We start from the raw sequence: 72,089 nt of genomic DNA on the forward strand, positions 1-72,089 counted from the left end.
AAACATTTAAAGAGATGTTGAAAAAAAGTGCAGAAGGGAGTTTAGCAGCCAAAGTGTCATGGGTTCTGTTCAGCTCCAGAATAACACCTCAATCCACCACAGGACTCTCTCCTGCTGAGATGTTATTAGGTCATAGACTACGCTCCACTCTTGACCTTGTCCACCCAGACCTAAAAAGGAAAATGGAAAACAGACAAAACAAACAAAAAGAGAACCATGACAGAAGAACAAAGAGCTGAAGTTTTGGAGAAGGAGATGCGGTCCTTACCAGGAATTTCAGTTGTGGACCCAAGTGGATTCCTGGCTTCATAGACTCAATGACCGGTCCCGTATCATACAAGGTCATGTTGGGTGATGGTAGGGTAGTACGCAGACATGTAGATCAGATACTTACCAGACAAGGGGAAATTGAAATGAAGGTTCCAGATGCAATGGCTGAGGACAGGGTTGCCCAGTTATCCAAGTGCATCTGTGGTGCCACCACCAGGGACAGAGACAATTCCACAGGAACCCATTCATCAAGAGGAAACCATCGTTGCAGAGTCAGATACTCCGAGCACTGCTCAGGAGCAGCTGATGGCTTCACCACAAACAAGCAGGGACTTTACTGTCAGACGTTCACAAAGGACTCGCAAGCCACTAGAGAGATTGATACTGACCTGTTAGATTCGTCAAGTATGGAACATGGTGAATGGAGACTTCTTATGTGACCCTTAGGAATGGTTGTTTGTTAAGAAATTCATACTGAAATCTTAAGGGGGGAGGGATATAGTAATCTGGGATGCTATGATTAAGGTTATCCACCAGGTGGTGCTGTAGCCAATGCTACTGCTAAGGTCAGGGGTTGCTTCCTGTTAAGGTCAGGGGTTAGCTTCCTGCTAAGGTCAGCAAAGGTGCAATGCCTGGAAGCAGGCCTGCCTGGTTGTCTCGCAGTCGTTCAGTAAAGTACTCGTCTTAATCCTCATACCTCGCCTCTTCGAGTTCCTTGTCTCACTACATGGATTTATCAATTAAAATTAACAATTGATCTAGCATCAATTGCCATGTGTGGAAGAAAGTTCCAAACTTCTACCACCCTTTGTGTGTAGAAATGTTTCCTAATTTCACTCCTAAAAGATCTGGCTCTAATTTTAGACTATGCCCCCTAGTCCTAGAATCCCCAGCCAGCGGAAATAGTTTATCTCTATCTACCCTGCCTGCTCCCCTTAATATCTTGAAAACTTCGATCAGATCACCCCTTAGCCTTCTAAATTCTAGGGAATACAACCCTAATTTATGTAATCTCTCCTCGTAACTTAACCCTTGAAGCCCGGGTATCATTCTGGTAAACCTAGGCTGCACTCCCTCCAAGGCCAATATATCCTTCCTAAGGTGTGGTGCCCAGAACTGCTCCCAGTGCTCCAGGTGTGGTCTGACCAGGGTTTTGTACAGCTGTAGCATAACTTCTACCCCCTTGTACTCTAGTCCTCTAGATATAAAGGCCAGCATTCCATTAGCCTTTTTGATTATTTTCTGTACCTGTTCATGACATTTTAATGATCTATGTACCTGGACCCCCCAAATCTCTTTGGACCTCCACTGTTTTCAGCTTTTCACCATTTAGAAAGTCCCCTCTTCTATTCTTTTTAGGCCAAAGTGGGCGACCTCACATTTGCTCACATTGAAATCCATTTGCCACAGTTTTGCCCATTCACTTAATCTGCTGATATCCCTTTGTAATTTTATGCTTTCATCTACACCGCCTACAATGCTGCCTATCTTTGTGTCATCGGCAAATTTGGATATACTGTATGACTTTCTGTGCCATCATCTAAGTCATTAATAAATACCATGAATATTTGAGGCCCCAACACAGATCCCTGCGGGACGCCACTAGTAACATCCTGCCAATTTGAGTACAGGTAGACTATCCTTTATCCGAAAACCTCGGGACCAGCCGTGTTTCGGTTTTAGGAAAATTTTGGTTTTCGGAAGGTGCGCGAAAACACTTCGGTTTTCAGAGGTAATTCGGTTTTCGGGAATGCGGATAAAGGATACACTATCCCTTATCCGAAAATAACGACTATAAATACTGTAGTTACAGGGATAAATACTGTAGTACAGTTTATTTGTAAGGAAAACATTCAGTAAAACTTCAAACATGTACAGGTACAAACTAAGCTAAATACCTGTACATAAACATGCAATAAAGGTACATTACATCTGGCTTGAGGATCTTGGAGAAGATGGTACATCAGTGTTGTCATCATTGTCATCAGGTTGGAGTTGGACATCTGAAGATGGGCCAGGAACAGGATTCTCAAGTGATGAAGCAGCATTACATCTGGCTTGAGGATCTTGGAGAAGAGGATACATCAGTGTTGTCGTCATTGTCATCAGGTTGGAGTTGGACATCTGAAGATGGGCCAGGAACAGGATTCTCAAGTGATGAAGCATGACTACGACAGACGGCCTTTTTAAAGACTTCTTCCAGTGTCATCTGTCTCATTAACATTGGTTTCTGTCTAAGCAGTCTCTCTTTAATTGAGTAAACTTGCATAATCTCTTGCTCACTGATAAATGCACGTTTTTCAAGGCCAGCAATTAACTGATCACACATTGTCACCATATCGTCTATGGGGATTTTGTCACCTGTGTTCACAATGTCATCATCATCATCACTACTGTCCTCATGCTTGTCTTTATTTAACACCATTTCAGCAATTTCCCCATCACTCAATGAATTCACAACAGGTGCATCATTGTCAATGTTCAGCACTTCTTCGATGTCAGCTTCCTCTAACGTACTTACACTTTCGGATGATAAACCTTTGGCGTAAGTGAGGAGGTTTGATATCATCATCTTCTCCTGACTGACAGGAAATCCTTCAAACTCGTCATCTGCAGGTCCATCTTCATGAAACATCGTTGAAGGCCAAAGTCTGTGCCAAGCATTTTTTAATGTTGGTTTGTCAACATCGTTCCAAGCATTAGCAACTGCATAAATGGCATCCTTAACATTGAATTCTTTCAGGAAGCTTTGGATTCCTTCGCCTCTGTTGATTGCATCAAGCATAGAGTTCAAAAAAACGTCTTTATACTTGCTCTTCATGGAGCGTAAAATTCCTTGGTCACAAGGCTGTATTAAAGATGTCACATTAGGGGGAAAGTTAATGCCGAAAACATAACTTTTCACAAGAAGTTCAGGAGGGGGATGTGCGTAGCAGTTGTCCAGGAACAATAAAATTTTGCAGTTTTCTTCCAGTCCAACTTGCCTGCAATGAGCGCGTGTCGCTGGTACGAAGAGGTTATTGAACCAGTGAGAAAATATTCCTCTGGTTACCCATGCTTTCTTGCTCGCATAATAATGCACAGGTAAATTGCATACACCTTTCAAACATCTCGGATGTTGGCTTTTTCCAATCACTACCAACTTTAACTTGTGTGTGCCTGCAGCATTGGCACACCCAAGAACAGTCAACCTGTCCTTAGCATCCTTAAAACCTGCTGGTGCACTCTCATCAGCCGTTGCTAATGTTTTTCTAGGAACGTAGCGCCAGAACAGAGCTGTTTCATCAGCATTGTAAATTTGTTCAGGACCGAGGTTTTCATCCGATATTATTTTTGCAAACTCATCTATGTAATTTTCAGCTGCTTCATGATCAGCAGAAGCTTTTTCACCACAGATTTTCAGATATCTTATACCATGACGCTTCTTAAATTTATGCAGCCAACCTTCTGAATATTCACACTCAACTTCAATGTTCAGTTCTTCATGGTATATTCTAGCTTGCTTCATGACCATCAAACCAGTCAGTGGCACACGTTCACCTCTGCGTTGTCGAATCCACTCAATCAGCACACGGTCAAGATCTTCATTTTTTGCCCTATGCAATGTTTTCCTAATTTTCATTAGTTTATGGTCATCACTGTCAGTGTAAAATTTCAACAACTTGTCTTTCTGTTTCTTTAAGTCATATACGGTGGTACTTCCCACACCATATTCTTCAGTAAGATGTCGCACAGACACACCACGATCAAGCTTCTGCAATAACTCCACTTTCTGCGATATCGATAATGAGCGATGCTTCCTTCTCTGCTTCTCACTGTTACCCATTGGGGTATCTGCAGCTCTTTTTAGCATTTTCACAAATTGTTAAAAGCCAGCAAATATCTAAGAGAGCAGCAAATATCTAAGAGAGCTGCAAATATCTAACAGAGCTGCAAATATCTAAGAGAGCAGCAAATATCTAAGAGAGCAGCAAATATCTAAGAGAGCAGCAAATAGCAGCAAATATCTAAGAGAGCAGCAAATATCACACAGAGCAGCATAACACCTGCGTGGGTCAAGCATCGGCAGCGTCGGGTCATGCTTTGCGCCACTTTCGGCTTTCAGAGGTTTTCTCGTTTCGGATGTGTGGATAAAGGATGGTACACTATCTCTTATCCGAAATTGGGTGGGGTTCGGCGGGGGTGGGGTACGGCGGGGGGGTCGGGGGTCGGTGGGGGTCGGGGGTCGGTGGGGGTCGGGTTCGGCCGGGGGGTTGGGGGTGGGGGTCGGCGGGGGTCGTGGTCGTGCGCATTTCGGTTTTCAGAAGTCATGCTTTGCTCCACTTTCGGCTTTCAGAGGTTTTCTGGTTTCGGATGTGCGGATAAAGATTTCGGTTTTCAGGAGTGCGGAAAAATGCTACACTATCCCTTATCCGGCTAGGCCTGTAAGTCGTGCGCCACTCTGGTCATGTCGTGCGCACGACTTACGCTGACCGAAAAAACCTTCGATTTTTAGAGGGTTTCGGTTTTCGGAAGTCCGGATAAAGGGTAGTCTACCTGTACCTGCCCATTACCCCTACTGCCAGCCTCCTGCTGTTCAGCCAATTTCCTAACCAGCTCAATAATTTGCCCTCACTTCCATGGGCTTCTACCTTAGGTAACAGCCACTTTTACGGAACTTTATCAAATGCCTTCTGGAAGTCCATATAAGTAAAATCCATCGGCATTCCCCTGTCCACTACTTTAGCCACCTCTTCAAAAAGTTGAGCCAAAAGGCCAGTTTCTGTGCTGTAAATTCTATGTAATTCCATGTTATTGTTGCTTGTAGGTGAAGCTGGTGCAGAAGAGTTGATGCCTGAGATGAAGGGGTTGTCTTCTGAAGAAAGGTTGAGCAGGCTGGGCCTATATTCATTGGCGTTTAGAAGAATGAGAGGTGATCTTATTGAAACATATAAGATACCGAGGGGGCTCGACAAGGTAGATGCAGAGAAGATGTTTCCCCTCATGGAGGAATCTAGAACTAGTGGGCATAGTTCCAGAATAAAGGGTCGCCCTTTTAGAACTGAGGCGAGGAGAAATTTCGTCTCTCAGAGGGTCATAAACCTGTGGAATTCTCTGCCCCAGAGAGCTGTGGAGGTTGGGTCATTGAATATATTTAAGGTGGAGATTGACAGATTTTTGAACAATAAGGGAGTGAAGGGTTATGGGGAGCGGGCAGGGAAATGGAGCTGAGGCCAAGATCAGATCAGTCATGATCTCATTAAATGGCGGAGCAGGCTCGAGGGGCCAAATGGCCGACTACTGCTCCTATTTCTTATGTTCTATAAGAGTCTTGTAACTCCAAATCAAGTAGTTCAATGTGGGAAACGCTTTGCGATGTTCCAACAATGTGATAACCTGCTCTATTATTGGAAAAATACTTTTATTCCAAGCTGATCTTCGCCTTTATTATTATTGATGAACTGAGTGAAAGACCAAAGCTCCTAGCGCAGGACAGAGACAACACAGAAAGCCGTAGGAAGGGAAAGAGGTAAATCAATTAGTGGTGATTAGATGACACAAAGGAAGTTAAACATCTGGGGACCAATAATGGGGTCCTTTATTATCAGTTGTGGAGGCCTAATGCCTACTTCATACTCAAGGGGGGTAATTTTGACTTTGAGCAACGGTGTAAAATGAGCAATACCGGATCAACCGTCCAGTCTACAATGAAGTCAATGGGAATGAAATTCGGGAAAGATGCATAGTGGGCGGCAGATCCGATATCGCCGATATTCACTGTCGTGCAAAGACAAAATTACTCCAGTGTGTTTTGCAAGGGGAAATGCGAGTGGGAAGCTCCTAGGGCTCTCAGATCCGGTGCGCCAGCAGTCAACGAGGCTCAGCAAGGCCCCAAATCACCTGCAATCTCCACACAATGCAGCTGAAGTGCCCGAAGAGATGTCTAACTGCTGAGCATTCATTCCCAGCAGGGAGAGCGAGCGAGTCGCTCTCATATTTGTCCTGGGTGGCTCGCCTCGCGTTGGGCTGCCCCAGTGCCCACCGTTATTCATCCTCCAAAAAAACACATTCTGCAAGAGGGACTTTGTGCCGTAGCACCTTAAAAAGAATGGTGGCACTATTCGGGCAGCTCTTCCACTACTGCATAGGTTTACATAGGGTATAGCAACATAGAAACATAGCAGATAGGAGCAGGAGTAGGCCATTCGGCCCCTCGAGCCTGCTCCGCCACTTAATGAGATCATGGCTGATCATCCAAATTCAGTACCCTGTCCCTGCTTTCTCCCCATATTCCATGATCCCTTTAGCCTTAAGAAATATATCCAACTCCTTCTTGAATATATTTAATGAATTGGCCTCAACTGCCTTCTGTGGTAGAGAATTCCACAGGTTCTCCACTCTCTGGGTGAAGAAATTCCTCCTCATCTCAGTCCTAAATGGCTTACCCCTTGTCCTTAGACTATGACCCCTGGTTCTGGACTCCCCCGCCATCAGGAACATCCTTCCTGCATCTAGCCTGTCTAGTCCTGTTAGAATTTTATAAGTTTCAATGAGATCCCCTCTCATTCTTCTAAACTCTAGCGAATATAAGCCCAATCGACCCAATCTCTCCTCATACATCATTCCTGCCATCCCAGGTATCAGTCTGGTGAATCTTCGCTGCACTCCCTCCATGGCAAGAACATCCTTCCTCAGATAACGCGACCAAAACTGCGCACAATACTCAAGATGTGGTCTCACCAAGGCCCTATACAACTGCAGCAAGACATCCTTGCTCCTGTACTCAAATCCTCTCGCTATGAAGGCCAACATACCATTTGCCTTCTTAACCGTCTGCTGCACCTGCATGCTTATACGGCACCGAAACAGGCCATTCGGCCCAACCAGTCCATGCCGGCGTTTATGCTCCACTCGAACCTCCTCCTGTCTTTCCTCATCTAAATTTATCAGCATAACCCTCTATTCCCTTCTCTCCCATATGCTTGTCCAGCCTCCCCTTAAATGCATCTACACTATGCGCCTCAACCACTCCCTGTGGTAGCGAGTTCCACATTCTCATCACTCTCTGTAAAGAAGTTTCTTTTGAATTCCCTATTCGATGTCTTGGTGACTATCTTATATTGATGGCCTCTAGCTATGCTCTTGCCCACACGTGGAATTTTCTCTGTATCCACTCTGTGAAAACCTTTCATAATTTTATAGACCTCTATTTGGTAACCCCTCAGCCTTCTTTTTACAGGAGAAAAGAGACCCAGCCTGTTCATCCTTTCCTGATATGTACACCCTCGCATTTCCGGTATCACCCTTGTAAATCTTCTCTGCACCCTCTCCAGTGTCTCTATATCCTTTTTATAATATGCAGACCAGAACTGTACGCACTGCTCCAAGTGTGGTCAAACCAAGGTTCGATACAAGTTTAGCATAACTTCCCTACTTTTCAATTCTATCCCTCTAGAAATAAACCCTAGTGCTTGGTATGCATTTTTAATGGCCTTGCTAACCTGTGGCGCAACATTTATTGATTTGTGTAATTGTACTGATCCGACAATCCTGCCCACAACCCCTATCCAGCACATTATGCATCAGGAGTTCCACTGAAACACTAAATGCGTTGGTCTGCATTGTTGCTTGGCGTCAGCTCATTTGGACGTATATGCAGGCATGACAAGTGCGCTCGGTGACTGATCTCCACTGCACTGCCACTTTATCAATGGCCCCCTGAAGTCTGAGGTCAAAGTGGTCAAGAGTGGTTTAAGGTGCATACCTCACTTCTTTCTCCATTTTCAGACCCTCTTGCAATCTTGCAACTGGTAGAATTGTAAAAAAAGAAAGACTTGCATTTATATAGCGTCTTTCACAACCTCAGGACATCCCCAAGCGCTTTACAACTCAATGAAACATTTTTGAAGTGTAGTCACTGACGTAAGAAAACTACTAGGCACTTGGTCTAAGCATTAAACAAAGCTTTAATCAACTGTTTTACAACATGGAGGTCTAGTTGTGTCCATCACTAGTTCCTGTAAAGAATGTCCTGCGCAAGCTGGGCCCGTGCCCGAATATTTATACTCCTCCTGGACAGTGCCACCCGCAGGCTGCTCAGTATTATTTCATAAATCTTTCTTTCATGAATGACTGATTCATGTCAGTCACTGTTGTAATGCAGGAAACATGGCAGCAATTTGCACACAGCAAGCTCCCACAAACAACAGTATGATAATGACCAGATAATCTATTTTAGTGATGCCAGTTGAGGGATAAATATTGACCAGAGCACGGGATCTTTTATGCCCAGCTGAGAGAGCAGAAGCGACCCCAGTTTAATGTCTCATCCAAAAGACAGTACCGACACCAGTGCTGCACCCCATCAGCAATGAACTGGAAATATCGGCCTGGAATGTGTACTGGCAACTTTCTGGTGTGGGATCTGAAACCACAACATTCTGAGTCAAGCGTGCTGCCTACCGAGCCACAGCTGACACTCGAAATTGTGTCAAATGTCCTGGGAAAGGCAAACCCAACTACTCAGCAGTGGGTGAGAACCCTGGATGATTTCTCTCCCTCATTGGTTTATGGATACTGAGGCCAATTGGCAGTGGAAGCAGATTCAATGTAACTTTCAAAAGGGAATTGAATAAATACTTGAAGGGAAAAATAATTACAGAGCTATGGGGCAAGTGCACGGGAGCGGGATTAATAATGTAGCTCTACCAAAGGGCCACCACAGGCCTGATTGCCCAAATGGCCTCCTTTTATGTTGTATCACTCTATGATTCTATGGATTGTAATGCCCCTATCCTCAAGCAGATAACTCAATACAGAACAGGGGTCAAACTACAGAGGTGTAGAAGTTCACGCCACAGAGGGAGGCCATTCAGTCCGTTGTCTCTGTGCCAGCTCTTTGCTGGGGAAAGCCCGAGTTTATCTCATTACCCCACACTTTCCCTCACAGCCCTTCACCCCTCCTCCACTTCCAATATTTGTCCACTATTCCTTCAGCAGACTTGAAAGAACTTACAGTTCTATCGTGATTGCAAAACACTGCGGATGCTGGAAATCCGAAATAACAACAGAAAACGCTAGAAAAACTCAGCAGGGCAGGGCAGCATCCGTGGAGAGAGAAACAGAGTCAATGTTTCAGGTCGAAGACCCTTCGACAAAAGGTCATCGACCTGAAACATTGACTCTGTCTCTCTCTCCACAGATGCTGCCCTGGCCTGCTGAGTTTTTCCAGCGTTTTCTGTTATTACAATTCTATCGTGTCTTGCACGACCTCAGGACATCCCGAAGTGCATTTACACCCAATGGTGTGTCGTCACGGTTGTAATGTAGGATGCAATTCTCACTGCCTCAACTGCACCCTGAGGCGAAACCAGTCCAAGCTCCAACAGGCTCGGACCTTCATGTTGCCTCGGTTCTCACCCTGAGCGGAGCACCCGATCGATTGAGCAGAGGTCGCAAAAATGACCCTGTACCAACTAACTGCTAGCTTCGTGCGACCTGGCTTGCAATTACAGCGCCATTCTGCTCTTCTCTCGGTGCTAGCCAAATCATTTCGGCAACTGAAACGGACAGCGGCATATCTGGCCGTGCGGCATGCTGTTCGAACATCTGGTTACATTATTGAAGGCGAAACGTCATTATTTGTAATGCTCTCGGTGTTGGCTGCCGGCATTTGAACAACGCACTTCAAAACATTAGGAATGGTACCTGTGCCCTTACTGAGCTCTCCAACCCCCTCCTCCCAAGGACAGCCGATGCAGTGGAATGGCTTTCAGTGCGCACGAGTCAGGTTGCTGGATATATTATATATATATATATATATATATATATATGCTGCTTTTAGCAGATGAGCAACCACACCATCACTTAGCATCTCAAAAAAATAGAGACGGCTGGTTCTATTATGCGTGCCACAAACAATAAACCTTGAGATGTAGTTCAAGGTCACTTGCCTTTGGTAAATGACTTTAGAATTGAAGGGGACAGACCGCAGATAATGTTAAAGCAGGGCTGCGTGCTCCTAACTGCAAAGGTGGACTCCTTCAACAGTGAAAAGGGATGGTGCGGGGGTGGGAGTGAAGTTGTTTTAAAAGCCAAATGAATCTTGAGCTGTTGCAACACGCTGCTGTTCTTAGGTTACAAAGGAACGGAAAAACGTAAATAAACCTGAAATTCCACAAACCCGCGGAAAATATAAATAGGACTTTGTTTCCGCTGAGTAAAGAGGAGAGAATCACAGAATCATAGAATAGTACAGCATAGAAGAAGGCCATTCGGCCCATCGAGTCTGGGCCAGCTCTTTTGAAGAGCAATCCAGTTAGTTCCACTCCCCGGATCTTGCCCCATACCCCTGCAATTTTTTCTCCTGCAAGTATTTATCCAATTTCCTTTTGAAGGCTACTATTGAAGCTGTTTCCACCACCCGATCAGGCAGTGCATTCCAAATCCTAACCACTCGTTGCACAGAATCTTTGGCTGGATATCTCAGGATTGTGTTTCATAGAAACATAGAAGATAGGAGCAGGAGTAGGCCATTCGGCCCCTCGAGCCTGCTCCGCCATTCAATGAGATCATGGCTGATCATCCAAATTCAGTACCCTGTCTCTGCCTTCTCCCCATATCCCTTGATCCCTTTAGTCTTAAGAAATATATCTAACTCCTTCTTGAATATATTTAATGAATTGGCCTCAACTGCCTTCTGTGGTAGAGAATTCCACAGGTTCACCACTCTCTGGGTGAAGAAATTCCTCCTCATCTCAGTCCTAAATGGCTTACCCCTTATCCTTAGACTGTGACCCCTGGTTCTGGACTCCCCCGCCATCGGGAACATCCTTCCTGCATCTAGTCTGTCTAGTCCTGTTAGAATTTTATAAGTTTGAATGAGAACCCCTCTCATTCTTCTAAACTCCAGCGAGTATAAGCCCAATCGACCCAATCTCTCCTCATACGTCATTCCTGCCATCCCTGGTATCAGTCTGGTGAATCTTCGCTGCGCTCCCTCCATGGCAAGAACATCCTTCCTCAGATAAGGCAACCAAAACTGCACACAATACTCAAGGTGTGGTCTCACCAAGGCCCTGTACAACTGCAGCAAGACATCCTTGTTCCTGTCATCGATTTGGCTTGCTTTTGTGTTGATGCTGGGACGTAATTTACCTATTTAAATTTTTTCTCAGTCTTATCTCTCCCTTCTCCCCCCAACCCCCCCGCCCCCCCGCTCTTCCCCAATATCCGATGGCAGCCACTCTTGCTGGGGTATGATTTCCCGATCGCCAGTAGCCCTCCAATGCCTAGCCCGAGTGGCCATTCTTAACAGAGAGAGTATCCCAGCCCAGTCTTTGCCACACATCAGCACTGGACAGCGATCAGGAGAGGAAACGCTGGCTGACTTGTTTCCTCTTACTGTGTTAGCTGTGGGTAGTACACTTGCATTGGAGTCAGAAGGTCATGGGTTCAAGTTCTGCTTCAGCAGACCCAAGCAAAAAATCTGAGCTGACACATCTAGTGCAGCACTGAGGGAGTGCTGCATTGTTGGAGGTACCGACTTTTGGATGAAATGTTAAACTTGCTTGGAAGTGGCTCTAATGGCGCAGTTGGCTAGCGCACGGTACTTATATGACAGTATAGACCCCAGAAATGCTGAGGTTGTGAGTACGAATGTCACCTGGAGCAGCCAATGCTTTACTGTGCACAGTTTTGGTCTCCTTATCTGAGGAAGGATATACTTACCTTAGAGGCGGTGCAACAAAGGTTCACTGGATTGATTCCTGGGATGAGAGGGTTGTCCTGTGAGGTGGGATTGTATAAAATGGGCCTATACTCTGGAGTTTCGAAGAATGAGAGGTGATCTCATTGAAACATATAAGATTCTGAGAGTACTGACAGGATAGATGCTGAGAGGTTGTTTCCCCTGGTTGGAGAATCTAGAACCAGGGTGCATAGTCTCAGGATAAGGGGTCAATCTTTTAAGACTGAGATGGGGAGGAATTTATTCACTCAGAGGGTTGCGAGTCTTTGGAATTCTCTACCCTAGAGGGCTGTGGATGCTGAATCGTTGAGTATATTCAAGGCTGAGATCAATAGATTTTTGGAATCCAGGGGAATCGAGGGATATGGGGATTGGGCAGGAAAGTGGAGTTGAGGTCGCAGATCAGCCATGATCTTATTGAATGGCGGAGCAGGCTCGAGGGGTCATATGGCCGACTCCTGCTTATGTTCTTATGTAAACCAAGGCTCTGCCTGCCAACTGAGGTGGAGGTAAAAGATCCCACGGCACTATTTCAAAGAGCAGAGGCGTTCTGCCTGGTGTCCTGGCCAATATTTATCCCTCAACCAACATCATTAAAACAGATTATCTGGTCATTATCACATTGCTGTTTGTGGGAGCTTGCTGCACTTAAATTGGCTGCGGCATTTCCTACATTATAACAGTGACTACACTTCAAAAAGTACTTAATTGGCTGTGAAGTGCTTTCAGGTGTACTGAGGTCGCGAAAGATGCTCTTTAAGTGCAATTTCTGTGTTTTTTCCCTATCCCAGGGGACACAGTGTGTTACTGGAGCACTCTACCCGCAGGCCCTGATTGAGTGCACTGGCCCACTGATGAGTTGGACCGCTGGAGACTGGAGCCTTTATCAAGATGTTGGAGCTCATGAATAAAAGGCTACAGGTATTTGCATGTACTTTTTTTTTCTGTACCTAGCGTGCAATCCTCAGAGGTTACAGAAACAGGCCAGTTGCTTACTGGGTGAATATTTTCTTATGGGGCCGGGCTATTAAAGAAAATATGATTCCCACGATTTGAAAGACCATATTACAAGTCACTGCATGATTTATTAAGCACTTGTTCTTCCTCAGTGCAAATCCCTCATGTGCCCTCTTTCCACTGTCACATTGTCCTACTCTAACTCACTCTTTTCACAGACCTTAAAACTTTGGTACCTCCCTCAGACTTCCCTTTCCCACTACAATCGATGAGCTTCCAAAACTCAAATTTGATGTTATATACTCACTACCTTCTGATTTGGAATCGTAGAATCGTAGAATAGTACAGCACAGAAGGAGGCCATTCGGCCCATCGAGTCTGCGCCGGCTCTTTCGAAGAGCAATCCAGTTAATCCCCCTCCCCCCGCTCTTTCCCCATATCCCAGCAATTTTTTCTCCTTCAAGTATTCATCCAATTCTTTTTTGAAGGCTGATATTGATTCTGAATCCATCGCCCTTTCAGGCAGCGCATTCCAAATCCTAACCACTCGCTGTGTAAAAAGGTTTTTCCTCATGTCGCCTCTGGTTCTTTTGTCAATCACTTTAAATCTGTGCGCACTCTTTATCGACCCGTCAGCCTTTGGAAACAGTATCTCATTATTTACTCTGTTAACCCATTTATTATTTTAAACAGCTCTATCAAATCTCCTCAGCCTTAGCATCATAGAAACCTACAGAACAGGAGGAGGCCATTCGGCCCGCCGTGCCTGTGCTAGCTCTGTGAAGGAGCAATTGTGCTCAGTCCCACACCCCCGCTCTTTGTCCGTCACCCTGTGAGTTCCTCATCCTCCAGAACCCGTCCAACTCCCTTTTAATATTATTGATGGAATCAGCTTCCACCACCTTTTCAGGTCGAGCGTTCCCGATCCCGACAACTCTCTGAGTAAAAACATTTCTCCTCATCTCCCCTCGAGATCTTTTGCCAATGATTTTGAATCGATGACCTCTGGTTATTGATCCACTCACCAGAGAGAATAGTTTTTCTCTCTCTACTCCATCAAAACCTCTCATCGTCTTGAAAACCTCTATGAGGTCACTGGCGAAGCAAGTTCAAGAATGTGCACGTTCAACAGTCCATTTGGCAAATACAGATTCCTAAGGTTACCATTTGGCATTGCCTCAGCTCCTGAAGTGTATCACAAGACTATCCATATGATCTATGAGCACCTGGAGGGAGTTGATACATCAATGGATGACATCATAGTATGGGGAACCACGAGAACTGAGCATGACGCGAGACTGAAAAAAGTGCTGGAAGCAACAAGGAAAACAAACCTGAAGCTGAATAGAGAGAAATGCCAGCTCGGGGTAACAGAACTGACATTCGTGGGAGATATCCTTAGCAGTGAGGGCATCAGACCAGATCCCAGAAAGGTGTCCGCCATTGAGAATATGCCAAAGCCACAATGCAAAAAGGACGTGCAGAGGTTTAATGGAATGATCAACTACATGGGGAAATTCATATCCAACCTCTCAGAAAAGATGGCGCCACTGAGAAGACTAACTGAAAAGAACATAGAATGGGAATGGAATCATGAGCATGAGAAGTCATGGAGCGATCTAAAGAAACTGCTCACAGAGGAACCAGTTCTGAGGTTTTATGACCCAGCGAGACCCATCAAGATATCATCAGATGCATCACAGAGTGGGCTCGGTGCCGTTCTTCTGCAACAATATGACTACTGGCAACCTATTGCATATGCATCGCGCTCAATGACAGAGGCGGAGACGCGATATGCTCAAATAGAAAAGGAGCTGCTCAGCATCACATACGCCTGTGAAAGATTTCACCAGTTTGTGGCAGGACAAGCAATCAGTGTAGAGACTGACCATAAGCCCTTGATTGCATTGCTCCAAAAGCCACTAAATAGCTGTCTGCTTAGAATACAAAGAATGATGATCAGGCTGCAACGCTATACACTGAATGTTGCGTACACACCGGGTAAACTGATGTATACAGCAGACATGTTGTCCAGAGCTGTTGACCCAAGTGAGCCCGCAAACACCACAATGGATGAAAAAGTGAACGCCTACGTGGACATGATCACAAGTGCACTGCCCATAGCAGATGCAAAAATGGAGCTCATAAAGACTGAGACAAACAAAGATGAAACAATGAGACGACTGAGAAAAAGCATCTTGGATGGATGGCCCAACATGAAGCAAGACTGCTCACCTGACATAGCAGAGTACTGGAACTGCAGGGCGGAACTATCAGTGGTCGAAGACATCATCTACAAAGGAAGTAAAATAGTAATCCCAAAGAGTCTGAGAAAAGAGATGCTAAAAAGGATCCATGGAGGACATCTGGGAATCGAAAAGTGTAAGAAAAGAGCACGAGAGGTGATGTACTGGCCACGAATCAACCAAGATGTGACAAATGAGGTGTCAAACTGCACAATATGCCTGAAATATCGAGCAAGCAATCCGGTGGAACCACTAAAGCCACACCCAGCACCAGACAGACCTTACCAGAAGGTAGGCGCTGACCTATTTGTATGTCAAGGGAAGGACTATCTTGCAGTCACAGACTACTACTCCCTGTATCCAGAGGTTTGTAGACTGTACACCACCACTGCAGATGCTGTGATAACATGTATGAAAGCCATATTCTCCAGACATGGCGTGGCAAGCGAGGTCTTCACACACAACGGACCCCAGTTTTACAATGCAAGTTTCCGACACTTTGCCAAAGAGTGGGACTTTTTCCACACAACGTCAAGTCCTCACTTTCCACAGTCCAATGGTTTAGTGGAAAAATCGGTCCAGACAGTGAAAAGACTGATGTACAAGGCAAAAGACAGTGGAACTGACTTCTACCAGAGCATGCTTGTATACCGCACAACGCCGCTCGAGTGTGGTATGTCACCAGCCCAACTCCTGATGGGACGTCGGCTAAGGTCAAACCTACCCATCCCGGAGAACCTCCTGAAAACAAAAGAGGGGGAGAAAGTGAGGAAGTTCAAAGAACAACAGAAAGAAAAGCAAAAGTACTACTATGACAGAGGAACACAAAACCTACCTGAACTCCACACTGGTGACCAAGTAAGGTTCAAAGACAAAACAAACACATGGACTCAGAAGGGAACTGTCCTGAGTGAAGTTCAACCAAGATCATACACCATTCAGACAGATGAGGGTGCTGTTCTGAGAAGAAATCGTCGAGATCTTCTCATGGGACCAGCCACAGCAGGTCAAGAGACTGATACTGTTGAACAACCTGATCACACAGCTGAGAAACCATCATCTGAGGCAACAACTCAGATTCAAGGACAATCAATCAGAAAATCCTCAAGACATGTGAAGCCTCCTGAGAGACTCATTGAGCAAATTTAAGGACTATTGTTATAGAAGGAAGTAATGTTATCTTATTCTTTCTTCAAGTTCTAGTGTATTGACATATTTCAGGTGAACACACAAAGCTAGGTTAAAAAACCTTGATCATGGTAATGTTAATGTAAGTTCATTAAGTGTTACAGTTAAAATGCAGATTAATACAAAGAAAACATGTTGTTAGTTAAAAGTAAAATACTTTTGTTTTAAGAAAAGGAGATGTAATGATATCAGCAAATAGAGATGGTATTTGCCTGTTCGATTATGATGCCTTAACAGCATGTTTGCATGTATTGATTGCTTGTGCCTGACCAGCAGAGGGCATGTGACCGAGACAAGCAAGGGAGTGCAGTTTGGTTTCAGTTTCGTTCTAGATGCATCACAAGCTTCGTGTCTCCTGTAAAAGCTGTATAAAAGAGTTGAACAGACTTTAGATTAAAACTCATTCTCTTTCACAAATGTCTCGTCATTGAACCCACAAAGAAATCAATACAGTCACCTCTTAACCTTCTCTGTTCAGGGGAGGACAGTCCTAACTTTTCCAACCTCTCCTCATAGCTGAAGTCCCTCATCCCTGGGAACATCCTGGTAAACCTCCTCTGCACCCTTTCTAAGGCCTTTACATCTTTCCTGAAGTGTGGGGCCCAGAATTGTCCACAATACTCCAGCTGAGGCCTAACCAGTGATTTATAAAGCTTTAGCATGATCTCTTTGCTTTTTCTAAACCCAAGTAACCCATATACTTTTTCAACCACCTTATCAACTTGTCCTGCTACCTTTAAGGATTTGTGTATATGGACACCAAGGTCTCTCTGCTCATTTACACTTTTCAACATCATGCCATTTATCTTATTCTCTGCTCCAAGGAGCACAAGCCGAGCTTCTCCAGTCTCTCCACGTAACTCTAATCCCTCATCGCTGGAACCATTCCAGTAAATCTCCTCTGCGCCCTCTCCAAAGCCTTCGCGTCCTTCCTGAAGTGCGGTGCCCAGAATCGGACACAACACTCCAGCTGGGGCCGGACTACTGTTTAGCATAACTTCCTGGCTTTTGTACTCTATACCTCTATTTATAAAGCCCAAGATCCCATATGCTTTATTAACTGAAATAAAAACATAAAATGCTGAAAACACTCAGCGGGTCAGGCAGCATTTGTGGAGAGAGAAACAGAGTTAACATTTCAGGTCGATGACCTTTCATCAGAATTGGTCTGAAAGGTTGGGCTGGATTTTCATTGAGGAGGCGGGTAGGAGGCAGGACTACAACTTTCGGGGTTGTAGTCCCGCCTCCATCGAGTTCTAGCCAACCCACGCGATTTTGACTTGATTGACCTTGTTGAGCCCACCCAGCGGGCTCAGCAGCCCAATTAGGGGCCACCCAGCAACAGGTGACATCACAGATTGATATTTCATCTCTCAAGACCTTTTGACAGATGAAATATCAGCGTTTCACAGCTACTTGAAGCTGTCAAACACTGACAATCTGTACTCTAATTTAATTCCTTCCTCTCAGGCTTATTTAGAGATCTCCCCAGAACAGAAAGCTGAATGCTGCAATTTTTGACAGCTCGCAGCCATTCTGCTTTCTGTGCCGGTGAGTTGAGGGAAACATAGAAACATAGAAACATAGAAACATAGAAGATAGGAGCAGGAGTAGGCCATTCAGCCCTTCGAGCCTGCTCCGCCATTCAGTGCGATCATGGCTGATCATCCAAATTCAGTACTCTGTCCCTGCCTTCTCCCCATATCCCTTGATACCTTTAGCCTTAAGAAATATATCCAACTCCTTCTTGAATATATTTAATGAACTGGCCTCCACTGCTATCTGTGGCAGAGAATTCCACAGGTTCACCACTCTCTGGGTGAAGAAATTCCTCCTCATTTCAGTCCTAAATGGCTTACCCCTTATCCTTAGACAATGACCCCTGGTTCTGGACTCCCCGGCCATCGGAAACATCCTTCCTGCATCTAGTCTGTCCAGGCCTGACAGAATTGTATAGGTTTCGATGAGATCCCCTCTCAATCTTCTAAACTCCAGCGAATTTAAGCCCAATCAACACAATCTCTCCTCATACGTCATTCCTGCCATCCCAGGTATCAGCCTGGTGAATCTTCACTGCACTCCCTCCATGGCAAGAACGTCCTTCCTCAGATAAAGTGACCAAAACTGCACACAATACTCAAGGTGCGGTCTCACCAAGGCCCTGTACAACTGCAGCAAGACATCCTTGTTCCTGTACTCGAACCCTCTTGCTACGAAGGCCAACATACCATTTGCCTTCTTAACTGCCTGCTGCATCTGCATGTTTACCTTCAGCGACTGGTGCACAAGAACACCCAGGTCTCTTTGCACTTCCCCTTCTCCCAACCTATTGCCATTCAAATAATAATCTGCCTTTCTGTTTTTGCCACCAAAGTGGATAACCTCACATTTATCCACATTATAGTGCATCTGCCATGTTTCTGCCCAATCACCCAACCTGTCAAAATCGTACTGGAGTTTCACAACATCCTCCTCACAGCATACCCTCCCACCCAGCTTTGTGTCGTCTGCAAATTTGGAGATATTACATCCAATTCCCTCATCCAGATCATTAATGTATATTGTGAACAGCTGGGGTCATAGGACCGATCCTTGCGGTACTCCACTAGTCACTGCCTGCCACTCGGAAAATGACCCGTTTATTCCAACTCTCTGCTTTCTGTCCGCCAACCAGTTCCCTATCCAAGTCAATACCTTGCCCCCAATCCCATGTGCCTTAATTTTGCACGCTAATCTCTTATGTGGGACCTTATCGAAAGCCTTCTGAAAGTCCAAATACACCACATCCACTGGTTCTCCCTTATCTATTTTACCAGTTACATCCTCAAAAAATTCCAGTAGATTAGTCAAGCACGATTTACCTTTTGTAAATCCATGTTGACTTTGTCTGATCCTGTCACTGCTTTCCAAGTGCTCTGCTATTACATCTTTCATAATGGACTCTAGCATTTTCCCCACTACTGATGTCAGGCTTACCGGTCTATAATTCCCCACTTTTTCTCTGCCACCTTTTTTGAATAGTCGGGTAACATTAGCCACCTTCCAATCCATGATGGGACTCCCGAGACCTGAAGGAAGGAAGGCTGTAAAGCTAAGTAAAGGTATGTAAAACTTATTTAAACACTTTACAGACACCAAACACACTTACCTTTGCACTCATGCACCCATCACTCACCTGAACACCAGACATCTCGACTCCTCCAAGCCCTTCATCCCGACGGTCCGCCTCCTCTAACTTGGCGTGGTTTGGAGCCGTCGGGAATCCCACACTTCAACCTTAAAAATAGGGATTAGGCGAAAAACTACTTGTTAACTACCTGTTAACAGGTAGTTAATTGGCACTAATCCCCTTCCCGCCTCGAGGAGGCGGGACCCAGCACAGGTCGGGTATCTGCCTCCTTTGAAACTGGCATGGAGGCGGGTTGGGTGCGGGATGGGTTCGTGCCCCCCGATTTCGGGATTTTAACCCCCCACACGCCTCCAATCCCGCCTCCACGGCCCAATGAAGATCCTGCCCGTTAATTCTGTTTCTCACTCCACGGATGCTGCCTGACCCGTTGAGTATTTCCAGCATTTCCTGTTTTTATTTCAGATTTCCAGCATCTGCAGTATTTTGCTTTTGTTTCAGTAACTGCTTTGTTAACCTGTCCTGCCACTTTCAAAGATTTGTGCACAAACACCCCCAGGTCTCTCTGTTCTTGCACCCCCTTTAAAATTTAGTATGTATGGTCATTCTTCCGAGCAACAGACAGCAGCTCACACATTTACCTTGCCTTCCCTGTTTTTTACTGGTGACCTGCACACGTCACCAAGATCTCTGAATGACAAAAGAGAACATTTCCTTCAATGCATTTTCCCTTAAATCAGATCTACCGAAGGGAAATGCCTTTCCAAGTTTGGTGGTGGAATGGCAGCCACGGGGAAAATGTGGGGTCGCCAACCCCCCAGGATTGCCCTGGAGCCTCCAGGAACTAAAAAACTGTTCTGCTGGACACCGCAGTGAGCAAAACCCAGGGAGAAAAATCAAAGGGGCATTTTAAAGAATTGTGTTGTTAAAAAAACATATCCTTTAAACAATTTTGTTTACTAGTTTTAAAAATATTGGACATGGGGGGGGAAAAGGGCTGATTGACTGACAGTCAGGAATCATCAAATCAGGTGATGAAGCGTCTGTTCGCTTTCCGATTGGCCGTGGGGGGGCGGGGCCCTGCGAGGATGGGTTTGCCGGGCGACCAATGGCGGGAGTGTGGGGCCGCGGGGGCGCTCGGAGGCAGGGGGTCACGTGGTGATACCTCCAGGATTACATCCAACTTACGGAGAGGTTAGTGTTTAGTAACGGATGTTAGAGTTCGAAAACACTTCACTTCACTGACTATTAAATAACAACTGAGTTTGCTTTAAAGTCTGTCGCTCTGGCACACGCACCGACTAAACTCCACAGCACTGACTGAGACTGCAATCTGTTTTAATTCATTTTGCATACTTAGAATTAAGAAGTCAGTAGGCATTGTTTGTCAATACATCACAGACGCCAATAATTTACAGGAAACTCTTTTTCATCTGGCACCGACGGGACCGGCGTGCTGCTGGTTGATCAAAAAGTCTGGATTACAGAGAGTCCCATACACGGCCACAGATCCAGGCATCCCTGTTGCATGGCAACAGGTGCAGGAACCCCGGTTACATGGCCACAGATCCAGGCGTCCCTGTTGCATGGCAACAGGTGCAGGAACCCCGGTTACATGGCCACAGATCCAGGCGTCCCTGTTGCATGGCAACAGGTGCAGGAACCCCGGTTACATGGCCACAGATCCAGGAGTCCCTGTTGCATGGCAACAGGTGCAGGAACCCCGGTTACACGGCCACAGATCCAGGCGTCCCTGTTGCATGGCAACAGGTGCAGGAACCCCGGTTATACGGCACAGATCCAGGAACCCGGTTTATACGGCCACTAATATGAAGTAAAACTTACCTGAGCCTACTCCTGAATTTTGCCGATTAAGAGGGATTTCTGGTTATTTAGGTGCCGGTAAAAAGAGAGTTTCCTGTACAATGATATCATCCCCCATTGGTAAATGGCAGGAAGTGTCAATTCCTCTCATGCATCCAGATTGGGACATGTTGAAGTGGGTGAGTTATCTGCACACATTCCCATTTGGGACACTCGGGAACAGGTGAGTTATCTGCACTCATTCCCATCTGGGACACTCGGGAACAGGTGAGTTATCTGCACACATTCCCAACCGGGACACTCGGGAACAGGTGAGTTATCTGCACACATTCCCAACTGGGACACTCAGGGACATTCCCAATTATTGCACTCAGGGACAGGTGAGCTTTTTAAAAATTCTTTCACGGAATGGTGGCATCGATGGCAAGGCCAGCATTTATTGCCCATCCCTAATTAACCTTTAGAAGGTGGTGGTGAGCCGTCTTCTTGAACCGCTGCAATCAGAGTCTTATTGTAAATTTTTGTAGCGGTTTGGTACGACTGAGTGGCTTGCTGGGCCATTTCAGAGGGTAGTTAAGAGTCAACCACATTGCTGTGGGGTCTGGAGTCACATACCGGCCAGACCGGGTAAGGACGGCAGATTTCCTTCCCTAAAGGACATTAGTGAACCAGATGGGTTTTTACCACAATCCGAAGGCTTCACAATTACTGATACTAGCTTTTTAATCCCAGATTTATTTAATTAACTGAATTCAAATCCATGGTGGGATTTGAACTCATGTCTCTGGATTTACTAGTCCAGTAATAACTGCTATGTTACCGTAACCCCCCCTGGTAACCTGCACACATTCAGAAATAGATGATCTCTCCTCTGAGTCAGCAGGTCCTGGTTCAAGGCCGTTGCAGTGCTTGAGTATATAATCGAGGCTGACACTGCAGCGAGGTGAGTACGTTCTTTTCTTTGACGTGGTGTTGGTTGAGGGAGGAATGTTGGCCAGTGCACTGAGAAAACTGCACTGCTCTTCTTCAAATGGAGAGTGCTGTACTGACACAGCTGTCATCCTTCGGATGGGAATTTAAACCCAGGTCCCATCTTCCGGTTCCTGTGGTTCAGGTGGATGTTGAGGATCTCATGGCACCATTTGAAGAAGAGCAGTGGGGGTTTGGACGGCCAACATTCCTGGCCCAACCAACACCACGTAAAATAAATTCACTGGTCGTTTCATCGGTGTGGTTGGCGGGATCTTGCTGTGCACGAATTAGCTGCTGCATTTTCCGATATAACAGCATTGGCTGCACGTCAAAGTCGGAGTGCTCCTCCTGGCTCCACATTCAGGTGAGGAAAGAAACATTAACCTTGCCTTCCGGGCGGCAACCGCCAGCGGTCCGCTGGTCTGGCTCGCTCGCGCCTACGAAAACTGACGCAGCGGTCAGTCGCCAGCGGATCGCATGAAGGGGCCTGAAACAGACGTGAGTCGCCTGATTCGCATGAACAATAAGCCTAACGCCGATTTCAGGCGGGTGCCCTGGTCGACTCTAGGCCGCCCTAACCCAATATGGCGTGCGACGTGCATCGAGCGCGGTCTGAGAGAGCGCACCCCACCCACCCCCACCCCCAATCCCCCCCCCATCCCCCACGCCGTATTGGGGCTCCCCGACCCCCCTTGCTTTTCACCCGAAAAATGGGCAGCTGCGCAATCGAACTTCTAGGCCACGGTGTTTCTCTCGTTCTCTTTCTAAATAAACTGAGTACCTTAGCTCAGGACTGGCACCAGGACGTAGAGTGTGTGAACTTTGCAAGACACTTTCTTCTCCTCCCTGATTTAAGTTCTGAAGCAGCCGTTTTAGGCGACTGTGCGGAGAGGCACGTTGCTTTTGACGGCGTTTTCACAAAGCCTAACCCAACAGTGACACACCTCAACCACAAAGCAATCGCCCTCCCTAACAATTCTTGAGCCTACAAGCAATTTTACTGCCTGATCATTTATTTAAGAGTCAAATTCAGCAGTGTTGCCATTCAGTCCTGGATTGAAATGCATGGGGAGCATTTGAATAAACCAGAGACTATACACACAAAATATACCGTCAGACATTAAACAAAGATTTCAATATGAAGGGAGAAATTGTAGGGGCCGCACAAAGCTTACAAGTGGAAAAAACAGACTGTCTAACAAGCAGAAATCATCATTTGAATTATTGAAGATGACCTGTGTGTTGGGTTTTTCATTAAAGACATTTCCCTGGTGTTGCTGTCTTGGTCTGTTTACTTAATTCAAACAGATTCGTGTCTTGCGCATATGCAATCACGTTTTCCTGGAAACCGCAGCATGTGAGAGGAGAGCTCGTCAGACTCCACATTCAGCAGAAAAACGCTTACTCGTTGTTAATTAATGAAACAGAAAATTCGCAGTAAGCACTAAATCGGGAAGTCTCAACGTTACTACTCATGCAAAAAAAAAAGTTACAACAGCAGCTTGCGTTTATGTAGCACCTTCAACGGAGTGAAAGCAACCCAAGGCGCTTCACAGGAGTGTTCATAACGCATAAGAACATGAGAAATAGCAGCAGGAGTCGACCATTCAGCCCCTTCGAGCCATTCAATAAGATCATGGCTGATCATCTACCTCGTCTCCGCCTTCCTGCCCCATCCTATAACCCTTGGTTCCCTTAATATCCAAAAATCTATCGATCTCAACCTTGAATATACTCAACGACTGAGCCTCCACAGCCCTCTGGGGCAGAGAATTCCAAACAGTCACCACCCTTTCAGTGAAGAAATTTCTCCTCATCTCAGTCCTAAATGGCCGAGCCCTTATTCTGAGACTGTCACAGCTAGTTCTATATTCCCCAGCCAGGGGAAAGATTCCCCCTGCATCGACCCTATCAAGCCCCTTAAGAATTTTGTACGTTTCAATGAGATCACCTCTCATTCTTCTAAACTCTAGGGAATGTAGACCCAATCTCTCCTCATAGGACAACCCCCCCATCCCAGGTATCATTCTTGTGAACCTTCATTGCACTTCCTCTGTGGCAAGTGCGTCCTTCCTTAGGGAAGGCAACCAAATACTACACAGTTCCCAAACAAAATTTGACACCGAGCCACATAAGCCGAGATATTAGGACAGCTGTCCAAAAGCTTGGTCAAAGAAGTAGGTTTTAACTTGTTTATTTAAAAAATAAAGAAATAGAGGAATAGAATTGAAAAACAGAGAAGTTATGTTGAATTTATATAGAGCCTTGGTTAGACCACACGTAGGCCGCGATTTTGCAGGTGCTCAGAGGGCGGGTTTGGAGGCGGGTCCTGAGTTAAGATCAAAACGATTAACGGCGGGTCGCGAGCCCGCCGCCATCCCGCCTCTGCGCAACTTTACCAAGTGTCGGGTCTGCGAGTTCCGATCAGACCCAACACCAAGCAGCGGGAGAGCCACTTAAGGCAGTTAACAGCTTGTCAACTGCCTGCATAATCCAATTTTGAGAGGCTCTTCCCATTTTGCAACATTTTCAGCGTGTTCCCCGTCGCGCGACAGACACGTCAGCTGATTGTGCCGGGTTCAGCAACTCGCTGAATACTTGAGAGCTGTTCCTGCAGCATAAAAGCGGACCTGTAACATGTGTTTAATCTGAGATCTATATGCACTGTGACCTCCTTGGAAAACCCTCTCGCCACATTGACTGAGCGCTTATAACATCTATTCCTCAACTGAGATATATACCAGCAGAATGGGGACCATTTATACCCTGTCATCCTGGTCCTCAGAATTGGAGGAACAGCAGCCACAGAAGCAGCAGAACCAGACACAGCAGCAGCACCAACAGTAGGAGCGCCAACCTCCTCCTCAGCCAGCTGATGCTGCACAGGGCAGAGGGCGTCAGCGCAGGGCTGCACCTCACCACAGGAGATACCCCCAACACCGGGTTTACTGGCCGATGAGCTTCCTCAACATGACTGAGCAGCAGTGCCAAAGGAGGCTGAGACTTTCGGAGAGGTAGTCACTGACATCTGCACAATGCTGCACCAACATCTGGAGCCCAGAGGAGCGGGTGGACGCTCCTTACCAGTAGCTGTCAAAGCCACCACCACACTCAACTTCTTTGCTTCAGGGTCCTTCCAGGGATCAGCAGTAGACATCAGCGACATCTCCCAGTCAGCCGCACACACCTGCATCACGCAAGCTACCGATGCCCTCTTTGCAAAGTTGCACAATTACATCCACTTCTCCACAGATGAAGCAAATGTAACTGCGCGTGAGGGTTGGCTTTGCAAATATGGCAGGCTTCCCTAGGGTGCTGGGCGTCGTAGACTGCACACGTGGTCATTAGGGCACCCCATCACAACCCAGCTGTATTTGTGAACCACACGGGCTTCCACTCCCTTAACGTCCAGCTGGTGTGTAACCACAGGAAGAACATTATGCATGTTTGCGCCAAGTTCCCTGGCAGTTGCCATGATTTGTTCATCCTGCGGCAGTCTAGTGTGCCTCAGCTATTCAATCTGCCAACCCAACCTTGCGGATGGCTACTTGGAGACAAGGGCTATCCCCTGAAGACATGACTAATGACACCAATGAGGAGGCCATCAAATGAAGCTGAGGAGCGCTACAATGTGAACCACATTTCCACCAGAAGCATCATAGAGCAAACCATCGGCTTGCTCAAAATGCGCTTCCGATGCTTGGACAGATCTGGTGGAGCCCTACAGTACTCAGCAGCCAGGGTGTCCAGAATTATTGTGGTCTGCTGTGCCCTGCACAACATTGCACAGCAGCATGGCTTACTGCTGCCTGAGGAACAAGTGGCTCAGCGCACAGCCTGCTCAGAAGAGAAGGAGGAGGAGGCGGCAGATGAGGAAGACCTTGTGGAGGCTGATGTGCCAGTTCCACCAGCACGCGAGCACATTGCTGGCCATGAGGCAAGGGATACACTAATCCATGCCAGATTCATGTAAGTTTATGCACCAAACACATGTGGCTGGCACATGGAAATGAATGTCTGCCTGACTTTCTTAACACACCATACAGCATCTGCACAATAAACTGTAGTTTCCTATCACTGACCACCATTATTACAGATGAAAGGCGCCCTGACCTCTTACTGTGCAACTTCCATTTCTGAGCACACATAGGTCAACTCTTTGAATCTTTGACATCGCATTTCTTTAATAGAATTGAAATAATGATGAGAAACATAACTTTGTATTAGATCCAAACACCCAAGTGACTACCCTTGTTACTAATTGTGTGTTAACTTTCTCTTACGCGTGCTTCTACATGGTGCTTCCCCTGTGGCTTCAGCAGATATAGAGGCATCTTGCTTACTTTTATGCTGCGCCTGCTTAGATGCCTTTGGTGGGCGTCCTCTGGGTTTGGGAGCCTGAGGGGGCTCCGCAACAGTCAGCTCCTCCTACGGCTGTGCAGGGGCTGAGACGGCCATCTCAGTTGAGTGAGGAATCTGGGGCTCTGACCGTGGGCTCTGCAGTGGCATGGGAGTGTGAGCACTTGGAGAGGAGCCCACACTTCCTTGTTGTTGACCACCAACATACCTCTCATGGGTCACCCACACTTCACTGCTAGCAAGTAGCTGGAGAGCACCTTGCTGCTCATCATTGGGGCCATGAGGCCCCGTCTCTGTACTGACAGGCCTCATAACGGGGACGTCCATGCACCTCTGGTTCCTCTCCTCAATAGATGCCCATCTATCCTCCATAGCAGACCAACTATTTCGAAGAGTCACTGGGTGAAAAATTGGGTGAGTAGCGCCACCTGTTAGTGCCTAAAGAGGCAGTCAGTGGCTGTAGCGCCACTGACTGCGCCTCCCGCGATATTCAGCAGGGGTGCTAATGGTGGCATTAGCCATTTGCGCTGCGCCGCCACTGATGACGTCATTGGTGTGCGCAGCACCCCATTCGCGCCCCGTTCGCGATATTTGGTAGCGAATGCCGCAGTTGTGCCGTTCGCTACCTGCGCCCGGTTCACGGGGCCTTGCTGTGCCGGCAGCGGCGCAAGTTAAGGTGGAGGTGCGGGGCGGCCGCCTTTTTCGGCGGCTGCCTGCCAGCACCTCCGTCCCCGGCCTCCTGACCACCCCCCCGCGGCATTGCCAGCTGTTTTCCGAGAGCCCGGCACTTCTCCTTGGTGCCGGGCTCGTTTGCCGGCACTCGCGAGCGGGGATCGCGCTGTTGCAGGCCCCTCCCCCTTAACAATGGGAGGATGGCCTGCAGTACCGCAGCGTGCCGTGCCGCAGCATGTGGCGCTGCGGCACGTTGCACTGCGATATTCAGTTTCAGCGCCCTAAGAGGGACGCGGAGCGCCCCGAGCCTCGCCCCGTCTCCCTCTAGGGGCAATGAAACTGAATATCTGACAATCGCGAAAGCCTCGAACGCTGTGCTAAATCCTGCGCTCAGGCGACTTTGGCGCCACTTTGACGCCCCAACGCAATTTCTAGGACACCATGTTCAATTGAGCCTGGTGATTTATGTCCTCCATGGAGGTTGCCATCCTTTCCATGGCAGCACCTACATTCGCCATTGCGTGCACCACGGCATTGCTCGTGTTTGAGATGGACTCCTCCATTCTCTGCACACTCACAGTTACCGTGGTTGCAAACCCTATCAGAGACTCCAACTGTCACATTATCCGCATGCCCGATACGAGACTCCCAAAAAAAGCGCTCTACTCGGAGCTCCAACATGGCAAGAGAGCCCTAGGTGGTCAGAGGAAATGCTTCAAGGACACCTTCAAAGCCTCCTTGAAAAAGTGCAACATTCCCCACCGACACCTGGGAATCCCTGGCTCAAGATCGCACAAAGTGGAGGAGATGCATCCGGGAAGGCACCGAACACCTCGAGTCTCTTCGCCGGGAGCAAGCGGAAGCCAAGCGCAGGCAGCGCAAGGAGCGCACGTCAACCCAAGCACCCCACCCACCCGTCCCTTCAACCACCATCTGCCCCACCTGTAACAGAGACTGTAGGTCCCGCATTGGACTCATCAGTCACCTGAGAACTCATTTTTAATGTGGAAGCAAGTCATCCTCGGTTCCGAGGGACTGCCTAAGAAGAAGAAAGAGACGATTGCACTTGTCCCTGGAGTTCCAGCACCTCTTTCTTTCTGGATGGCCCCCGAGGCTGAGCGTCTACATGCAGCTGAGCAGAGCTAGGAGACTCCTGCGCCCTCTGACAAGGACACACCTCTGTTGTCCCTGTCTCCACCATCTGCTGATGCTCACTTATGAGCAGTGATACACCAAGTGACAACTCTACTCTATCTCGCGATGGACCCATGGTGTGCGTATCTGCACTGGTGCTGGGTGCGCTCATTTCTGCTGACGCTGCTCCCTCAGAGGCCGCAGGTCCCTCTGAAGAGTCTTCCAGCTCTTCCTCCTGGACAGTGGGGAGGGGGGTTCTTGATGGTCTCTCTGTCCCCCACTTCCAGCTCCTCTGCACCTCTGACGATCTTGATAGCAGCCTCCTCAGCCTTAGTTAAATGCGCCATGGAAGGTGGCCCTCCTCCTGTCCACCCCCTCTCCCTCTTATTGTGGGATCTCTTTTCCTGCAATGAGGGACACAAGTGGAGTCTGAGCGAGAATGTTGGAGTGAGTGTAGAGAATTCATAGCATAGATGTTTAGAGGGAGACAAAGATAGAGTGAGGTGCCAATACCAAAGGCCCTCCCTGTGCGTTGTTAGTTGTAATTGCATAACAGTGAGAGCGAGTGTGAGGGGTGCATAGTAGAATGGTGAAGTGAGTCTGTACATAGAGAGAGAGGGATGGTTAAGGGTGCAAGGGATGTAAGGGTAAATTGGGATGTGCACAAGTAGGTTGACAATGCAGAGTGCTGGTGATGAGAGGAGATGGGGAGCAGATTGAAGGCAAGTTTGATGTTATACTCACTTTTGCTGAGTGTCGCAGATCATTGAACCTTTTCCTGAACTGAACCCAGGTGTGTGAGCACAAAGACTCACCTCCTTAGCAATCTACAGCCAGGCTGCCTTGGTTTGTTGAGGAGGCTTCTTCCATCCATTGGAGGGAAACAGAACCTCCTGGCGCCCTCTCACTCCCTCCACAAGAGTCATTATCAAATTGGGGAGAGGCCTTGGCTCTTGATGTGGTCATCTCGCTATCAGTAACACTGAGAAGCAGTAGAATGTGAATGAAACACCATGGCGGCAGTGGCCCCTTAAATGCAGCTGAATCGAAGACGTCAGCAGAGGCGAGCAGCAGACCCGAACCCACTGATTGGGCCAGGTAACGAGCATGTTGGGCTTAATGAGCCCAGTTAAGTCAGAATCGTTATTTCAGTGCGGCTGAAACCGGGAGCGGGACTGGAACCTGCCGAGCAGCCAACCCGACGCGAGCCCCCCTCCGATGGCAATATCACGGCCTTAGAGCACTGTGCAAAGGTCTGGTCTCCATCTTACAGAAAAGGATATAGCGGCAATGGAGAAAGTGTGAAAAAGATTTACACAACAACAACAACCTGCATTGATAAAAAGCGCCTTTAGCATAGTAAAATGTCCCATGGTGCTTCACAGCAACGTTATCAAACAAAACTTGACACCGAGCCACGTAAGGAGATTAGGGCAGGTGACTAAAAGCTTGGTCAGAGAGGTAGGCTTTAAGGAGCATCTTACAGAAGGAGAGAGAGGCGGAGATGTTTAGTGGTAGAGAGGTTTAGGGAGGGAATTCCAGAGCTTAGGGCTGAAGGAGGTGAAGGCACGGCCGGCAATGGTGAGGCGATAAAGATTGGGGGTGCTCAAGAGGCCAGAATTGGAGGAACGGAGAGGGTTGTTGGGCTGGAGGAGTCATAGACATAGAAGATAGGAGCAGGAGTAGGCCATTCGGCCCCTCGAGCCCGCTCCGACATTCAATGAGATCATGGCTGATCATCCAAATTCAGTACCCTGTCCCTGCTTTCTCCCCATACCCCTTGATCCCTTTAGCCTTAAGAAATATATCAAACTTCTTCTTGAATATATTTAATAAAATTGACCTCAACTGCCTTCTGTGGTAGAGAATTCCACAGGTTCACCACTCTCTGGATGAAGAAATTCCTCCTCATCTCAGTCCTAAATGGCTTACCCCTTATCCTTAGACTTTGACCCCTAGTTCTAGGCTCCCCCGCCATCGGGAACGAGTCTACAGAGAGAGGGACAATCCCAGCTCTGTGCTGAGAGCTGTTGACAGTTGCAGCAGTGGTGGAGATGCTTCAATAATCTTCAATGCCTCTGGTTTACAGTTGGGGGGAAAGAAGCATCCAGGGCTCCCTCTCACGAGTATCCAGCGACTCTTGCTAGAATGTGTTGGAATGTTGTCACCGGGGAGACAATTAGGCTCAAATGGGATGTGTTTGGAACAGAGAAACTAAATATTTGGAATGGTCACTACCCCATCGAGGCAAGAGGATTTTACATTCCATTGACTTTTTAGTGCGTTCAGATTTCTCATGCAGTCTCAAACCACTTTTTAGGCCTGATTTCAATTTGGGAACAGTGCATAGTGGTAATGTTACTGGGCTAGCAATGCAGCAGGTCTGGATTAATGATCGATGAGACAGATTAATGATCAATGAGACAGGAGATCAAATCCCACCACGGCAGCTGGGGAATTTAAATTCAGTTAAATAAATCTGGAATAAAAAGCTAGCATCAGTAACGGTGACTGTGTAACTGCCTGATTGTTGTAAAAACCCAACTGGTTCACGAATTTCTTTCAGGGAAGGAAATCTACTGCCCTTACCTGGTCTGGCCTGTATGTGACTCCAGATCCACAACAATGTGGTTGACTCTTAACTGCCCTCTGAAATGGCCTAGCAAGCCACTCAGTTGTCAAGAAGGTGGCTCACCATCACTTATTCAAGGGCAATTAGGGATAGGCAATGCCCTCATCCCGTGAATGAATTTAAAAAAAAGCAGTATTCAGAAACTGTGGACACCTCCTATCATTCTAGTCTTAGAATAGCCGCTCTTGCCTATCTATCTTTTTGTTAAAGCTTACTTGCGATAGAATTTAATGTAAAATCTGCTTTGATGACTGTGTCGGCATATTCCATTCCAATTGTATTTAAAGAACTGGATGGTCAATCTCAGTTAAACGGACAATTGCTACAAAGTCATATCTTCATGATTGTCTACATCATCTTGTCTCAATGCAAAGCCAGTAAGGCTGGACTCCTAGAGGAAACACACTGCAACTTCCTGATGCACATCTGAACTCGTACAGGTAGATGTATCTTCAACAATGTGGTGCACAACATAGAGGACCTTTAAGCTCTACGTTATGGATGTCAACTTGACCCTACTTTTTCAGATTTTATTTATTCATTCACGAGATGTCGACGTCGCTGGCCAAGCCAGCATTTATTGCCCATCCTTAATTGCCCTTGAGAAGGTGGTGGTGAGCTGCCTTCTTGAACCGCTGCAGTCCGTGTGGTGAAGGTACTCCCACAGTGCTGTTAGGGAGGGAGTTCCAGGATTTTGAACCAGCAACAATGAAGGAACAACGATATATTTCCAAGTCATGATGATATGTGACTTGGAGGAGAACTTGGAGGTGGTGGTGTTCCCATGCGTCTGCTGCCCTTGTCCTTCTAGGTGGTAGAGGTTGTGCATTTGAGAGGTGGTGTTGAAGAACCCTTGGCGAGTTGCTGCAGTGCATCTTGTAGATGGTGCACACTGCAGCCACGGTACGGGTGGAGGGAGTGAATGTTTAAGGTGGTGGATGGAGTGCCAATCAAACGGGTTGCTTTGTCCTGGATGGTGTCGAGCTTCTTGAGTATTGTTGGAGCTGCACTCATCCAGGCAAGTGGAGAGTATTCCATCATAAACCGAATGCAGTTTGGGAACAAACCATCAGCTTGATGGGAACAGTAATCCATCTAAAGAACTTTGAAAAAACACTCTAAATATTATACAGCCCTGGGACTCAACAACTGCTGAGTGAGTAACCAAAATGCTAATGAGTTAGGAGTAAGAAGGTTTAACACCAATTATACAAGACAGGTCAGACAAGGAAGGAAGATGCATTTGATTTGGCAAATGTGCACTTAATAGAATGCAAATTATTTGAACCAAGAAGTCAGGACACATGATTAATCAGCCCGTATGAAGTTGACAACTCATTTTAAAAATGAGTTGAAGAAATTGGGGATCAATATAGGCAGAAAGGCAGCCAGCTGAAAACCTCTCTGTAAAGGACAAGGCTCAAGAAACCTTAGGCTACAACTGCAGAATTGATGAGAGTTGTGAAATGATGTCCGAGTACGCCGAGCCATCGTCGGGTAAATTCACAAATCCAGCAGGGAGCCATGCTCGGAGGAAGTGTGGGCTGGAGACAGGGTTCAGGAACAGAGGAACAGGAGAGGGCCATTCAGCTGCTCGAGCCTGTCCATCCATTCGACGAGATCACGGCTGATCTGTATCTTAACTCCATCTGCCCGCCTTGGTTCCGTATCCCGTAATACCCTTCCTTACCTAACAAAAAAATATTGGCCTCAGATTGCAAATTTTTAATTGACCCCCTCCAAGCCTCGACAGCTTTTTGGGGAGAGAGAGTTTCAGATTTCCACTGCTCTTTGTGTGAAGAACTGCTTCTTGATATCACTCCTGAATGGCCTGGCTCTAATTTGACGGTTATTTCCCCCTTTAGATTAAGTAGGGTTGCCACACTAGTTCCAATTCTCTGACCCGTGATCCCTTGAGATTGGATTCCCACTAGGAGTGCGGGATTGGTCAATCTACCCGTTTGTTGAACTGAAATGCAGGCCATCCCAATAATCCCTGTAAGGACAAGAGTTTCAACAATAAAATGTGTGGATCTTCCAAGCAATTACTCATTTGCTGCAGTATTTCTGACAATGCCAATAATCCTTTTGGCCTAAAATCTCTCTGGCGGAACATTTTGGGTTGCTTTGCGCCTCCTGTTCGTGCCCTGGGGGGGCCGCTAACGGGGCGCAAAGCCCCTAGCGCCCGGGTATGGCGCCGCTAATGCCTCCCGCAAAGTTCAGCGGGAGGTTAGTGGCGACGGTAACCGATAGCGCCCTGCGGCACTGCGCCTCGACGATTACGTCATCACCGTGCGCAGCCCCCCGCTCGCGTCCCGGCTGCAAACATCAGTTGCGCCCCCTGACCTAGCGCCAGACGATGTGTCCGACAGCACCAGGGGGTTGTTTTTGCGGCCGCGCCAACGCAAATTAAAGGGTAGGTGCCAGGCGGCCATTTCTTTTTGGGCCGACTACCTGCGCCTGCCCCCTTGCACTTCCTTATGCGGGGTGCCGGCCGCGATCGCTCAGCCCGGCGCTCCTCTTGAGTGCCGGGCTCTTTTCCAGGCACCCCGCTCCTCGGTAGTCCAGCAGGGCCCCAGTACATGCTGCGCTAGGCCCCTCCCCTTTAATCAGGGGGAGGGAGGCCTGTAATACCGCGGCGCTACGTGCCGACGCACGTGGCGCTGTTGCACGTAGTGCCGTGATATTGAATGATAGTGCCCCAGAAAGGAGATGGAGCGCTTTCAGGAGTGCCCCGCCTCCTGCTTGGGGGCGCTACCACTCAATTTACAGTGCAGGGAGGTTAAAGTTTTCGGGGTGCTAATAGTGAAGTTAGCGCCCCAAAAGGGGGTGGTGACCGATTGTTTTCCCCCTCTATCTTTCTATCTCTCTGTTGCGGTCTTTCTTTCTAATTGCTCAGTTGAAACCTTTCTCTCTAAGTGCTCCTCTGAACTATCCATACTCATTCTTACTAAGTGGCAAATATGTCATCATACAAGCCTTTCCTCCTCATTCTCTTCTCACTATGTTATTCTTTCCAGGACGCGGAACTTTGGAACCCTTTGCCTTCCTACATGTTCCCTCTCTCTCACTATTGTTAGGGTAAAATTGTTTGTTTTAAGACAAAGCCCAATGTTGCTTTCTCTTCTACTCTTCAATCTTAATGATGTCCTGTTCCGTCGCCCTTACTCTTTCACTTAGGTTCCTCAATGAAACGCATTGCCAAACCCAACACACTGAGCCAGCGCAAGGGAGGAAGGCGTGGGTAATCATGTTTTCAGTGAGATTTACATCAGGGACTTGAGCACAAAATCTAGGCTGACACTCCCAGTACAGTGCTCAGGGAGCGCTGCACTGTCGGAGGTGCCGTCTTTCGGATGAGATGATAAACTGAGGCCCCCTCTGCTCTCTCAGGTGGACGTAAAAGATCCCAGGACACTGTGTCGAAGAAGAGCAGGGGGCGTTCTCCCCGGTGTCCTGGACCAATATTTATCCCTCAACCAACATCACTAAAACATATTGGGCTGGATCTTCATTGAGGAGTCGGGTAGGAGGCGGGACTACAACTTTCGGGGTTGTAGTCCCGCCTCCATCGAGTTCTAGCCAAACCACGCGATTTTGACTTGATTGACCTTGTTGAGCCCGCCCAACGGGCTCAACAGGCCAATTAAGGGCCACCCGGCAACAGGTGACATCACAGATTGATATTTCATCTGTCAAGACCTTTTGACAGATGAAATATCAGCGTTTGACAGCTGTTTGAAGCTGTCAAACACTGACAATCTGTACTCTAAGTTAATTCCTTCCTCTCAGGATGACTTAGAGATCTCCCTGGAACAGAAAGCTGAATGCTGCAATTTTTGACAGCTCGCAGCCATTCTGCTTTCTGTGCTGGTGAGATGAGGGACTCCCGAGACCTGAAGGAAGGAAGGCTGTAAAGGTAAGTAAAGGTAAGTAAAACTTCTTTAAACACTTTACACACACCAAACACACTTACCTTTGCACACATGCACCCATCACTCACCTGAACACCGGACATCTCGACCCCTCCAAGCCCTTCATCCCGACGGTCCGCCTCCTCTAACTTGGCGTGGTTTGGAGCCGTCGGGAATCCCACACTTCAACATTAAAAATAGGGATTGGGCTAAAAACTGCCTGTTAACTACCTGTTAACAGGCTGTTAATTGGCACTAATCCCCTTCCTGCCTCGGGGAGGCGGGTCCCAGTGTGGGGCGGGTACCCGCCTCCTTTGAAACTGGCATGGAGGCGGGTTGGGGGCGGGATGGGGTCGGGACTCCCGATTTCGGGATTTTAACCCCCCACATGCCTCCAATCCTGCCTCCACGGCCCAATGAAAATCCTGCCCATTGTTTGGCCATTTATCTCGTTGCTGTTTATTGGAATTTGCTATTAGCAAATTGGCAGCCGTGTTTCCTACATTAGAACAGTGACTCCACTTCAAAAGTACTTAATTGGCTGTAAAGCACTTTGGGATGTCCCGAGGTCATGAAAGGTGCTATATAAATGCAAGTTTTCCTTTCTTTCTTTTACATGATGCAGCTTTACGACTACGGTCTAGCTTGGGACTGAAGGCAGATATTGAACATATGACTGGGTGCAGCAAAATAATTTTGTGATCTCACTGATACCCTAAAAAACACATCAGTCAGTAATCTCTTTAAAATAGATGCTGTTAAATGATGGTAAGTGATACGTATGGTACTCACTAACTGGACAATAAACGGCCTACAGAATGGAGTCAGCACAACGTAGCAATTGCACTCCTGTGCCTTCTCTTGTATATATTGTTATTCTTTGGCTAATGATTCTGCAGGGTCCGAAAATAAAAGCAGCTCGTTATCACCACACCAATTTTGAGTGTTTGTTCGAACATAACAATATTGAGGTAAATGATTTAAGGGGAAGCAAAGTCAAAGTAGTGTCCTAGGGTTAGAATCTCCGCTTTGGGCCTAATCGGTGATTCCTGCGCAAATTGCGCCCAAATTTGCACCGTTTTGAAAAGTGCTTTTTTAACCCCCCCCCCCCGGCCTTGGGTTTCTGCACAAACTCATTTGCATATCACCGGACGTAAAGCCTGCCATGAACCAGCGCAATCGGCAGCTTTTTAAAACGTCATTTAAAAAAATATAATTTCTTCAAAAAATATTCCTTGATATGTTTAAGAGTAACTTGGTAAAGTGTCACTAGTACGGATGAAAATGGGTGTATCACTGAAAATAAGCGTTTTTAAATCACAGTGTCGATCCACCATCCAGTCAGTAACCCGAATTTTAAATTACTGTATTAAATTACAAAAAATCCAAAACTATTTTCTAGTTAGATTGCAGTATAGTAGTGAGTTCCTCGGTAATTTAACAAAAGATTCATTAAAAATCTTTCAAAACGTGCCGATTAGTGTCCTCGCACCCAAGAAGGAGTTAGATATATTTCTTAAGGCTAAAGGGACCAAGGGATATGGGGAGAAGGCAGGAACAGGGTACTGAATTTGGATGATCAGCCATGATCACATTGAATGGCGGAGTAGGCTCGAATGGCCTAATCCTGCTCCTATCTTCTAGGTTTCTATGTTTCTATGTAAAAGATCCAGCTTAATTTTTGGAGCCTCCTCGAAGCCCCGCAAACGAGCATAATTAGCGGAAACTCGCCGCAGTGATTAACTCACCCTGGGGGGTGCGGCCAGCTTTGTGGGCAGGGGCCAGCTTCTAATGCAATGTTTTTAAAACTAGCGCAAACGGTCGCGGTTACACCGATATTGTGGGAGGTGTGCCGGAAAAAACCCAGCGCAATCGAGCGAAAACCCCAGGCCATAATATATATATATATAGACTTTCTTTTTCGATGGCGATCCACCACCTTGAGTGAAAAAGTTCTGATGAAGGGTTATAGGCCTGAAACGTTACCTGAATTTAATCTCTTTACAGAAGCTACCTGACCTGCTGAGTGCTTCCTGAATTCTCTGCTTGCATTTCATATTTCCAGCATCTGCAGTATTTTGCACTTTGCCATATTGAGTACTGGTCCCGCCAAGACTTCTCCGATGGCACCAGAGAAGCATCCACTAGAGTGTAGGAAAGCTCTGAGAGTGCCCATTGGAAGGTCTGTAATAACCACAGAGACAGGCACAGATGTTGGCCTGCTCTGTCTCTTCACTGCACCGCTCTCTACTATAGGAAATCACGATCTTAATATGCATCAGCATGCCAAATGATAACACAGAAATGTAGGGTTGAATTTTCCAGGGTGGAAGCGGGTGAGATCGGTGGCGGGTCGGGTGGGAAAGTTGTTATTTTCGACAGCGGGTCAGGAACCCACTGTCATCTCGTTCCAACGCGCCTTTCCTCTAGGCACGTCTGTCATTGTGGAGCCAACCCGACCCGCAGTGGCGGGCGACCTAATTGAAATCATTATGAGGTAGTTTACAGGCACTTAAGGGCCTCTTCCCCCTTACTGCTTAAATTTCCCTGCATGGCCACGGGATTCATGCAGCTCAGGAACATATCTGTCAATCTTAGGTGTGAATTCCGTGGCCATTTCTCCAGCTGATTACTTGGTGACATGGAAACCAAACCAAAATAAAGACATGTTGATTACTTCAGCAAACAGATTGATGGAGATTCTGTTCTACTTGAAAAGCTACTGGTAAATGTTAATTCAGAAATTCCTGAAGGGATGTAAGTGCTGCCCTGGATAGTGAGGCAAATACATTTTTCATTGGCTATTCTCGACTGTTGCCTTCCAACTCAACAGTAATTGCAGTGAATTGATCTGCACTATAAAAAATGACATATACTATTTAAATAAATTTTTGTCTTGTTTCTGGTCAGGTTTTTCTCACAGTATACTGTGATTGTCCAGTTACACATTAAATCAAGTCATCAACCGTAACAATTTTATTCTCATCACTCATTCCACTGGTTCAATTTGCTTTCAGTCCCTGAATATGACTAATGTAATTTTTCAGTCTGAGACGTTAGGGTGAATTTCTGCAAAGGTTCTCTCACTTCTCCATTGTTAATTTCAACGCAAGAGCTGCAGAAATCCCAGAAACACATTGTAAGTACCACTTACACTGTTTGTCAGGGATTCCGCAGCTCTTCCGCGGAACTTGCAAAAGATTGTAAATCCACCCCTTTACAATTACATTTAAAATCTGCTTAATTTTATGTATTACATATACACACATAAGAACATAAGAACATAAGAATTGGAGCAACAGTAGGCCATTAGGCCCCTCAAGCCTGCTCTGCCATTCAATAAGATCATCACTTTGTTAGATTAAACTTAAAATTTAATGTGGCCATAGTCCCTTTAAAGATCCCGGCTTAAAACGCGTCATGAATGATATCACCAGACCTGCTCCATCTTATTGGGCCGGGTGACGTGCTGGGCAGGGCTGAATAGGCCCCATTAATGTAACTTCATTTTCAACAGCGGAATGGAGCCAGCAGCAGGGTCGCGACCCCCCACGGACACCACCCGCACCAGACCCGTCCAGGTAAGGGAAATTACGGCCGTCAAATTTACAGCACAGAAGGAGGCCACTCGGCCCATCGTTTCTGTGCCTGCGCTATCTCTCATCTGAAGCCATCTGCTTTAATCTCATTTCCCTGCCCTTTTCCTGTATCCTTTTATATTCTTCCTTTTCAAATACTTATCCAATTCCCTTTTAAGTGATCTTAGGCTTTCGATCTCAATCACCAATTGTGGTAAAGTATTCCTTGTTCTAATTATTCTCCATGTGTAAAATAATCTTGAAACTTTCCTCTCGTTCCTTTGTGCCCGCTTGCTACTAATTCAGTGGAAATAATCAGTCTTCATTTTGGAAACCTCTATTTGAGCACTCTTTAACCTTCTCTGTAACAGTGAGAAATGCTCCAATTTTCTGAACCTTTCTCCATAACTATAACCTCTCATTCCTGTAATCATCTTTTCCATACCCGATCCATGGTTCCTAATACCTTACCTATAATTTGGTGCCTCAGATTAAGGTTTTAAAGCAAAATAGAAAAATGAGAACGCTGGCATTCAAAAATGAGAAAAATGCATGGTACAGAACATGGAAAACGCAAACTGGACGCACGTTTGCAGACGGCGGGTGAATTGAAATGAACCAAAAATATTGCCAGAGCCATCCAACATTCAGAAGAAATGATAATAACAAGAAGGGGAAAAAGAGAAAGGGGGCTACAATGACCGTAAAAGATTAATCAGAAGATGAAAACAACAAGTTGAGTCGGGTGAATAATGGACACTTGGGTGAGACAGGGGATGGGAGTTACCATTGGAGGAACAGGAGTGGGCCATTCAGCCCCTTGAACCTCTTCCGCCATTCCATTATATCATAGCTGATCTGTATCTCAACTCCATTTACGCGTATTGGATACATATCCTTTAATACTCTTATTTCAAAGATAAAACTATCAATCTCAAGTTTTGATATTTTCAGTTGAATCCCAACCTCGACAGCTGTTTGGGGGCGAGAGTTCCAGATTTCCACCACCCTTTGTGTGAAGAAGTGCTTCCTGACATCACCCCTGAACGACCTGGCTCTAATTTTAAGGTTACGCCCCCTTGTTCTGGACTCCCCCCCCCCCCAAACAGAGGAAATAGTTTATCTCGATCTACCCTATCAACTCCTTTAATCATCTTAAACACCTCAATTAGGTCACCCCTTAATCTTCTATACTCAAGGGAATAAAAGTCTAGTCTATGCAACCTGTCCCCATAATTTAACCTTGTTTAGCCCCCGGTATCATTCTGGTGAATCTACACTGCCCCCCCCTCCAAGGCCAATATATCCATCCTGAGGTGTGGTCCCCAGAACTGATTGCTGGATCCTCACCTCCAAAAGGCAACTCTACATGAAATGGATAGCAAAAATGACGAAAAATAAAATAAGATTGGAGCTGTAAAATATATTGGCACACTAGACATTTGTTTACTGTAATATTCGAGGCTCGCAAAGTCCACCTGTGCCACTAATTGGAATGGAATGGCTTAGCCTCTTATGTGTAGTGTGACCAATTATTAATCTCCAACTGGAGCCTGGATCAGTGGCGCTATCCATCAAGGGAAACAGTAATTTTGGATCCGACAGCAAGCACTTGACAAGCTCGATGAAGAGACTTGTCAAATTATGTCTACTGTTTATTGGTTATCCTCTGAATAATCATTGTTTCCTTTGGTCTCCGCCTGATGGATGATGTGCAATAATTCTAGCACTGCATGTCTCGTGAAGCAAAACAAAAATGAAATAAAGGACCTGTATTTGTATAGCACCTTTCACGCCCTAGTCCCAACTAACTCTACACAGTCTGGGGCTCAACAGTCAAAGTCTGGCACATTATGGACACTAAAGATAGGAAAATAAATGTATATTCTTCGATCACCAATAAAGAAAGAAAGACTTGCATTTAGATAGCGGCTCTCATGAGCTCAGGACTTTCCAAAGCACTTTTACAGCCAATGAAGTGTAGTCACTGTTGTAATTTAGGAAAGGCGGCAGCCAATTTGTGCACAGCAAGCTCCCACAAACAACAATGTTATAATGACCAGATAGTCTGCTTTAGTGATGTTGGTTGAGGGATAAATATTGTCCAGGACACCGGGGAGAACCCCCCTGCTCTTCTTTGAAATAGTGGCCACGGGATCTTTTTCGTCCCGCTGAGAGGGCAGACAGGGCCTCGGTTTAACGTCTCATCTGAGAGATGGCAGCTCCGTCCCCATTTTGAGACCATTACTGCCTCATTAATGCCAGGCGAAGGCACTCAAAATTCGACCCCAACATCGTTTGGGTAAAAGTCTTCATTGTGCCAAAGTTTAGGTTAATTGAAGCTTGAAGCCGAGCTCCAGTAGTGTACACATTTAGCTTCTGCAGTAGTCATACCTGTTCCAGTGGAAAGAACCTGAAGTAACACTCAGAGATCAGTATTGCATCCATGGAACAAGGCATCGCATGACTGAACTTACTGCAGGTGGGCCAAACCATTGAATTCTGGATCCAGTAACTTTACATTCATTGAATTCATTGAATTAACTTTGGTGTTGAAATCAAGCTGTAAGATATTAGTTAGAAATAGATTAATATACTGAGACGAATTCCACTCTGTGCTATTTTACATAGAATTACCAGCACAGAAACAGGCCATTCGGCCCAACTGGTCTATGCCGGTGTTTACGCTCTACACAAGCCTTGTCTAACTTAATTGAACCCTATCTGCATAACCTTCTATTCCTTACTTCCTCATGCACTTATCGCGTTTCCCCATCAAGGCATTTTAATGAAGGGTGGTTAAAATGAATGGGCTAATACTTCTGCTGAACAAGGAGACAAAAGAATTTCATGTGATCAGAACTAGAGGGGAAATGAGCAGAAATTTCTTCACACAGAGGATTGTTGTGATCTGGTGTGAAGAAATAAGCCATATTCAGAAAAAGTCACCATTTTATGAAAGAATTCTGGCCTTTGTAATATGACAAACTAGGTTTGGAAATCTGGAAGTCTCAACAATCTGAAGCTGTAAATAGCATACAAGCTATTGAGATAAGATAAGTTGTTGACACTGAATCAATAGCCTTATAATAATAATAATTAATAATTCAACTTTATTGTCATTGTACAACGAAATGTGACCTTGCAAGCTCCCATGAGTCCAGTACAAATAACATTAAATGTAAATAGCACTGTCCTGGGAGAAGCAAAGCCGCTGCGTCTGTGCGCGCCGCCATTCCATTATTCCTCCTGTCTGACAATCTTCAGCCCAACGCCCGGGCCTGCTCACCAACCGCCCCTCCTCGGGGCTCCTTCTCACCAACCGCCCCTCCTCGGGGCTCCTTCTCACCAACCGCCCTTCCTCGGGGCTCCTTCTCACCAACCGCCCCTCCTCGGGGCTCCTTCTCACCAACCGCCCCTCCTCGGGGCTCCTTCTCACCAACCGCCCCTCCTCGGGGCTCCTTCTCACCAACCGCCCCTCCTCGGGGCTCCTTCTCACCAACCGCCCCTCCTCGGGGCTCCCTCTCACCAACCGCCCCTCCTCGGGGCTCCTTCTCACCAACCGCCCCTCCTCGGGGCTCCTATCTCACCAACCGCCCCTCCTCGGGGCTCCTTCTCACCAACCGCCCCTCCTCGGGGCTCCTTCCGTGACCTTCTGCACCTGGTCTTCCCTGATGGTCACCCCTCCAGGTACTAACCAGGCCTGGCTCTGTCTTAGCTTCCTAAGCCTTGTCAGTGACCCTGTCCCTAGTCCCAGGAACAGGGCTAAAGGTTCCTGAAGTCTGCAGCTTTGGAAAGAACACAATAGTACACCCTGTTAAGGTGCCTTAAACCAACACTTCGGAAAGAAACACAGAAAATTAAGAAACATATGCCTTTGTAAAAATGGCATCAAATGAAACACAGGAGACACACGTCTGTGTTACAACCAGCTAAGGTAACTAAGAAGTCAATGGTGCACCCGATTGAGGTGTTTTTAATTTATACATCGTAAAAAGACACAAACAGAAGACCTTGGTAAGAATGACATCAAATAGATGCACCTGCTGGTTGCACCGTTTTTTATGATGAGCTTCGAACACCTAGGGTAGAGACATAATGTTTAATGCTACCAGCTGATCTAATTGTAAAAATAGCAGGGGTCAGCAGAAAAATGACTAGAGATAATTAGCTTACATCAGATGAAAACTTCAAAGAAAATACCACTGAGAAAGGATATAAATATTGAACTTTCAAATGGGATGATAGACTCGCTTGAAGGGGCAAAGCGATTCTTGGCTTCAGAGCCAGCTCTGTAAGTCTACAACTCTTTGTATCTCGGGGATCAACGGCACTGTATTTGATTTTGGTGGATATTCTGAATAAGACTGAGAACTGTAAAAATGTAGCGAAGTTAAAATCTGATAAGATTTGTAAGCTTTCTGTTTTTGGAACTGTTAATGTTGCGATTGAAACACCTACTGTAATTACATGTCAGTTCTTTAATAAATCTATATATTTTTAGAATTGTCTCACATAATACTTCTGTATCAAACTCGCAAACTCAATCTCTGTACACTCCTTAGTGAGGAGTTGCAGAATTCTGAGGGAGTTTTCTGGACCCTCATAATATCCGGAATGTTACAGTCTAGCTAAATTTATTAAAAGTGCTATCTGGAGGATGGTAACATCTTCAGGTTGTTCCTTTCCTTTAGGGAAAGATAGTCCGGACCTTTGGACCTAATTAAGCATCTTTAGGAAATAACAACAGAAAATGCTGGAAAAACTCAGCAGGCCAGGCAACATCCGTGGAGAGAGAAATAGAGTCAACGTTTCGGGTCAAAACCCTTCATCAGGACTGAGAGAAAACACAGGAAATTAAACAGATTAAAAGGCCAGTTTGGGGGCTGGGAAATGGGGATGAAAGAACAAAAGAGAAGTGAAGAGACATTAAGAGGTATTCAAGACGAGACGAGATGGTGATAGGACTAGTGGAGACAAAAAAGGGCTCTAGATTAGGTGTGAAATGCGCTGGCAGAATGAGAGACAGCTGCCATGTGGGAGAGACTAAAAGGGGGAAGGGCACAAAATAAAGGTGTGGAAAAAAATATATTAAAATGTAATAGGGGCCGAGGTTATGATCTGAAATTGTTGAACTCGATATTGAGTCCGGAAGGCTGTAAAGTGCCTAATCGGAAGATGAGGTGCTGTTCCTCGAGTTTACGCTGGGTTTCCGTGGAACAATGCAAGAGCCAGAGGACAGTGAGGTCTGAGTGGGAATGGGGCGGTGAATTAAAATGACAGACGACCGGAAGCTCGGGGTCACCCTTATGGACTGAACAGATGTGTTCCGCAAAGCGGTCACCCAATCAGTGTTTGGTCTCCCCAACTTTAGTTGAAGGTGAACGTCTGGGGAATTCGCCTGATCCGGGGTAGCCCAAAAGGGGCTAGGACTAGTAATTATCCCTTCAGTGGAACACACTGCCTGACAGGGTGGTGGAACCAGATTCCATAGAAACTTTTAAAAGGCAAATAAACATGTACTTGACGAGGACTAAATTGCAGGGTTATGGAGAAAAAGCTGGGGTGTGGGACTAAATTGAGCAGCTCTTTCAAGGAGTTGGCACAGGCGTGATGGGCCGAATGGCTTCCTTCTGTGCTGTAAGACTCTATGATCACATTTTTTATTAATACTCCACTGCTCAATATCAACCCACCTATGTTTTAGCATGATATTCAGAGCCTCGCATACAGTGAAACAAACGTATCATTATCCAAATTACTTGCTGAGTGATCTTAATTATTGTTCTAATCTCTTATAAACAAAAATAAATAAAAAATACAAAAATGGGAACTGTAGAGTTTATTCTCTGACTGACAATGCTTCTGTGCAAGGTTTTAATGCCCTTGTGACAAATTCCACATGGACATTTTTAACCACAGTTGTTTAACTGATGGATAAATTAAATGTTATTGAGATCAGATAGTAGCCACATAAAGGATTAAGGGCTGTGATGTCCTCACCACAGGTTTCTACTAACAAAATGACTAGGATATAATTGGGAGTCAGCTATGTCTCAGTCGGTAGCACTCTCGTTTCTGAGTTAGAAGGTTGTGGGTCCATAGCGGTGAATTTTAACACCCAAAAACGGGTGGGTTGGGGTCAGGTGAGATATTAACATTTTAAAAAATCTCAAAACTGACCCCTAACCACCTCCAACCTGCCCACTTCCGGTTTTGATGGAGGCGGGACAAGGGGTGGACAGCCAACCCACTCCCAGGAGGCAGGTTGGTCATTTGAATATTTTAATGAGGCTGGCAGCCTCCGCTTTAACCTGTTTTACAGGTTTAACCCTGGCCGGCCGGGATTCCCAGGCCTCGGGAAACCCGGCAGCTGAAGGGAGGCGAGGATAGTTTCGGGGAGAAGGTGAGGGCCTTTACAGCACTGCTTGTGGGCCAGGAGGAGCATGAGTGCTTCTCCCCCCGGCCCCCCTGGATAACCTTCTTCCCTTGGATCGGACAACCCCCTACCATCAGACCACTCCCCCCGCCATCAGACCCCCCCCCCCATCAGACGTGCCGCCCCCCATACAAAGACCGCCCCCGATCGAGGATCGGACTCCCCCAGGTTGGACCACCCACCCTGGCGTCGGGGATCATACCACCCCCATGCTCCCACTAGAAGCTGCAGGCCCCTTACTCGGGGCTGCGCCCTGCTCCGGAGTGCTCGCCGCCTGGCTGGAAGCCAAGCCTGTCAATCAAGCTGACTTCCGGGCGGGGATCCTGCTGTTAAAAAAAAATGCTCCACAGCATGTGAGTCCCGACTGAAACTCCGCCCTGCCACTTACCAAAGCTGCCCCTGTCAATATCCGGGTCATAATCTAGCCATGACACTCCCAGTGCAGTACTGAGGGAACGCTGCACTGCCGGAGTTGTGGCCTTTCAGAGGAGATGTTTAGTCGAGGCCCCATCTGTCCTCTCAGATGGGTGAAAAAGATTCCATGACATTTTTCAGAGAAGAGAGGGGAGTTCTCCCCCGGGGTCCTGGCCAATATTTATCCCTTTACCAAAACATCACCAGAACAAATTATCTGGTATTTATCACATTTCTATTATGTGGGAGCTTGCTGTGCACAAATTAACTGCACATTTCCTACATTACAACAGTGACTACACTTCAAAAGTACTTCATTGGTTGTAAAGCACTTTCAGACCTCCTGAGGTTGTGCTAGGTGCTATATAAATGCAAGTCTTTCTTTCACATTGCGTTACATTGTATTAGCCCTGATATTCGGGGAATCTCCTTTCCCTCGGCTGATCTCGGAGTTTTCAGCTCCTTCCTCTGACACTCTTCAAGCTGGGCTCAGCTGTGGCTCAGTTGATAGCATCCTTGCCACTGAGTCAAGTAAGATTATCAGTTCCAATCCCACTCCGGAAACTTTAGTACAAAAATCTAGGCTGACACTCCCAGTGCTGCACTGTCGGAGGTCCCTTTTTTAAGATCAGACGTTAAACTGAGGACCCGTCTGCTCTCTCAGGTGAATGTAAAAGATTCCATGGCACTATTTCGAAGAACAGTTCTCCCTGGTGTCCCGGCCAATATTTATCCCTCATTCAACATCACTAAAACAACAGATGATCTGGTCATTATCACTTTGCTGTTTGTGGGAGCTTGCTGTGCGCAAATAGGCTGCCGCGTTTCCCACATTACAACAGTGACTTCACTTCAAAAGTATTTCATTGGCTGTAAAGTGCTTTGGAATGTCCTTGTAATGATCAATAACATGTCATTCTATAGTGGACACTAGGTGGAGCCGTAGAGCTGTGTAGAGCTGTATGTATATAAGACTACACTACCCAGCTGTATGTATATTAAGACTACATTACCCATGAGGCACTAGGCTACCCACAAGGCAGCAGTCAAGATGGATGCCTCTACAGATACTGTACCTAGTCCACATGTGCTCAATAAAAGTGTCTAGCAAAAGCTAGCTGTGTTCATAATAAGAATGTTTATTTATTAATGAGCATAAGAGTCCTGAGGTCGTGAAAGGCGCTATAGAAATGCAAGTTCTTTCTTTCTTGATGTCACCTACTTCCTTCCCTTTTAGATGTCAGCCTTAGCTCATTAGTAACACCCTCACCTTTGAGTCTGAAAGTTGTGGATTCAAGACCCCATACAGGACTCAAGCACGTAATCTTTGCTAACACTTTGATGCAGCACTGAGGGAGTGCTGCAATGCTGGAGGTTCAGCCTCTCAGATGCGATGTCTAACCAAGGCTCCAGCTAACTGTTTTGGGTGGATGTCTAAGATCCCACGGCACTAATTATCTTGTTGCTAGTGTACAAAATTGGCTGCCGCATTTGCCTACAAAAAGAACAGTGACTACACTTCAAAAATAATGAATGTTTGAGGTCAATGATCTGATGAAATGTCATTGACCTGAAACGTTAACTCGGTTTCTCTCTCCACAGGTGCTGTCTGCTTCCAGAATTTTCTGTTTTTATTTCAGATTTCCAGCATCCGCAGTAATGTTTCTTAAAATTGGACATCGACTGGGTGGTAGTGGTGGCCAGGGAAATTCTATGGTAGAGTAATCATACATGGCCACTGGATGGAGCAACCTTGCTTGGTGAAATTGCTGTTCCTCACACTTGACTTTTTAACATTTTTAATTGAATAATAATCAGGAAGGAAGGAAGGAAGGAAAGGTGAAAGGAAGTAAGGTTTGGGAAGGAAGGGGGAAGGAAGGAAGAATGGAAGAATATGACATCCATTTTGAAAGTAGGTACAGTTTCTTCTTCAGAAGCGGTTTGCATTAGCAGAAAAGAAGAGAAAACGATCACTCTGGTCTCCTTTACGATGTAACGAGGTCAACCTTCACAATCTAAGCTTTTCAGTAGCTCCAGAGACTGGTTTTGCAGTCAATGAAAAGTCTGAATAGTGATCTAGATATATCGTAGAAGATGCAAGTGATAGCGAGATCTGCTGGAGATGTTGAGGTGTGGTTCTATGGTACTGGTCACCCTCCAGTATAAGATCCCTGGACCTTCCTCATGGAAGAATGTGGATAATAAGTATCAGCTAGCTATTCAACTGGAAAGTGCATCACAGTCAAGCCTGATCTTGCCTTCACCCAATCGACTCCCTCACATTTTCTAGCATGGGGGGCACTGGGTATTAATTAAGAGCGGGAACCATGGCTGATTTTTTTCTTCACTCGCTAAAGCAAGGCGCTGAGTCTCATTATAGCAACTCTCCGTCAACTTAGCCATTGTGCGGAGACCAAGGGCTAAATCTCCATTGTCAGGCCAATCTTTGATACAAAAAGCATCTCATAAGCAGACTCATACCCTCCCTTCCCCACAGCCCAATGGCGGGGGGGGTGGCAGGGCATAGAAGCCAACCCATGGGTGGGAGGTTTTAAATCTATCTTATTCCTGTTAAGAGTGAACTATGAGTAAAATCTTCCAATGTCGTCAATGGGAAGAAAATACGGCAAAGTTTGATCAGTGTCATGTAACTATTCAGAAGTACACAGTTAGGCAATGCTGTACTTGCTACAGTAGTCCATTAGTGGGAGCTTAGTTCCTTAAGGCTGACTTTGGTATTGATCAGTGGATTTGATGCTTTATATGGATCGGTTTTGTTGATAGCCACAGGGAGACTCCATAGATCCATTCAACCTACTCGTTAGTGAGTGGGCAAAGCGCCGTTGAGTGTACCATGTAAACATTCACTCCCTCTACCACCGGCGCACCGTGGCTGCAGTGTGTACCATCTACAAGAAGTCACACAATACCAGGTTATAGTCCAACAGTTTTATTTCAAATCACAAGCTTTCGGAGCGCTGCTCCTTCGTCAGGTGAAGTGGAGAGATGCATAAAGACACAGCTTATATAGTCAGAGAATAATGCCAGATGATTGCAGGTAATCTTTCTAACTGCCATTTATCACACCTCGGCAGAGAGATAATCACAGCAATCAAAGGTGTGAATGGTGTCCAAACAGGTCAGTCAGGAAAACATTACATCAAAGAACAATGAGGTGGGGTCACAAGGGGTCAAATGTTGCAGATGCTGGGGTCTGTATGAAAAACAAAAAACTGACAAAAATTTTTTTTTTGCTGGAAATCACAGCAGGACTGGCCGCATCTGTGTAGAGAGAACAAGCCAACGACGACTCGAGTCTGGATGACCCTACGCCAGGTGGGGTTACATGTAGCGTGGCATGAACCCAAGATCCCAGTTGACGCCATGCTCATGAGTGCGGAACTTGGCTATCAGTTTCTGCTCTACGATTTTGCGTTGTCGTGTGTCTCAAAGGCCGCCTTGGAGAATGCTTACTCGAAGATCAGAGGCTGAATGTCCTTGACTGCTGAAGTGTTCCCCGACTGGGAGGGAACACTCCTGCCTGGCGATTGTTGCGTGGTGTCCATTCATCCGTTGTCGCAGCGTCTGCATGGTCTCGCTGATGTACCATGCTCCGGGGCATCCTTTCCTGCAACGTATGAGGTAGACAACGTTGGCTGAGTCACATAAGTATGTACCATGTACCTGGTGGGTGGTGTCCTCACGTGTGATGATGGTATCTGTGTTGATGATCTGGCATGTCTTGCAGAGGTTGCCGTGGCAGGGTTGTGTGGTGTCGTGGTCGCTGTTCTCCTGAAAGCTGAGTAATTTGCTGTGAACGATGGTCTGTTTGAGGTTAGGCGGCTGTTTGAAGGTGAGTAGTGGAGGCGTGGGGATGGCCTTAGCAAGGTGTTCATCATCATCGATGACATGTTGAAGGCTGCGAATAACATGGCGTCGTTTCTCCGCTCCAGGGAAGTACTAGACGACGAAGGGTACTCTGTTGGTTGTGTCCCGTGTTTGTCTTCTGAGGAGGTCTATGCGATTTTTTGCTGTGGCCCGTCGGAACTGTCGATCGACGAGCCGAGTGTCATATCCCATTTTTATGATGGCGTCTTTCAGCGTCTGTAGGTGTCCATCACGTTCCTCCTCGTCTGAGCAGATCCTGTGTATTCGCAGGGCTTGTCCATAGGGGATGGCTTCTTTAACGTGGTTAGGGTGGAAGCTGGAGAAGTGGAGCATCCTGAAGTTGTCCGTGGGCTTGCGGTAGAGTGAAGTGCTGAGGTGTCCGTCTTTGATGGAGTTTCATGTGTCCAAGAATGAAACCGATTCTGAGGAGTAGTCTATGGTGAGTTTGATGGTGGGATGGAACTTGTTGATCTTATCGTGTAGTCTTTTCAGTGATTCTTCGCCGTGGGTCCATAGGAAGAAAATATCGTCGATACATCTGGTGTATAGCGTTGGTTGGAGGCCCTGTGAAGCAAAGAAGTCTTGCTCGAACTTGTGCATGAAGATGTTGGCGTATTGGGGTGCGAATTTGGTCCCCATTGCTGTTCCGTGTGTTTGGGTAAAGAACTGGTTGTCGAAGGTGAAGACATTGTGGTCAAGGATGAAGCGGATGAGTTGTAGGATGGCGTCTGTAGATTGGCTGTTGTTGGTGTTGAGTACTGAGGCTGTCGCAGCGATGCCGTCATCATGGGGGATACTGGTGTAGAGTGCCGAGACGTCCATCGTGGTGAGGAGTGTTCCTGGTTCAACTGCTCCGTGGGTGCTGAGTTTCTGTTAGAAGTCTGTAGTGTCGCGACAGAAGCTGGGGGTTCCCTGTACGATGGGTTTCAGGATGCCCACGGACAACTTCAGGATGCTCCACGTCTCCAGCTTCCACCCTAACCACGTTAAAGAAGCCATCCCCTATGGACAAGCCCTGCAAATACACAGGATCTGCTCAGACGAGGAGGAACGCGATGGACACCTACAGATGCTGAAAGACGCCCTCGTAAGAACGGGATATGACGCTCGACTCGTCGATCGACAGTTCCGATGGGCCACAGCAAAAAATCGCATAGACCTCCTCAGAAGACAAACACGGGACACAACCAACAGAGTACCCTTCGTCATCCAGTACTTCCCAGGAGCAGAGAAACTACACCATGTTCTTCGCAGCCTTCAACATGTCATCGATGACGACGAACACCTTGCTAAGGCCATCCCCACGCCTCCACTACTCGCCTTCAAACAGCCGCCTAACCTCAAACAGACCATTGTTCGCAGCAAATTACCCAGCTTTCAGGAGAACAGTGGCCACGACACCACACAACCCTGCCACGGCAACCTCTGCAAGACATGCCAGATCATCAACACAGATACCATCTTCACACATGAGGACATCAACCACCAGGTTCATGGTACATACTCATGTGACTCGGCCAACGTAGTCTACCTCATACGTTGCAGGAAGGGATGCCCCGGAGCATGGTACATCGGCGAGACCATGCAGACACTGCGACAACGGATGAACGGACACCGCGCAACAATCGCCAGGCAGGAGAGTTCCCTCCCAGTCGGGGAACACTTCAGCAGTCAAGGACATTCAGCCTCTGATCTTCGGGTAAGCATTCTCCAAGGCGGCCTTCGAGACACACGACAACGCAAAATCGTAGAGCAGGAACTGATAACCAATTCCGCACTCATGAGGACGGCCTCAACCGGGATCTTGGGTTCAAGTCACGCTACATGTAACCCCACCTGACGTAGGGTCATCCAGACTCGAGTCGTCGTTGGCTTGTTCTCTCTACATAGATGCGGCCGGACCTGCTGTGATTTCCAGCAAAAAAAATGTTTTTGTCAGTTTTTTGTTTTTCATACAGACCCCAGCATCTGCAACATTTGACCCCTTGTGACCCCACCTCATTGTTCTTTGATGTAGTGTTTTCCTGACTGACCTGTTTGGACACCATTCACACCTTTGATTGCTGTGATTATCTCTCTGCCGAGGTGTGATAAATGGCAGTTAGAACGATTACCTGTAATCATCTGGCATTATTCTCTGACTATATAAGCTGTGTCTTTATGCATCTCTCCACTTCATCTGATGAAGGAGCAGCGCTCCGACAGCTTGTGATTTCAAATAAAACTGTTGGACTATAACCTGGTGTTGTGTGACTTCTTACATTTGTCCACCCCAGTCCAACACCGGCATCTCCACACCACATCTACAAGATGCACTGCAGCAACTTGCCAAGGCTTCTTTGGCAGCACCTCCCAAACCCACGTCCTCCCAATGACAAGGGCAGCGGGCACATGGGAACACCACCACCTCCAAGTTCCCCTCCAAGTCACACACCATCCTGACTTGGAAATATATCGGCTGTTCCTTCATCGTCGCTGGGTCCAAATCCTGGCACTCCTTCCCTAACAACACTGTGGGAGTACCTTCACCACACGGACTGCAGCGGTTCAAGAAAGCGGCTCACCACCACCTTCTCAGGGCAATTAGGGATGGGCAATAAATGCTGGCCTTGCCAGCGACGCCCTCACCCCATGAATGTATAAATTTAAAAAGAGAACCGGCAAACTGCAGTGGGGTGCCCGCTTGATGCCCACGGCTTTGCGGCAATGTGCGAACAATGCCTGGGTGGCTGCTTTGCCACCTTCACGCGTTTTGGGCACCCCTTGCCAATTGTCCCCAGAATCCTTCTAATACAGTGGCTCATGTGCCGCTTACCCTCCTGTCCCTCACCCAAGTTTTTTTTAATCATTCTTCGAGATGTGGGCATCGCTGGCAAGGCCTGTATTTATTACCCATTCCCTAGTTGCCCCTTGAGAAGGTGGGGGGTGGTGAGTCACCTTCTTCTTGAACCGCTGCAGTCCGTGTGGTGAAAGTGCTCCCGCAGTGCTGTTGGGGAGGGAGTTCCAGGATTTTGACCCAGCGACTGTAAAGGAACGGCCGATATATTTCCAAGTCAGGATGGTGTCTGAGTTGAAGGGGAACTTGGAGATGTTGGAGATGATGTTGGAGAACTTGGAGATGATGGTGTTCCCATGCCAACGCTGCCCTCATCCTTCTAGGTGGAAAAGGTTTGGGAGGTGCTGCCGAAGAAGCCTTGGCGAGTTGCTGCAGTGCATCTTGTAGATGGTACACACTGCAGCCATGGTGCGCTGGTGGTGGAGGGGGTGAATGTTTAAGGTGGTGGATGGAATGGCTACTTTTCCTGTTTGAGCAGAAACAGCGGGTATGGGATGGAGCTCGCAGCCCTGTTGGATCGTACCCACACAGTAGGAGCTGGTAGATAATGATTTTCCTCCATGTTGTGTTTATATATACTGTAAACTCTCAGATAGCCACAGGTTCAGGGAGACCTCCAGTTTCCCTGGGTTACCTGATTTGCTTTGTTCTTAGGTCATGCACTGTGACGCTGAAACAAACACTAATACTACAGTTGTGGCAAAGCCACCAAAGAGATTCTCACAGTAACTTGTACAATTGCCTTTAATCATTATTGTTACCTTTTAATGTTTGCCCTGTTTAAACAGCGCGGGATCGATAAAATCGCGATCTGACGCGATGACGTCAGTGACGTTCCCAACGGTGGGAAACGTGATGACGTCATGACGCCAGGGTTGGAGGGCGTTTCCAGTTAGTCCTCGTGGAGTGAGCTAGTGTACAGACCTGTTTGGAGTTTCTCCTGCGTTTCTTGTTTTGTAATACTTTCAGTGCATTAAACTAAGTTTGTTAACTACCAGTTTAGTTCACAGTGTTTTTGTTAGGAGTGCATAGACTCCTATACAGTAACAATATACTGCGGATGCTGGAAATCTGAAATAACAACAGAAAATGCTTCAAACACTCAGCAGGCCAGGCAGCATCCATGGAGAGAGAAACAGAGTTAACGTTTCAGGTCTGTGACCCTTCATCAGAACTGGAAAAGGCTAGAGATGGAACAGATAAGCGGGCGCAGAGGCAAGGGGAGGGGAGGATCTGAAGGAACGGTCTGTGCTAGGGTCCCCCTGCCTCTGCACCCGCTTAAAATCTGTTCCATCTCAGAAGAAGGGTCCCAGACCTGAAACGTTAACTCTATTTCTCTCTCCACGGATGCTGCCTGGCCTGCTGAGTGCTTCCAGCATTTTCTGTTGTTATTACTAATACTACAGTATTACATGTACTTAAATATCAAGAGTTGCTGAAATACCAACCTTCAATGAATAAAAGATGCTCGTATAATACAATTCTACAGAGAGTTGTTGGGATCAGGAACGCTCTACCTAAAAAGCCGATTCCATCAATAATTTTAAGAGGGAGTTGGACAGATACTTGAGGATGAGGAACTTACAGGGTGATGGACAAAAAGCAGGGGGTGGGGGGGTTGTGGGGCGGTGTCTAAGCATGACTGCTCTTTCAAAGAGCCGGCACGGGCATGAAGGGCTGAATGGCCTCTGACGTAAGAAAACTACTAGGCACTTGGTCTAAGCATTAAACAAAGCTTTAATCAACTGTTTTACAACATGGATGTCTAGTTGTGTCCTTCACTAGTTCCTGTTAAAGAATGTCCTGCGCAAGCTGGGCCCGTGCCCGAGTATTTATACTCTCCCTGGACAGCGCCACCCATAGGCCGCTCAGTATTATTTCATAAGTCTTCCTTTCATGAATGACTGATTCATGTCAGCCTCATTCTGTGCTGTAAGTTTATATGATTCTATGTGAAAGGTGTAATGGCTTTGATTTTCTTCATAGCAGAGGCTGGTTGTGCTGTGTGAACGGTAACTCGGTCTGGTGGGGGGGGCGGAGGGTTGTCAATTGGGCTTTGGAGTCCCTTCACCAGAGCACGGGAGTAGTGAGCTCTGAGTCCATGCGACGCACCTGTCTTTATATCTTTCTGCACTGGCAGATAAATCGCAGGATGCTTGCATTTTCTGTTTTCATTTACCGTTCTGCTGCATTTGCAGATTGGTTGTCTTTACCTTCCTAACTTATAACAATATTTCTCCCTCAACCAACATAACAAAAACAGATTATCTGGTCATTTTCAGATTGCCGTTTGTGGGAGCTTGCTGTGCGCAAATTGGCTGCTGCGTTTCCCACGTTACAACAGCGACTCCACTTCAAAAGTACTTCATTGGCTGTAAAGTGCTTTGAGATGTCTGGTGGTCGTGAAAGGCGCTATATAAATGCAAGTCGTTCTTTCTTTATCCTTATTTTCCCACATTTTTGGTTTGTTCCTTCCCTATGACATTCCCTCACCTCCCCTCCCCACAACTACTTACACATTCCCTTGCCCTTTTCTACATCTCCACTTTATGACACTGATGATCTTTTACATCATCTAGCAGATTTCCATCCAGCAAATTTCAGGTCATTAACTCCCTATTTGTAGTTGGAGTATCTCTTCATTCTCCCCCTCTCCCGCCCCCTCTCCGCTCTCTTTCTCCAGTCTTACTAACTTGCTTCTTAATCTTTCAGTCTTCAGTTCCAGTGAAGGGTAGACACCTTAAATGTTGAACCTGTCTTATTTTCTCTGTAAGATGTTGACTGGCCAGTTGTACGTTTCCAGCATTTTCTGTTTTTAATTTTAAAGTTCCAGTAATTTTAGCAGTTTTCCCTTTTTTTCTGTTGCTACTTAACTTCTCATCTTTCATAGAGTCATAGAAATTTACAGCACAGAAGGAGGCCATTCGGGCCATCGTGTTCGTGCTAGCCGAAAAAGAGCTATCCAGCCTAATTCCACTTTCCAGCTCTTGGTCTGTAGCCCTGTAGGTTATGGCACTTCAAGCACATATCCAAGTACTTTTGTACTTTTGTCCTATCTAGTTATCCAGCAAGTTAAACACTTATTCAAAATAATTCTTCGTGAAGCCGTTTGCTGTTTGAAGCCTTTACTTGAACAAATTTGTGAAACTGTAAACAAAGATAAAGTATGTTTTGTACATAAACTGAGTACTATACATTCGATATTACATAAGATATAAACATATTTACAACAGTAGAATAGACTAATTGTATAACTAACTAACATTTGGACTCACTTCTGTAACTATCAAATATTAACCTTTTATAAACATATTATTGTCAAAATACTACTCTGACAACGTTGCTATTATGCTAACAAACAAAGATACTCACAGATATTGCGCTTGGCCTAACATATGAAATCAGATTACATTGGATTGTGAAACCCTTATGGAATCCTCCATTACTGCCAGGTTCTTCCTGGAATTCTACTTCCTGGGATTCTACTCCCTGGGTTACACAGGAAGAAAGGTACGAAGGTCAAATGACCTCTCACAGGAAGCAAGGAACAAAGGTCAAATGAACTCACACAGGAAGAAAGGAACAAAGGTCAAATGACCTCTGTTTCATACAAACACACTGCTAACACAATAACCACCACCAGAGGGTGCTACTGCATGTAAAACAGTCCATCGGTCCAGAACAACTTTTTAAATGCAATGAGGGTTTCTGTCTCTACCACCATTTCAGGCAGTGAGTTTCAGACCCCCACCACCCTCTGGGTGAAAAAAGTTCTCCTCAACTCCCCTCTAATCCTTCTACCAATTACTTTAAATCTGTGCCCCCTGCTTATTGACCTCTCTGCTCAGGGAAATAGGTCCTTCCTATCCACTCTAACTAGGCCCCTCATAATCTTATACACCTCAATTAAATCTCCCCTCAGCCTCCACTCTTTCAAGGTGTATTTACACACCAGCTTAAACTCTGAAGTGAGGCAGTTTCTACTTCACACTTTCTCAAGACCTAGGGTTGTCAACCCTTCGGGATTGCTCTGGAATCTCCAGGAATTGAAGATTAATGTCCAGGACACCTGCTGCGAGCAACCTGGGAGAAAAATCATAGGGCATTCAAACAATTGGTTAGTTTCATAGGGGGAGAAATTCGGTATCACCCCGTTTGGGGCGCAATTATCGGCCGGGCGCAAAGTTTAGCGCCTGGTGCTAATTATCGCCTCCAACTGCAAACTTGGCTTCTATCGCCCGTGGAGGTGATTGGAGTGCTAAATCAGGTGCTACACACCTCTCTTAAGGCGCTAATGCCGAGGAGCGAGGCGCTACTTCAGAGCGCTGGCGAAGCTCATGTGATGTCAGTCAGCAATGGAACACAGATACACTGGCACCGGCCAGTTCTTAAAGGGGAGGATTGATCTTGCTCTCCACCCACATCCTGCTCATTGCAGCCTTCAATCTCAGCTTGGAGAGACCTGTACATCAAATCTGCTGGAAAGAACAATGGAGAGGCCCAGGGAAAGAGTTCAGAGTGCAGCCCCCACAGTCTCTTCTAAATCGATGCAAGGAAGGGCAAATCAAAATAAACCTGCAAAGTGCTGCTCAGTACCCAAAACTCCTTCACACAGCGTTGAATCTCTCCAGAAGTCTCTCTCTCTCTCAAAATGCGTGGTGCAAAAATGCCGCTGACAAATAAAGGCAGGTAGTGGTCGCCTTTAAATAGCGCTCCCCCAATCCCTCCCGACTGCAAAACGTTCCCCTCAACCTGTCATTGCTAGCGGCAGGCGGTAAGGCAGGGGGCGCCACTCAATATCTGGCCCGGGGCGCTACACATGCGACTGACGTCACGATCTGCAGGCGCAGAAGATCGTGGTGGTAGTGTTTAGCGCCGCCGCAAAATGCCTGGTCAATTTCGCGAGCAGCGCAAACATCACCGCTCCCGGGTGCTAGTTGCTTTGCGCCCCATTAGTGCACTCTTAGGGCGCTAACGCAAGGCACAAAGCAACCGAATTTTCCCCCCATAGCGTATTAATGGCACAGAAGGAGGCCATTCGGCCCATTGATTCCGTGCCGGCTCTCTGTAGAGCAATCCAGTCAGTCCCATTCCCCCCGCTCTATCCCCGTAGCCCTGCAAGTTTATTTCCCTCGAGTGCCTATCCAGTCTCCCCTTGAAAACACTGAGTGTCTCCGCTTCCACCAATTCCGTCGGCAGCAAGTTCCAGGTCCTCACCGCTCGCTGCGTAAAAAAGTTTTTCCTCACATCCCCCCTGTATCTCTTGCCTAAAACCTTAAATCTGTGTCCCCTACTCCTTGTACCATCAACTAGTGGGAACAGCCTTTCCCCGTCTAGCCTATACGAACCTGTCATAATCCTGTACACCTCTATCAAATCACCCCTCAACCTCCTTTGCTCCAATGAAAACAAATCCAGCTTCTCCAACCTGTCCTTGTAGCTAAGATCCCCTATCCCCGGAACCATTGTGGTAAATCTCCTCTGCACCCTCTCAAGGGCCTTCACATCCTTCCTAAAGTGTGGTAATCAGAACTTGATGTAATACTCCAGTTGTGGCCTAACCAGCGCTTTATAAAGGTTCCACATAACTTCTCTACTTTTGTACTCAATGCCTCTATTTATGAATCCCAAGATCCCATATGCTTTGCTAACTGCTCTCTCAATATGTCCTGCCACCTTCAGGGATATATGCACATTAATTCTCAAGTCCCTCTGTCCCTGCACATTCTTTAAAACTGTGCCATCAAGTGTATATTGCCTCTCCCTGCTCCTTCTGCCAAAATGCATCACCTCACACTTCTCTGTATTAAATTCCATCTGCCACTTGTCTGCTCAGTCTGCTAGCCTTTCTATGTCCTGTTGCAGTTGATTGGTATCATTCTCACTGTTTGCCACAACCCCAAGTTTGGTGTCATTGGCAAATTTAGAAATTCTACTCTGTATTCCAATATCCAGGTCATTTATATATATCAAAAAAAGCAGTGGCCCCAGCACTGACCCTTGGGGAACACCACTGTCTACCATCCTCCAGTCTGAAAAACAGCCATTTACCACAACGCGCTGTTGTCTGTCCTTAAGCCAATTCCTTATCCAAGCTGCCACTGACCCACCTATTCCATGAGCCTCAATTTTGTTAACTAGCCTTCTATGTGGTAATTTGTCAAACAACTTCTGAAAATCCATGTAGACAACATCCATTGCATTCCCTTCATCAATCCTCCCTGTTACTTCATCAAAAAATTCAATTAGATTAGTCAAACACGATCTGCCTTTTACAAATCCGTGTTGGCTCTCCTTAATTAGCTTAAACCTCTCCAAGTGCCTGTCAATTTTTTCCTTGATTATTGATTCTAAAACTTTACCCTCCACTGATGTTAAACTGACCAGCTGTAGTTACTAGGATTGTCCTTACACCCTTTCTTGAACAATGGTGTCACATTTGCCACTTTCCAATCCTCAGGCACCTTCCCCGCATCTAGAGAAGATTGGTAAATTATGGCAAACCCTTCCGCTATCTCCTCCCCCAATTCCCTTAGCAACCAGGGATGCAAGCCATCTGGCCTAGGCGACTTACCACTCTAAGCATACCCAGCTTTTCTATTACATTCTGTCTATCAAACTTCCCCCCTTCCATTGCTTCTACCTTTTCCACTTCTACCGATATTTTGTCAGCATCCACCTCCTTAGTAAACACTGATACAAAGTACTCATTGAGTATTCTAGACTTACCCTGTGCCTCTAAGCATATATAACCTTCTTTGTCCCTAATAGGCCTCACCCCGCCTCTTACTACCAGCTTACTGTTTACATGCCGGTAGAAGATTTTTGGGTTCCCTTTTATGTTATCTGCCATTCTACTCTCATATTCTCTCTTTGCCAATCTTATTTTCATCTTCACTTCCCCTCTCAACCTATTGTATTTGGTCTGGTTCTCTCTTGAAGAATTCACCTGACATGGATCATACACCCTCTTTTTTTGTTTCATCATTTTCTCTATCTCCCTTGTCATCCAAGGTGCCCTTGCTTTGGTTCCCTTACCCTTCCATCTTGTTGGAATGTACCTAGCCTGTACTTGGAACGTCTCCTCCTTAAAGATCACCCATTGTTCCATTACAGTTTTTCCTGTCAGTCTTTGGTTCCATTTTACCCTGGCTAGATCCTTTCGCATCCTATTGAAGTTAGCCCTATTCCAGATTAGAAGTTCCACTCTAGATTGTTCCTTGCTCCTCTCCATTACTAATCTAAATCTTATGATACGATGATCACTCGTACCCAAGTGTTCTCCCACAGACACTGGGTCAACCTGGCCCACCTCATTCCCCAGCACCAGATCCAGCAATGCCTCCTTCCTAGTTGGGCCAAGAACATGCTGGTCAAGGAAATTCTCCTGAACACATTTCAGAAATTCCTCCCCCTCCTTTCCCTTTACCCTAGCATTATCCCAATTGATATCACCACTCTATAGCTCTTGCATATCTCTGCGATTTCCCTGCAGATTTGCTCCTCTACCCCCCTCTCACTATTTGGAGGCCTATAGAATACCCCCAATAGCGTGATCATACCCTTTCTGCTTCCCAACTCTAACTAAATGGATTCTTTCCTTGTCCCTTCAAAAACATCCTCCCTTTCCAACACTACAATGTCTTCCTTAATCAGCACTGCTACCCCACCTCCCATTTTTCCTTCCCTATCTTTTCTGAACACCTTGTACCCTTGAATATTAAGTGCCCAATACTCACCATTTTTAAGCCACATTTCCATTATTGCCACATCATATTGCCACATGAGTAATTGTGCTTGTAGCTCACTAACCTTATTCACCACGCTTTATGCATTTACATACAAGCATTCTAAACCCATTTTTAAATTTTTTGTAATCTTTTAGTCTGCTCCTACCTAATATGGTATCCTCCTGCCTCTAGTACTACTTTCTTCTCTAGTACTATCCAACACACACACTTTTTTATGCACCTTATTCCTCTTTTCTACTCCTACATGCTGGTGCCCATCCTCCTGCCAAGCTCATTTAAACCCTCCCCAACAGCACTAGCAAACCTCCCCGTGAGAATATTGGTCCCGGCTCTGTTGAGGTGTAACCTGTCCAGCTTATACAGGTCCCACATTCCCCAGAAATGGTCCCACTGCCTCAGGAATCTAAAGCCCTCTCTCCTGCATCATCTGTCCAGCCACGCATTCATCTGTTCTATCCTCCTATTCCTGTACTCACTAGCATGTGGCACTGGGAGTAATCCGGAGATTACTACCTTTGAGGTCCTGCTTTTTAATCTCTTTCCTAGCTCCCTATAGTCTGCCTGCAGGACCTCATCCCTCTTCCTGCCTTTATCTTTGGCACCGATATGGACAACCACCTCTGGCTGTTCACCCTCCCCCCTCAGAGTGTCCTGCAGCCGTTCAGTGACATCCTTCACCCTGGCACCAGGGAGACAACAAACCATCCTGGAGTCATGCCCGCATCCACAGAAACGCCTATCTGTTCCCCTAACTAATGAATCCCCTATCACTATTGCTCTTCCACTCTTCTTCCTCCCCCCCTGTACAGCTGAGCCACCCGTGGTGCCGTGAACTTGGCTCTGGCTGCTCTCCCCAGAGGAGCCATCACCCCCACCAGTTTCCAGAAGTGTGAATGGTGTAGAAGTGCCTTACTTCTTAGCTCTGGGTAATGACTCAATACACACTTGGATTCGTCAGACGGACAGGCCTTTTATTTCACTTCTTGCAAGGGGAATCAGCACCTCTACTCAAGGGGTGAGGCTACTATTCCAATGATACAGCGTAAGCGTTCCATATTTATACAGTGTAACAAACAAGTTTGATTGACATTCCTTTGTTCCTCTATCAGGATACATTTTAGATTAATCATCAGGTATTAATGACATATTGACAGAAGGATCCTGGACACATACTTCAACCGTTAATCTATAACAGGGCATGAATCGTGTAACCGGAGGTCCTCTTTAATCATATATTGGGAGGCTAGCTTTGCTTACGGTCACAAGTTATCAGGTCATTGGTACATCAAAGGAACTCATTATTTCACTTCTACATTCTCATTAGGTGGGCAGACATCTGTTCTTGGCTGTAGTCCGAGTACGTGCAATAGCTCTAGTTACACATCGACACTTGCCCAGTGTCAAGTCTGAAAACTTTTACCCAGCAAGCACTTGAAATTAACCCCTTGTATCATGTAGATTTCCTCATTCCCCCCTTTTGTCCTTTCTAAGGACAATCCATTTCGCTAAGTTTAAGAAATTCTGCATCAAAGGTCTCACCCTTAATATCCTCATATTCAGACATCATTGGTACTGGAGGAGTTGACGTTAATAAGGAAAGGACTTTTGTACACAATAATTTTAAACAACAAATCAATAAACTAATTAAAATTATTATCATCACAATTGCGATTTAAGGCTTCCAAAATTTGCTTTCCTAGTGCTCCTCCCCATCCTGAAATCCAATCCCACATGGACCATGGTTCAGGTTGACGTAGTTTCTCTACAGCCTCCTTTATGTGGTTTACCAGGTTGGTGATATTTTCTGAGCTATCTGGGATATAGGTGCAACATTCGGTTTTTATGATTGCACATGTGCCCCCTTCTTTTGCCAACAAATAGTCCAGAGCCATGCGGTTTTGTAAGGCAACAGTGCGCAAAGCCACCATTTCTGCGTTTACATCACTAAGAGCATCAGCAGTATCATTGGCTATTTGTTCCAACACTGCTGCCATGTTTATAGATTCTCTTGCTAACTTCCCTGTTCCATACCAGGGAAATGCTATAGCAAAGAACCTTTCAGTTTCTGTAATGGCTCGTTTTGCTCGTGTCCCAGGGTGGCTATCCAAAGATGAAATGTGATGTATATAAGGCACTACATATCCCAAATAACATGACCCAGTCCAATTTTGTCGTAACTGTAGTGTATGTACCCGTCTACCTTTAAGGAAACTATTGTATGTAACCGTTCACCTTTAAGAGAACTACTTTAGGTGTGGCACTATTTGTTTGGCTTCTGTATACTGTAATACCGATAGTGACCACACCAGTATATAAGTGTTGTGGCAGGATTGCTGGGGCAGATTCGCCCGGACCTTCGAATAGTAAAGACCTGTTTGTTTGTTACTTCTGAAGTCTGTGTATTTATTAACTGCACAACCCACAGACTTTACAGTGGCGACGAGTCCGATCGTACCCTGCGGCAAGACTACCAAAGCAGCGAAGAGCGTCGAAGAGAGGCAACTGCCCTCGTCGTGCTGCTGGGAGAAAACACGAGGCGGCAGCAACAGAAAGAGAAAACACGAGGTGGCAGCAACAGAAAGGAAGCAGACTAGCAACAAAAGTTCATCAGCAACAGGCACTGACTACCTTTTTACCACAGTGCGGAGTGAGCCGATCAGCAGGAAACAAGGCGGCCGCGGAGACTGTGAGTAGGGGAAGAGGTAGAGAATATCCGGAGGATAAGGGCTGTGCACTCGACCACGGTCGAGGGGGAACGGAGCCGGTCAGAAAAGTCGGGTCCAACGGCGTCGTGAGACAGTCGGACCTCGATCGGCGGGAAAAGCCGGGCAGCGACCGCAGCCACGAAGCGCTGAGACTGGGAGTAGGCGCGGGAAGAGAAACCCAGCCGCAGCCGGGGAGGGAAACACCGGTCTGCGAGAGGGCTGGGAGGCGAACAGGAACCGTGCGGGTGGGAGAGAGAGACAGAGCCGAGCAAGGGGAGAGAGACTGCGCGAGAGCCAGTCCAGCGGCTGAGCTGTTCTCCACCAACGGGGTACCCAGAGCCGGTGGAACCGAACGTGCGGGAGAGAGAGCGACAGAGCCGGGTACGGAGAGAGAGACTGCGCGAGAGCCAGTCCAGCGGCTGAACTGTCCTCCGTTAACGGGGTGTACCCAGTGCCGGTAGAGCCGTGCGGGCGGGAGGAAAAGACAGAGCCGAGTAAGGGGAGCTGTGCGGAAGCCAGCCAGCGGCTGAACCTGTCCGCTGTGGGGGAAGCGTACCCCTTCCACCGGGAAGAAACGCGGGAAGCCGCCATTAGGCGGAGAAGACGACAGAAGCGGGAAACTGCCATTGAAGTGGGCGGGGAGAGAAGGAAAGAGCGGGAAACTGCCATTTTCGCGGGAAAACCGCCATCTTAGAAATAAACAAATAAATAAGAATATTTAAAGAAATACTTGTGTTGTACCCAAGGAAAGGAAGATGCCTAAGCGGGTGGACATCAACGAGTTCAATCCGGAGATAGAAGACTGGGCCACGTACGTAGAATGTATTGAGATACATTGTAAGGCTAACAAAATAGCTAAGGATGAAAAAGCTTTAACCTTACTTAACATGATGGGTGCGAAAACATTCGGGTTGTTGAAGCATCTTCTCTCACCAGCTAAACCGGCAGATCAGACTTTCGATGATATGGTAGCAGTGCTGAAGGATCACTTGAACCCCACACCGTTGATGCTGGCTGAACGATTCAAATTCTACGCAAGAACGCAGAGGAAAGACGAAAGCAATGCGGAATACTTGGTCGAACTGCGTAGGCTAGCGAAATACTGCCAGTTCGGAGGGAATCTGACAGAGGCACTGCGTGACAAGTTCGTATGCGGATTGTCCAAAGAAGGAACGCAGAAGCGACTACTGGAAGAAAATGACCTCACACTGGACAGGGCTGTCCTCATAGCTGCATCGCACGAAGCCGCAGCGAAAGGAACGGCGGAAATGCAGCTAAAGGCGGCGGCACTAGGGGTGGACCAAATTACTTCGAGCACAATAAAATGCTACCGTTGTGGGAAGGCAACACACGACCAGAATCAATGCTGGTTTAAAAACCAAGAATGCAGGAAATGTGGCAAGATCGGGCACATAGCTAAGGTATGCCGGTCAGGAGCAACGTACAACAATAAGGAGTCACCACAAAAATGGTACGGAAAGGTCCAAGAGGTGACTAAGAAGAGTCTGAGGGAACAGAAGTCGGTCTCACACTCCAAATGCAAAGGACTGGACAGTCTGAGAATTCACAACATGAGCAATGAAGCTGACCGACAAACTATCTGGATAACGCTACAGATTGCAAAGGTCCAAGTAAAAATGGAAGTGGACACCGGATCGGCGTTGACGGTCATGAATAAGCATGACTACAAGAAATTTTTCAAGCATATTCCACTACGGGATACGGAACTAGTATTACAGACATACACGGGGCACAAAGTAGTCCCCATCGGAAAGATAGAACTCAAGGTGAGATACAAGGATAAAGATCATCACCGGTTGGACCTGTATGTATTGCCTGAGGGAGGACCACCACTTCTGGGGCGGGAGTGGATCCGAAAAATAAAGTTGGACTGGCAGTCACTAAACACCATGACGGTGGATTCCGAAAAAGAGGATGTCAAACCTGAACGGTTGTCCAGAATATTGGACGAAGCTAAGGAGGTATTCCAGCAAGGACTGGGAACACTGCGAGGAATTAAAGCAAAGGTTAAGATTGCAGAGAATGCAAGCCCAAAGTTTTTTAAGGCCAGATCGGTACCTTACGCAATACGACCAGCTGTGGAGGCAGAACTGGAAGAACTTGAACGATCAGGGGTTCTGTCAAAAGTGGACTGGAGTGAGTGGGCCACGCCCATTGTTCCCGTCATGAAGTCCTCACCAAGTAATAAGCCAGGAGGACCGGGGAAGGTCCGTATCTGCGGAGATTTCAAGATTACTGTGAATCCGGTGCATCACACGGTACAATACCCGCTTCCGCGGATTGAAGATATCTTTGCTTCGTTGGCTGGAGGGAAGCATTTCATGAAAATAGATCTGGCTCAAGCATATCTACAGATGGAGGTCGAGGAAGAGTCATGCCAGTACCTTACCATCAACACTCACAGAGGCTTGTATCGCTACAATAGACTGGTCTTTGGGGTAGCTTCGGCGCCAGCAATTTGGCAGAGGGCCATGGAACAGGTGTTACAAGGAATTCCAAGCACGCAGTGCTACTTAGATGACATTTTAATCACGGGAAAAGATGAGGAAGAACACCTCACGAATTTGAAACTGGTACTCACCAGGTTGAAGGAGTATGGCCTTCGGGTTAATCGCAAGAAGTGTGAGTTCTTCCAAAAACGGATCTCATACTGCGGTCATGTCATTGACCGAGAGGGACTGCATAAGTCACCTGAAAAGATAGAAGCGGTCATGAAGGCCCCCGCTCCAGGAAACGTATCACAGTTAAGATCATTCTTGGGGTTGATTAATTACTATCACAAGTTTATGCCAAATTTATCCACGGTGCTGCATCCGCTGAATGACCTGTTGCGGAAAGAAACACCATGGAAGTGGAGTGAAGAATGCAAAAAGGCTTTTCGCAGAAGCAAGGAGTTGATTACCTCTGAAGAAGTGCTGGCTCATTTCAACCCAGCATTACCCCTTCGTCTAGCTTGCGATGCTTCCCCGTACGGAATTGGGGCAGTACTCTCGCACAGGCTACCAAATGGCTCGGAAAGGCCAGTGGCTTTCGCGTCCCGATCATTGACACCCGCGGAGCGAAATTACGCCCAAATAGATAGGGAGGCCCTCAGTCTTGTGTGGGGCGTGAAGAAATTCAACCATTACCTACAATGTAAAAAGTTCACATTGCTGACAGACCACCAGCCGTTGGTGTCCATATTCAACCCAAATAAGGCCGTTTCCACCATGACAGCACAAAGGTTACAAAGGTGGTCCGTGTTACTTGGGGCACACCAATACGAAATTGAGTACAAAGGGTCTAAACAGCATGGAAATGCTGATGGATTGTCACGCTTGCCATTGCCGATGGTAGAAGAAGCGAGGATAGTGGACCCAGTAGAGTTGTTCCACTCATCCGTGGTGGAGTGTCTACCGATAACAAACTCAATGATTGAGAATGAGACAAGGAATGACCCGACTCTTTCACGAGTCTATGATATAACGGTGGAGGGATGGCCAGCACAGAGCGAACCAACACTGCAAGCATTTGCACAGAGGAAAGAACAACTGTCAGTGTGTCGAGGAACCCTGATGTGTGGATCTAGAGTGGTGATTCCACCCAAACTCCAAAAGAAAGTGCTAGAGGAGCTGCACGAAGGACATCTGGGTGGAGTAAAGATGAAGAATCTAGCAAGAGCGTTTGTGTGGTGGCCAGGCATTGATGGAGACATAGAGGAGATCACGAAGAACTGCCTAGGATGTCAGAGGGTTCAGAACGCGCCACCCCAGGCTCCTCTGCATCCATGGGAGTGGCCCTCATCGCCTTGGCAAAGAGTACACATCGACTTTGCTGGTCCATTTATGGACTCGATGTTTCTGATAGCGGTGGATGCCCACTCCAAGTGGCCGGAAGTAATTAAGATGACCACCACCACGACGGAAAAAACCATTACCGTATTAAGGACTATGTTTGCTCGGAATGGCCTGCCGGAACAGATCTGTTCTGATAATGGACCACAATTTGTGTCCGAAGAATTCAAGAAATTCTTAAAGAGCAATGGGGTTAAACATTACACGTCAGCCCCATACCATCCTGCCTCCAATGGATTGGCTGAAAGGTTTGTCCAGACCTTCAAGAAGGCCGTAAAGGCCATGAGTAATGAAAACATAAGTCTACAACATAAGGTGGATAGCTTTTTGTTGGCATACCGAAATGCAACACATGCGGTCACAAATCAAACTCCCGCAATGATGTTTTGTAATAGACGCCTAAGATGCCGGCTGGATTTACTAAAACCGAACGTCAGAAGAGACGTAGAGAACCGGCAATTCCAGGGCATGAACGACAGGGTCACTAGATCTTTCCAGATCGGTCAACGAGTTTTGGCCCGGGACTACCGTACTGAGAAATGGCAGCCTGGAACTATTGGGAAACGGCTGGGGCCGTTGATGTACACCGTGGACATTGGAGACAATATAATAAGGCGCCATGTTGACCAAATCATAGGGTCCGCCACAAATGGGCAACCGACTTCACCACCTTATCCGGGTAAGGTCGAGACTGAGATACCCAGAACACCTACTTCCGATCTAATAATAATGGAGTCAGCTGAACCTGACACGGCTTTTCAAGCCGAATCGACCTTGCCAGAAGCACCTCCTAGCCCGCCTGAAATGATGACACCACTGCGGCGTTATCCGGACAGAATCCGGAAACCCCCAGAAAGACTGAATCTATGAACTGTCTTACATAAACCTGTATATATGTTAGAATGTATGTTCACTATGGACTTAGTATGTTGAAAGCTAAAAAGGGAGGATTGTAGTGTATGTACCCGTCTACCTTTAAGGAAACTATTGTATGTAACCGTTCACCTTTAAGAGAACTACTTTAGGTGTGGCACTATTTGTTTGGCTTCTGTATACTGTAATACCGATAGTGACCACACCAGTATATAAGTGTTGTGGCAGGATTGCTGGGGCAGATTCGCCCGGACCTTCGAATAGTAAAGACCTGTTTGTTTGTTACTTCTGAAGTCTGTGTATTTATTAACTGCACAACCCACAGACTTTACAGTAACCAGGGGTATGCTCTATGCCCACAGATGAAATAGGTGTTATTATAGGCTTCAAATTTGTTCCATATCTGGTGCAAATAACTCATGTATACAAAGGTATTAACATGATGATAGTTATGCTTATTTAACAGTCTTCCACCTCTCCCTCCTTGTTTCTTAGCGGTCCTATTAATTTTTCTTTTCTGAGTAATTGATGTTGAAACGAGGGGTTGAGTAAAAGGATTATCACAAAACATTGACTTAGCTGTCAGGGCCAGCCCTCCTCTTGAATTACCATTGCAGATAACCCCTCCGTTCGCAGTTCTGTCACTTGGTAATACAGTATCAGGGCATGTGACCCATAGCTTATCAAGCTTCTGTCCACTATCTTCTTCTACTATCTTATTCTGCCTAATCCTAAGACTCAGGGGTTGATACGGGGGTACCTGCATAGTGTGATCCTGAAGCTGAACCTTCATAGTCTCGTTATAGCATATAATATAAAAGAAATCACTGTTTAAAAGTACACATTCTTCTATGCATGGTTTGCCCTTCAGGGGATCTGATAAATCAATATGACAGTTTCAATTATCGTTAACAAAGGGACAGTCTTATTAGAGTCCAAATCCAGTTCATCTTGGCAGTGTATCGTCTTCAACTGATGCCTTCTTACAATGGGACGCATGTATCCATGTTGGTCGCTCCTTTACTTTTACAGCAGTGTTTGTGGTCAGGAGTACTTGGAAGGGTCCCTCAAATCTGGGTTGAAGGCCATTCTTTCGCTTGAAGATTTTTAGACGTTATCTCCTGGCTCGAAAGTATGGCACTTTCCTTCAGCGGGATCGACCTGGGCTTTCTTCACCTGTTGATGGAAACTAGAAATGCATTTGGTTAGTGCAATGCAATAACTCAACATATCTTCCTCCATTTTATGAATGTCCATTTGTTTAGCTGTTAAAGGTGCCGAAAAGGGCAATCTTTGTGGTCTTCCCATGACGATCTCGTGAGGCGACAATCCTGTAGTTCTGTTGGTAGCAGACTGCATTGTCATTAAAGCTATGGGTAACAGATCAACCCATTTAAGTCCAGTTTCTTTACACAGTTTTGCAAGCTTGTTTTTCAGCATCCCGTTATATCTTTCCACTAGTCCAGCCGACTGTGGATGATAACTGCAATGGAGGTGCTGGTTAATCTGTAAGGCTTTGCATAGTTCCTTAATCACTGTTCCCGTAAAATGGGACCCATTGTCACTTGACAGTTTTGCTGGTATCCCAAAGCGAGGTACAATGTCCTTCAATAAACATTTAGCAACAGCAGTGGCGTCACTCTTTCTACAAGGAAACGCTTCAATCCATCTTGAAAACATATCAACAATAACTAATACATATTTAAAGCTCATGCACACAGGTAGTTCAATAAAATCCATTTGCAAGTGTACAAAAGGGCCCATGGGGTTTGGGTGGGATGCGGGCTGTGCCTTCTTTATTTTCCCTGCATTCATGGTCTGGCAGATAGTACAATTTTCACATATTTGTTTTGCCAACTTTGAGATTCCAGGTCTTGAGGATATAGTCCGCCATCCCCCCTTTGCCCGCATGGGTGAATTTATGAACACATCGGGCAATTGGTGATAGTAATGATTTGGGTGCCACCATGCGGCCGTCATGATGAACCCATAAGCCGTCAGTGTTTTTTAAAACAATGATTAACAACCCATTCCTTTACTTCATCAGAACTGGCCCTATCTTGATGGGTCAGCACATCATCTAAGGACGGGGGCTGCGGTATCTCTGGCTTTTCCCTAACAGGGAAGGCTGAAACTTGTCGTTCAGTACTTGATACAGCTACTGGCTTAGCGCTATCTGCAGCAGCGTTTCCAAGCACAACCTTGTCCAAATGCCCCGTGTGCGCTTGGCACTTAATAATTGCAATCTGTTTACGTCTCTGAATAGCTAGTAAAAGATTTTTCACTTCTTGTGCATTTTTAATCTGGGTTCCCGAGGAAGTCAGGTAACCGCGAATTTTCCAAATTTGTCATGCTCATGTATTCATTGTCTACAATAGCCAGTCATTCCTAGAAAATGCTTCATTTCTCTTTTAGTTTTTGGCAACGATGTGTTGCAAACAACCTTTATTCTATCCGGCGTTAACTCCCTGTTTTAACAATGATTCCATCACTGGCTCAATTCCTTTTTCTGCTTTCTCTGACAATGGATACTGTGACCTTTTGGGTAATGGTGTAGCTGGATTAATTGTAACTTTATAGGGCTGTGCAGTCTAATAGTTAGGAGGTATTTTAAATCTTGTCCTGTTTTGTCATAGCAGGCCGTGCAGTGCAATTTTGAATGCCATTTCCCTAGTTTCAGGGATTCCTGGTATTGTTTTATGGAGCTTGTCCCCACGCTCCTAACAGACTGACAAGTTTGGGACTCAAACTTGGGTCGGCAATTTCCCATGCGTAAAGAACAGGGTGTTTTATTTCTGTTACTGAGTACGCATATGCCTTATCTACTTGGATTTCTACCGTTACTCCTGATGGGGAGCAAATGATTGTAGCATTCATTTTGCACAGCAAGTCTCTTCCACATAAATTCATAGAGACATCTCCTGATAACAGAAAGGAGTGTTCTTCCTCAAATTCTTCTACTTTTACTGTGAGGGGAGTCGATTGATTCAAGCGTTGTAGTATTCCAGCCAATCCAGCTATCGGGGTCTTTTTCCCATTAATAGGCATTCCTTCAGAATATCCTTTCCCTAACACCGAAAAGGTTGCCCCTGTATCTACTAAAATGACATAGGTCTCCCAGCTATTTGCATTTTAATTTCAGGTTCGCTGCGTGAATTTAAAGAAACAACGGGCATTTGGTGGTCTGTGGCGCCTGGGGCTGCTGGTGTCAGTCAGTAATTCTGATCTCTATTTCTCCTAAATCCCTGTCCGTTTGTAGGGTAACCTCCTGACTAGTCCGAAAAAGGGTTATGGACAGTGAAATTAGGACCTTTATTCTCTAATGGAGGTCCATTATTGGAGGTTTGGTTCTGACGATTTTTCGCAGGGCATTGGTTTGCCCAATGTCCGGATTGTCCGCAATTGTAACAATTACCAGATCGTCCATACCCTCTTACTCTACCACGTCTTCCTCTATATTCCCCTCTATTCATCCTTCTATAGTTACCTTGTTATCCTACCATAATAGAGGAGAAAGGTGTTTCTTCGGGGTAATCTTTTTTTTTGACTCAACAAACATAGAGGCAGTCTTTTTATCTGGCTGTTCTCTATTTCTCTCTTGTCCGTTAAACATTCCTCGAGGCAAGTAATTCTTTCTATGTTAAATGAACCATCTGAGGGAAAGGGTCTAGTCTTATTTACAGTCCATTTGGACCAATTTGGTAGGTGATCAATGGATGATTGACCAGTTCTTTAACATAAAGGCTGCTGGCGTGCCTTTCTCGGGTGGCTTACTGGCGCTAGCACTCATTTTAGCAGCTTAAATGGTTCACTTAAAACAATCTAAACTCCCGTGACAATCCATGATCTGCGTTGTACGCCCCTACAGATCAGATTAATAAACTATGCATACGTATAAAACTCGAGGGTTCTCAACCCTCGTGGAAGGTATTTCTAACTGGGGAAAATACTGAATCCACAATAGCTTAGTGGATCATGTAAAAGACATCACTATTTTCTCAACCATACATTCCGCCGCGGGACTCACTTCCCCGGCTTGGGTCTTTTCCAACCCCTTCTGCAGTTTTTTTTTCAGCTTAAATATTTTAGTTAAAACATATAACAATTCCGTAACACTCTATGATCTGCGTGGGACGCCTCTACAGATCAAACATGACTAAACATTAATACATATAACAATAAACAATAAACAATACACTTGTTAAACAACAACCAAAGTGTTACTAAATCCCCAACCTATGCAGCCTTACTGGACAAAGCTGCAAAGTTGATTGATAATAACAAGTAGTTAAATACTCACTCTCATAAACATTAAACATTGACACTGTGTTTCAGACAACCGCCCACTCTTCTCTCTTTTTTTTTACCCTATTCCCTTTAGCCAAATCTTTAGCAAAAAGGGCCTTCAATTTGTCCCAGCTAACTTCAAGCTCTTCTCTCCTTCTACCCTACTCCCTTTAGCCAAATCTTTAGCAAAAAGGGCCTTCAATTTGTCCCAGCTAACTTCAAGCTCTTCTCTCCTTCTACCCTACTCCCTTTAGCCAAATCTTTAGCAAAAAGGGCCTTCAATTTGTCCCAGCTAACTTCAAGCTGGAACCTTGCTAGTTCAATTTCCAGTAAATCACTAGCTCCTTAGTTAATCAAATTCCTGACTTAACCTTCTCTCTCAGCAAGCTGGAACCTTGCTAGTTCAATTTCCAACAAATCGCTAGCTCCTTAGTTAATCAA

The sequence above is a fragment of the Somniosus microcephalus genome, chromosome 6, assembly GCF_052327205.1.
Source record: "Somniosus microcephalus isolate GS21.2 chromosome 6, FLI_Smic_1.0, whole genome shotgun sequence".
In the NCBI taxonomy this organism is placed as follows: domain Eukaryota; kingdom Metazoa; phylum Chordata; class Chondrichthyes; order Squaliformes; family Somniosidae; genus Somniosus; species Somniosus microcephalus.